At 38.7% G+C, this 72,089-nt stretch overlaps 2 protein-coding genes across 4 annotated transcripts; one reads left to right on the plus strand and one right to left on the minus strand.

The window, feature by feature from the left end:
* Positions 1-678: 678 nt before the first annotated feature.
* myl13 (myosin, light chain 13) lies at positions 679-4,717 on the plus strand. 2 transcript variants are annotated; one of them, XM_041055091.1, is made up of 6 exons: positions 679-875; positions 2,354-2,381; positions 2,788-2,937; positions 4,012-4,185; positions 4,288-4,405; positions 4,493-4,717. In XM_041055091.1, the coding sequence occupies exons 1-5, from the start codon at positions 768-770 to the stop codon at positions 4,392-4,394; spliced, it is 567 nt and encodes a 188-aa protein (XP_040911025.1). In that variant the 5' UTR covers positions 679-767; the 3' UTR covers positions 4,395-4,405; positions 4,493-4,717. The 2 variants fall into 2 exon arrangements, with proteins under 2 accessions (XP_040911025.1, XP_040911024.1); XM_041055090.1 differs by having other exon boundaries at positions 4,288-4,399.
* A 4,124-nt stretch (positions 4,718-8,841) lies between these two features.
* On the minus strand, positions 8,842-42,938 carry LOC121192989 (corticotropin-releasing factor receptor 2). 2 transcript variants are annotated; one of them, XM_041055073.1, is made up of 12 exons: positions 42,875-42,938; positions 40,278-40,397; positions 22,707-22,792; positions 22,030-22,136; positions 20,813-20,930; positions 20,493-20,646; positions 16,339-16,399; positions 16,175-16,247; positions 15,556-15,641; positions 13,572-13,707; positions 12,986-13,027; positions 8,842-11,823 (listed from the first exon to the last, which is right to left on the minus strand). In XM_041055073.1, exons 3-12 carry the CDS (start codon positions 22,770-22,772, stop codon positions 11,683-11,685), a joined length of 984 nt encoding a protein of 327 aa, XP_040911007.1. In that variant the 5' UTR covers positions 22,773-22,792; positions 40,278-40,397; positions 42,875-42,938; the 3' UTR covers positions 8,842-11,682. The 2 variants fall into 2 exon arrangements, with proteins under 2 accessions (XP_040911007.1, XP_040911006.1); XM_041055072.1 differs by lacking the exon at positions 42,875-42,938 and adding an exon at positions 40,498-40,908.
* Positions 42,939-72,089: the final 29,151 nt, after the last annotated feature.

The following is a 72,089-nucleotide window of genomic DNA, read 5'->3' on the forward strand; positions in this document are numbered from 1 at the left end:
TAGTGTCATCCCAGATTACTTTCTTGACTTCTGTGTTCTCGACACTGAGCTTTAAAAGAGCGTTGTTCACATATAACTACACTCAAAAGTCAGAGATCAGACAGAAACAACACTCTCTGAATTCTATTTTTAGGGCAGATTTAAGTTTAGTGCTCTGCAAATCCCTCCGATCAGACCAGATAAAGATGGTCATCATAAGGATTTGTCTGGGCACATCATGCGCACAGTGAATAATGCTGCCTCATTGGTTGCAGTTTGAAATAATAATCAAGGATAATTGCTGGGAACTGCAGTTCATCATACAGCATTGTCACATTGTGATTTAAACAACTTGACCTACTTCTTGTCCAGCAATCATCATTTTCTTCATCCCCTCCCCACTAATAACCACACTTCACTGAACAAGGTCAACAGTGTAAGATAAGGGAGGTTAAACAGGGTCTCCTTTGTGCTGATGAAAATAGCCCAATTAACAGAAGGCTCTAGGCCCAGGATTTCAGCTAATATAGTTTTCCATCATCCATATCTTGATGATGTACACACACACAACAACCTTTGTCTTAAATAGAAGCACAAAGGCATATCCTTTTATAGTCTTCCCACTATTGTTGGCAGTGTGGTTAGGCATGAAAGGGAGGGGTGTGAAGATGAGACCTGTGGACAGTGGATAAAGGGACCCAGCCTCTAATGGGCCACCTCTAGCCGCAGTGTGCTGGATCCCTCTGCTTTGTCAGTCCTCCCCATTTGTCTCCTCAGAGCATCTTGCAATGGCCCCTAAGAAGAAGGAAGAGCCTAAACCTGCAGCACCAGCAGCTCCAAAGCCCCCAGAGCCTGAGCGCCCCAAGACCCCGGAGTTTGACCCCACAACAGTGACGGTAAATCGATATAAAGTGCAATATTATGCAAAGCTGGGAAACTGTAAATTGACCTTTGATGAAGATTGATTAGAATGTTTTAATCTTTTAAATGACTCTTACCCACACTGAAAGCTGAACTTTAAATCTATAGATTTGTTCATTAAAATGGGTCAAACAGTTTTTCTATTTATTTCCATTTATTCTACAGTTAGATTATTGCAAATAAAGATGATTTCACACAAACTGTTCAATGGTTATTTGCCAAGCCAGTGTTTCAAGACCATCAGAGACCCCATGTGACCTAAACTTGCCAGTGCAAGCTAGACAGGATTGTACATCCTTTTGAGTGGATTATGGTTATCCTGGCAACATGTAATGCATAGCTATTTTACAGCTTCACAGAATATCTGTGAAAGTTCAAACATGCATAACAAATTGCATTATGCAGTAAAGAAGCTGTGACTTCTTGGTGAAGTTCAGAAGCAAACTAGCTGATACCACACGTTGTGGAAAGATCTTCTGCTGACTTGGCCCCTTCTCAATGGATAAATGTTTTCCTGGTTGAACGAGCCGCCATGTTACAATGGAGCGTGGTTAAAGCCGCAAAATATGATTTTCATTATGTCTGTGAATAGCAGACCACCCACACCATTCCTCTGAGGGCAAAAAGTTTGGAAAAACTGAGAGGAAGAAAAATACAGATAATTAGATCCATCACCATCCATCTTTAAGCATGCTTAGATAAGTGTTTAGATAATATTTTTACAAAGCTCCATGGAGAGGATGGGGTTTTGTAGAAATCCAGACATCAGAGAAAAAGTGAGAGGACTGTCTGATGGGAGTCCAAAGTATACATGGAGTACAAATAGTCGATATTTATCATGGATATTTATTTTTAGACTTAAAATAACACATTAAACAGGAGTCTAGTGTAGACTCTAACACTAAACTGTCACACAAATACAATAGCTAGTTAAACATTTATGTCTTTGTCTGCTAAACAATGCTAACAAACTACGGATTGACCCTAAATTAAAAGAGGAAATACTAAAGAAATAACAGCACGTTTTCACTCACTATATTTTAGTAATTCTAAATTTAAATTGTGTGATTTTGTCATATTTACATGCAAATATCAAACATAATCATTAGGCTGTGAATTACCGATCTCATTGGTGTTTATCTTACCCCGGATTCTTTGCCACATATTACATCCAAAAATAAACTCAAATGAATCTGACAGTAGCTGGACAGTATACATATTGTAAGAAGGGGGTGTTAGACCCAAGGTCACAGATAAACAATGTTCTATGATCAGAACAGATGCAGACTGTAACTTGATCTGCTGGAATGGCATAATGAAGGTGGAGGCAAGCTCAGGGGTCATGATTAACAACTTGTTATATAGTTTTTTTGTTTGTTTTTTTATTCATTTCCACCTCTTTTCAATTTCAGCTTTCAAATCTAACCTTCCTGTTTACTTTGTCTCTTTTCAGCTGGAATTCACCCCTGAGCAAATTGAGGGTAAGGTTGAGGTTGTTGTTATACAGTTGTCATTTGTGTTGCATGGACTGTCTGCTATTTATAGAGGGAATGACTGCTTTGTGTGATCACGCTCTCCAGTAGTGTGTGAAAAATGTTCAACAGCAGCTGATGATACAGTGGTTCAGGGATGTGCTATTATTTTAAACACATCCATCCAAGTCAGTCCCTTTGAAAAGAAGTGCATGTCAATCAAGGCAGAATCAAACGCCTCAGGGTTTGACTCTCTCTGGCTTTGTCTTTAGCAAAGGCATGCCATTATACATCATCACTTTGCTAGACAGGCAACAGCTTCAAGACCTCTCCTCAAAGATATTGCATGCACTCTCGGATCGAAATGAAGTGAGTAGAATTCAAAAGGAATAACCAGTTTTTATTTTGCTCACAGATTTCAAAGATGCTTTCCAGCTGTTTGACAGGACTCCAACCAATGAGATGAAAATCACTTACGCTCAGTGTGGTGACCTGATTAGGGCTTTGGGCCAAAATCCTACCAATGCAGAGATCATGTATGTCCTAGGAAAGCCCAAGGCTGAAGGTTTGTCTGTCTTCTGAGTGTTTCCTGTGTATGTGAAATCCGGTCTCATATCACAATGTGAAATAGCTACGTTTGTCCACAGTACAAAACGAATGAACCAAAGATAATTTACAAGAACTGAACGGATGTTGTGAAATTTCAATGTAAAGTTCTCGCTGGAACCATCATCAAAATGCTTTTTTTAATGTCCAAACTATCTTGAAATAATGCACTTTCCACTGAGAATGAAAGGAATGGCCGCCATGTTTTTATTTTGAGAAGACCGCTGCAATCAGTCACATGACCCGTCGGCAGGCCAATAGAAAAGAATGGGACAAAAAAAACGTGACCATTTCACAATTTTCAAGCCCTAATTGTGAGACTGATACGTTTTGTACTGTGGACAAACGTAGCTATTTCACATTTTGATGGCCTGTCTAACAGGCAGGCCGATGGGCGTGATCGAGCCCCTGTCTAACTGTAGAAATTGAAACTGCCGGGCAAAGAGCCTGGCCGGCTCGCTCCCTTGGCACATGACGTCAGCTACGTCAACCTGGAAAGGATTATCTTTTATTCCAATAAAAATAAAACTATTTTAAAAAACTATACATATACATATACATATTTTATATGTATATGTATATGTATATGTATATATACATATTATATATATTTCAACGGCTCACAACGTAACAAATATATACAATCACAAACACACCACTTGGTTTCGTCTGTGACAGCGTCCATAGCAACCACATAACAACGGTTTGGTTTATAGAAAAGAATAGAAATAGAATGGGCCAAAAAAAAAAAAAAACCTGAACATTTCACAATTTTCAGGCCCTAATTGTCAGACTGATACGTTTTGTACTGTGGACAAACGTAGCTATTTCACATTTAGATATGAGACCGGGTTGGTATGTGCGTGGTCAAATGGGTGTTAATGCTTTTTGTTGAATCTGGTTCAAAAGCAGCATCTGTTGAATACAGAAAAAGGTTTAAATAAAGTTCAGCACTGGTCCATGGGCAAAGCCTGTTTAGCTTTTTTTTTTTTTTTTTTTTTGGTAAAATCAGCACTTTCATGCTTTTTCACAGACATGCAGACCAAGATGCTTGACTTTGACCAGTTTCTTCCCATGCACCAACACATTTGCAAAGCCAAGGACCGTGGAACATTTGAGGACTTTGTGGAGGGTCTGAGGGTGTTTGACAAGGAGGGGAATGGCACAGTAATGGGAGCTGAGCTCAGGCACGTTCTGGCAACGCTGGGTGAGTCGAGCAGTCTTACTGCCAATAGATTTTATAAAGCTGCTATTTGCAGAATACATACCTAGCTCAGCGTTCTCCTGGTTTCTTCCTTACGGACAACAGGTGAGAAGATGAGGGAGGATGAGGTGGAGCAGCTAATGCAAAACCAAGAGGATGCTAATGGATGCATAAATTATGAAGCTTTTGTAAAGCACATCATGGCATCTTAAAAAGGGTACATGTGTGTTTCAGTTTTATTGTCATTCTGGTGCTACATCACTCTGCATAATGAAATCATTATCAGTAATGAGTTTGTGTCTCCTTGTAGAAAACCAAGACCCTGAATTCTTGACCACAGAAGATCTTCATGTTTCTGTAAAGCCCGTCTTGTATATTTCTCATTTCCATGCTTACCGAATGGATCTATGACACATCAGTATTTCACCTTGTTTTTCTAAGACCACATGTGTTGATGCTGTGCACACATTGCACATTGCCCCATTCATATTGTAAATCATAGTGAATTAAAAAAAAAAATTCAAAACAATGCTCATTAGCTGTGGTTTATTGTCTTTATGCTCCACAGGAAACAGTTTGAAGTGTTTGGAAAAGGTTTTGCTTCAGAGAGAGTTCTATACACTATACACTATACACTTATACAAGTCATTACATCAGATAAAACTGAAAATTAAGTAAAATATAATAAACAAATGAAAAGGGGTAACAAGGAAAGAAAAAGGGAATGATTTTCTCTGTCTTTTTTTCCTTGCTTTGATTCCTGCTTTCATCAGAACAGAAGGGAATCACAGGTTGAAAATGTTGTCCCACTGGAGACAAGATGTGTTTCAAACCAGCACTGACACACTGTACATTACTTCAGTGAAGTAAACATAAAGCCTATTTCTGGGTCTATACACATGATGGATGACAGTTCATTACAGTTAATTACCCCTGATTAAAAACACATTACCTAGAGTATTTATTTATTTTGTCAGTTATTTACTGGCTTAAAAATAAATAAATCATCATCTGCAGGAAATCTGTAGAATAGTAGTATTTCCTGTCTTTGGCCAGCAGAGGACACTGTTGCTCAAGTAATTTAGGGACTCAGTAAAAACTGTGGGAGCAAAAAATAAATAATATTTTAAAAAAAACCATCTCCTTGCTGAATAAATGACCAATCTTGAAAGCTGGATTTTTGACTCATTCAGTACAGATTCAAAACAGCAAAGTGCTGTTTTCAATATATTAATGAGAAAATAATAACCCCCCTAAAATTCACTTGTCATTGTACATCCATCACGCAGAATTCAGTCACTCAAACTGATTGATAGATAGACTGTAGGCACATAAAATAAGAGTGAAATATTAAAACTCGTCTTTTTTATGGTTGTCAAATGAAAACATTTTAGATGTCATCGGCATCATTTTGTGCACACATCCCAAAACAAATCCACATTTTGCATTTTACTTTGAAAATGGGTTAGAACAAGTGCTGTAACTGCACGGCATGAGTTTGTGATGGCTGACCCACAAACTTGGTAGGGGATGAACTAGTTTGGAAATAAATCTATCCATACTATTTTAATTTCTATATTAATATGACCATCATCTTCACCACAACTCCTCGCTTTCACTGGTCCACTGCCCGTCACCACACCACATAATCTTTGTCAGTCAGCTCTCCACTTCCAGCCTGAGCGTCAGGCTATATATTTAGCCACTATTTGTGCACAGCCAATTTTCCACTAGACCATCAGGATGGCACCAGTTTATGGTTGCTGGGATATTTTGACTCAGCTGTAGAGCTTCAGTAATTCAGTAAACCAGCTGTATCGTAATGAAATCATTTCCTTAATGTGATTCCAGGTAAAGAGCAATGCTGTTCTTGCTAAAGTGCACTTAAATCTTGCTCAACCCCAGCTCCGGAGGGCTCGTCCTTAGGGGAATTATAACGCTGAAATAAAATGTTCTCATTTTACAGTCTTTGCTTTGGCTTCATTGATTTGATTAATTAGACAGATACTGCATTCAGGTCTCTCTTTGCGTATGTATTGGTAGAAGGATTACACTAAAGTAAGTAATTCTATGGGCTTCCCTGAGATTCAGCTTCAGTGTGACAAACATAAAATGAGCCCTAATGCAGTTCACCATATTTCCATTGAGAGCATCAGTTTAATAATGTTGCCCATTAGGGAATGATTTGTTGGCAACAGGTGCCTCATGTAAATTGCTTTGATATTACCAATGGAAAAATGTTTCTTAGTCTCTGCCCAATACTTTTAAGAAGAAAAACAAGAAAATTAACCAGGATATTATAACACTTAATGCTGTTGTAAACATAAAGGCTGTGGTGCTGCCAAGTTGGAGGAAGTGACTAGAGACACCTTATAAAAAGACGAGGCATCCTGATTGACTTTGTAACACATGTCAGGGTCACGTCCTCAGTATTTTTCTGGGAGTTTTGGAGGGACATTACATTACATTCTAAACAATGATTTTTACTGCTTTTAGTCTCTCAACAAACTAAACAAATCAATGCTAAACTGTAAACTGTTTAGAGTTCAATGTTGGGAAATAAATCTAATTTTAAAACACAAATAATTAAAACAGATTCTAGACTTTCCTTTTGGTGTCTGGCCACAATTTTGTGGGGAGGGGATGGAAGTAATTGCAGGGACTTGGACCGAAGATCTCAGTATTTCCAACATCCTGGCTAAGGCCTGAATAGAGGCTGTTTTAAATTAGTTTACAAGACTTGACTTGTCAGACTTCACAAACCTCCTCAGGAGCCACAGAAAACATTGTACAGCTATTTTCACAGGGTGCGAAGTAATCCCATTGACAAATAAACTGACCTTATGTGTATGCCAGGATCTTTATTCTGGACGAAATCAATCAGCTTTAACATTTTAGTTTTATTTGTTTATTTTTTCCACGCTGATACATAGTGTAATGGGAAACACCTCATCATAGCATTATAAATGACAAAGCATTTATAACGTGGTAGCCTCATGCTGTCATTGCCAGTGGTTTATTTTTAGCTGACGTAATGACTGGTGAAATGTAGTTTAATATAGACACAAGGGAGCTCGAGGCAACCAATCCACAATTAAGTGCAGATTTGCTGCTCGCCTCTGGCATCGGTACACTGCAGAATATCTAATCTAGCGTCTGCCTTTCATACTGCTGTCAACCATCAAAAGCATTAATTGTCAAAACAAGCCTTTACTAGGCTGCATGAGAGTCTTGTCTAATTGTTTGGGGATGTATAACTCATCGAGTCCTAAGGGCTCTGGGCACAGACAGTAGTTTCTGCTCCACTTCACTCCAGCCCAGCCTCAAATGTATGAAACTGCATCTACATCCACATTACATAACCTAGCAGGCGCTCTCTCAGGGCATCTTCCCTCCCATCACTAAAAACTATATTTACAAGTAAGACAAACTGCCAGTGAAGCTGCAGTAGTCTACTTCATCAGAAGAATAATTACTTGATTACAGGGGCGGTTTTTGGCATGGGCGAAACGGGCAGCCTCCTGGGGCGGCATCTCCCAGCATGCACCACAAGCATGCATGTATAAAAATGGCACCCTGACTCAGGGTGGTGGCTGGCTTGGCAGAGTGTGGACAGCTGGCCCATCTCCCAGCATGCACCACAAGCATGCATGTATAAAAGTGGCACCCTGACCCAGGGTGCACTGTCTTTTCAAAGTGGTGGGAATTCCAACTTCCACATTTTATGGCAACAAGAGAGATAAGTCATTGATTTTTTGCATATATCATGTTTCTGTTGCTAAAAAAACAAGTGTTTTCTTTAATATCAAAGTCTTGCCTTCAATTTATTAAGATTTTTTTAAAGGCGCAATAATTTTAACCCGTTCAAAACACATTTTTGATTCAGTGTCCTTTGTAGTGGATCAGGACTTGCTAAGCCCATTTTTTAATACATTAGGGCTAAGTGAGGCAGAGAGGTTTTTGCTAAGAATTGTGGAAGGAGATTGTGTAGAAAGGGAAATGAAAGCAGTTTTAGTTCACTGTTCACACTGTTGATCAAAAACACACACACACACACAGAGGCACAATACACAATCATTTAAAAGCTTGATTTGGCAAACTACTTACCCTGTTGATTCACATAGGGTTGTTTCAGGCTTCTCGGGCCTGCGCACCCGTGAGTGAGGAGCATGTTGCCTGTGAATGCTACAGATGAGGGCTGTACAATGTTTTTGAGTTTTGCGATGTTCCTCAAATGAAAGAAGCAACTTCAGTACTTCAATGTAGATCCGCTACTGCTTCATTGAGTCATTACAGGAGTGCTGCATTTATTTCATACAGTGCTTGGAGATATGAGGGACAAATAGCAAGTGAATCAACTAAGTCCTATTAGTGCAAATCTGTGGCTAATGTCAAATTACCAAGTGTAACTGAATAGACGTAACGCATCATATACTCAACCCTGTCAACACTGATCACTGTTGTTTACAAGCTCCCTTGAAAATATGAGACCTTTAACATGAAAAGCCAAAGACCAGAAATAAGAGTATAATTTTAATTTAAATCAATATTTTTCCTTTCACAAGTGCATGTACAAATGTATATCTGTAACACAATAATACATCATTTACAGAGACACTAGCTTCCTTTTCACACTCACAAAAAAGCATTTCCATCTGTTTGTAAGGCATCATGGGTGGTTCAACAAAGAGTCTTCCATAAAATCAGTAGGCCAAACGTAGAGTTAGAAGTTACCAAATCTGACATCACACTACACAGAATACACTTACTCATGTACAATAAATGGTGTATGAAATAACATCAACAAGTTGGTCTACAAAGTGCAGTGGGACCAATAGAAATCTGTAGATAATAAAAAATTCTGTATGTTGGTAAACGTGGTTGTCTCTTTGGTGAGTTAATAAATGATTTGTTTACTTATTTATATATGAAAATATTTCACAACTATTCCATAATGTACTTCTTGTGTTTAGGATGAGGTCATGGAAGGGCGTGTGGTGTTACAGCTGCACGAGTTTTGACGCTGGAAACAGAAATGAAAATATTTACATCAAAATCAGTTTGGGTGATCAACATTTGATATAACACATAACACCAGTCCACTTGAGCAGCACATCAACAACAAAAAAGGTCTGCAGTAATGTAACAAAGTTTTAAAAAATACTAATCTGAAATGTATATTTTAAAACAGAGTGATGAAATATGTTCTGTACAACACCCTCAAATACATTTGATCACAGATCTCACAGAAATGTTGTATATTTTAATCCTTTTTAAATCCAAACTCTACAGAACTGCACGTCCAGTGGATTTTAATACTCAGTATCAAATCATTTAAAAATATAAACAGATAAATAACCAACAAATAAATACAAACTAAGCTAAAATAAGACAAGATTATTTCCTTGGAAAAAAAAAGATATTTTGAGAAATATGCTTATTTACTTTCTTGCCAAGGTTTAGATTAGAAGATCAGTACCACTCTCAATGCTAACCATCAATCTACAACTAGGAGCCAGTTAGCTTAGCTTAGCTTAAAAACTGTAAAAAGGGGGAAACAGCCAGCCTGGTTCTGTCCTCAGATTACAAAATCTCTCAAAAGTTCACCTATGAACCTGCTACATCTTGTTTGTTTAATCCATACAAAATACCAAGGTGTAAAAACAACATTCATAATTAACAAACAGACGTGAAATTGGTATTGATCATGTCATGTAATTCTTAGATAGAAAGTCAACAAGCATCTTTTCCAAACTCTTCCTTTAAACATTCTTAATTGTACCATTTGATAGACCAAAACAGTCTTTCTGACACGGACAGGGACACACAAAGGAACGTCTGCAACAAAGATTAAGCTTGCACATAATTCAGACTTTGTTTGTAATCCTATTCAAAACTAATATATCCTCTTCCCTCTTTATCCTTTGTAGAAAACAAAGGTATTTTTTGTTTGTCATTGCACAGAGATAGCTGTTCCTGGTATTACTGTTTGAGAAGCCTGAGCAGATGTAAGAGTTGATATAGCAGCTCGGCAGTATGTTGATCTGACCAGGGCCAAGTGTTTAGGGAAGCGAATGGCGCTCACTTCGTCAAGCTTCTCTTCTCTTGAACCAGCAGCTTAGTCGTGACCACATGGATTTTATAAGGCAAAAAGAATTTAATCTGCTTGCACTGTGCCTGCATGATAAATCCATGCATGGCACTTAACTCACATATACATTACGTAAATGACTTCAAATTGTTCTCCCAGCTCCATAAAATAACAAATACACACACATATATATGTTATTTTATGGTGCTGGGAGTGTCTCATCTTTACTCCTTTCGAAGAGAGCTTTAATTTTGTCCTCATGCGTCAGCCTCAGGGAATTCACACATTAAACTGCTTTTTTTGTTGACACCAAAAGCAAAATCCAGGGGGAAGTGAAACCCAGTGGTGGAAACAAATACCTGGACCACAGCATTAGAAATGAAGCCTAGCTTGTGAAGAAGCATTTTAACAATTTTTTAAACAGTACACTGCGAGACTAAAAAAAAAAAAAAATCAACATTGTATAAAAGAACACAGATTTTAAGGAGAGGACTCCTCTGAGGAAACATTATAAAAGCTCCATTAGAATGGCTTGTTTGTATAAAATAATCAGCTAATGCTAACCAAACCGCACGCTTGTTCACATTGCGTTTTGGTGAAAACCAATTATTCTTCTCACTAAGTTATTCTGAATCCCTTTTCCCTTCAGCAAGCAGTGACTCTTTTAAATCTTATGCCTTTTATTCTGTACAGTTTTTTTTTTATATTTAATTCAGGTGAACCATCTTCTTCCCCAAAGCTTCTTTCCGGGCTGTCAAAAGTAGCTTTTGATGCCATGGAGCAGTAAACTCAAAGAGCATTTCTGCATTTTGATGTTCATCAGACTAAATACAAATGGCTGTTTTGGCAACATTATGAATACATCTTAGTCAGTTAAACTGCAAGTATTCCTCGATGCATTCCCTCATAGTAACAATGGAGCCACGTTGCCTACGAGTGTATGATGTATCCTGCTGCAAATCCTGTGGGATTATCTTGCTCCACTGATAACCTCTAAGCAGTAAGATGACAACAATAACAACACTGTAAGATCAGACAATAAGACTTGATATGATGTGACAGTTTGATGTTGATGTCATTTTTATGTCTTTTAAATGTGCCTCTTTTCATCTCTAGAAAATGTCAAACCCTCATCCCTCTTGTACAGTATGTAAAGGGACATAAATCCTCCAAGAATCTTATGTGTCCATTTTACTTCATGTGCAGTTAAAGTGTAATTTTGGGTGTTTATTTTTCTCACCAGACAGAACAGAAACTGTCTGAATCTTGTCACACTGGATACACTGTGGCCTTGTCAGAGGTATCAGTCTGTTCTGTAATTTGCTTCATTACTTGTAGTGGGGAAAAAACAGTAAGTCTGTTCCGTCAGACGCTGTAGTGGAGATTACTACATGTCCTTGTTCCCCTGGTCACACAGCTGTGGTCTGTTTGATGCTGTGGAAGCTGATCCTGGTTGGAGATGTGGGGATGGACATGGCACGTGCCACTCTTACTCGAAGGGCGTGGTTGTCCTGCCAGCGATGCCACCGTTTCCTTACGGCAGAACGTACCTTAAAATGCATGGAGAAGAGGAAATATTACAGCTTCAAACCTTGATGTTGACTTTTTTGTTGTTGAAGGAATAGTTTGACATTTTGGGAAACTTTCTTTCTTTCTCTCTGAGAGTTTGAAGATTGGGACCACATCGAGTCTGTCCATTGAAAATACAGCCAGGATACAGTTAGCATTTTTAAAGCTCACTGACATGTTACTAATATGTTTTTGTTTGTGGTTTTTGCTTTTACCTGTTGTCTTAATCCTCTTGTCTAAGAAAATAAAAAGATCCTCTATTCTAATTTTTGGCAAGGAAGTGAACAAGCTCCTGTCAAACCTTTCCCTTAATGATGAATCCTACACACAATCCAGAAAAACCTGAAGAGAAATGTGCACTGAATTTCTTACTGAATTTACATTTTAAGGTTTATGGAAATAACAATGTGAAAGAAAAGTTCTCACTGTGCCTTCACTGTAAATGTTTTACTAGCCATATGTGGAGAAACCACAGGCATTTGGAGAATGCCCAACAAAGCATTTCCCTGCCTTGCAAGCCAGGGCCGGGCCAAAAAAAAAACAAACCCAAAGAAAACAAAAATGAACACCCACACAATCACTTTTGCCAATGGCAATCTTGAACTTGCATTAAATAATTTTACGAGAGGGGTGACTCAAATTCTTCACAATTCCTCATCAAATTAACCGCCTCTCCACCCCCGACTTTCAATTATTCGAGTGCTGGGAGAGAGCTGCAAGAGGGTTCTTCATTTTCCACAATTACTGACAAATGTGTTATCCTTATAATAGCATTAATGACTTTACAACAGTTGGATATCCAGCAATCTGCTTTTGTTTCAATTAAATGAAAATTACAGCACTAAATTAAGGTTATTTATCATATTTTAGGACCAAATTGTTATCGGTATCAAATTGCTACAGTTTCACTGATGGAACAGAAACTCTTTAAGGATTTTTTGCCCTCTTTTGAGAGCTACCTGATCCTACACCTGTTTGAACTTTAAAAATTCTAATGAGGAGGTAAGTTAGAAAGAAACATCACTAAACTAATCAGGGAAAGACGTTTGAGATTTTATTAAGATCATATATCAAAAAACACATTTCACAACTGAATGAAATTAATAAAAACTGACAGTCTTTTTCAAAACTCCAGTGACTCACCTCTCCATTTAGAAAGCAGTAAAACACTGACACAAAGAACCCCTGCAGAATAAGACACATTACAGTTAGAAATAGTAAACGCAGCAATATTGTGTAATGGCACCTTTCATTAGACAAAAGAGAATTCACATGCTGCAGTTATAAAATAAAAAAGAAAGAGAAATTATGTGTTCAATTTTGGGAGCAAATCTTCTCATGCCAAATTTAATTCTTGATTATAAAGACACTCTGTTTGAAAATCCATTCTTTTCTTTTCTCCCACTCAGCCTTACATTTAAGCACAGAAGATAGAAAGATAAGGGGGAAAAAAAAAAAAAGGCCACAGAGCAGAAATCATGCCCATGTGGCCCTGTTAATCCTGACAGATGAGAGCACTGAACATGAAGCAGGAGGGCCATATTGTGTGTAAGCACAGCCAGGATGCTACTTCAAATCATTTTCCCACAAGTAGGATGAAAACTCATCCTGAAAGAAGCGATACAACTCTGCGATAAAACGCATTATTAAATCAGCACAATTCACACTGTTCGCCTTATAGACAGTTTTCTAGGCCAGTGTCACATTGTATCATTATCCTTACTCTCACCTGAAAAGACTGTAGAAAGGAGTTGAAATAGATGAAAACGATTTGTGAGATGTCGTCCTCCCCCGGATTCACAAAGAAGAGCATGTAGGTGATGCCCAGCAGAGGTAGCAAGACCAGTGTTGCTTTCACAGCTTTTCTGTGAAGACGAGGATGGAACATTGTTTATGAAATGACTAAATAAGAACTTGGATTTCATCTGAGTTTATTTTAGAAAATGAGTGATCCTGCGTCAGAGTGGGAAAAACACACCCACCAACACTTTGATTCTCACAATATTAACACATTATTATGAGGTGTAATTTGCAGGATGGGGACCATTTATGTCAAGGCACTCTTTATGAAGAGTTTATAAGCTGTACTGTAACTGATGGCTTTATAAATTGGTAATAAGTCATTTACTAATGCTATGAAGACAAGGTGTAAGCAATTATTAGGAACATTCTGTGTGTTATCCTTTTTACTTGGCAATTATTAGTTATTAGTCATACATTTTCATAGTGCATTAATAGACTGTTTTATTCCTAATAAGCAATTATACAGCAGTTATAAATGTTAATGAGATGTAATAATTGGATTTTGGCTTGAAGGTTCTGCAGTTTGAAGTGAGGAGGGTTTTCCTGATGGAGTAAAGACCTAACTAAGAAGACAAAGCAAGTGTAATGTTGGAGGATGATCAAAACCTCCCGAAGGGATTTAGGTGAAAATGTATTCTTAAAAAATACTGTATGTTTTCTGCCAGTGGTCATGACATGCTGAGACAGGTCAGAAAGTTTTAGATGGCAGGAAATCCCATCTTTTCTTGTTAAATGCACACCCTTGCTTGTTCTGTTCATATAATTCTGGTAAAATCAGCAGCATTTTGAAGGAATCATTATGTTACATTTTGAGGTCAACAATTTATGCCAGACGCTCGTATCCTCTGCTTACTTAAATCTCCGTAGCTCACTTCAGCATATCTTTCACCCAACAACCACAAATCCAACCAGAAAATCCTGAATTGAAGTTGTCTGAGCTGTGACACTGTAAACACCCCATAAACTTGAAATAATCCCCGAAGGAGAGAAATGCACTTGACAGAGTCATAAAAGGCAAGAAAACAAACTCACAGTTTTAGCTGTCAGATGCACAACATAACAACATAAAGCAGGATTGCACACGGCAATCTCTCACGCACTCACCAAATCTCTGCCATTTCTTACTCATCAAGTCCTGTCAAACACTTGAGAGCTTTTCCACCTCTGACGACTGCTGGTGGGACTAAGTGAAATGGCCTCTTGCATACAAGTACTGTACAACCTTGTGTTCACTCATGTCAATTTGTTTGTCTAGACTTCCTAGACAGGCACATCTACAGTAGCATTTTCTTAACATAGTCTAAAATCCTTTCTACTTGTTGCCATAGGCTTTTTGGGAGATTACTGAAACATAAAAACATTAAAAAAAAATTGTGTCTGCCTTGCAACTTTGACCATCTGTCCTATTGTGGGAAGCATACTGAAAGTACAATTGAAAAAACAAACATGTAAAGGATTAGAAATTTGACTTTTTGATCACTTTGTGTCAAAAAAAGAGAAAAAGATGTCCTACTTGCTTGAAGTATCAGTGTGAAACACATCAAATAAATAGGTTCTAGGATGTTATTCTGATTTATTATTTTTAATTTACCAGCAATAATAACTGCAATTACAGATACATAGCCTGAAAGAGGCACAGTAAAAAGCCACACAAATGATAATAGATCTATTGCAGCACTTGGCAGTGATTAGATTTTAATGTCATTAACATCAGGAAATTTAGTCAGAATTTAAACAGTGACATTAATTACGTTTCAAATTAGTCTGCTTTCTAAATTGGCTACTTGGATGCAAGAAATGGATTTTCTTCACAGCCTCAGATAACTGCATGTTGTCCTTGGAAGCAACAAATAGAAGGAGAAAGAGTTTCATTTCTGTTTAATGTACAATCTTGCACAGAATCAACTCACCTGTATTGTATTGTTTCAGATGTAGTTGAAGCTCTTAGTTTGGTCATAAGAATTCTTACAATGTTGAAGAGGAAAACAAAGTTTATCTAGAAAAACAGACAAAAGAAAATTTGTTTTGAACCCTGTTCTAATGGCTTTCACTGAAATGCACAGAACAAATTTCTGCTGCAAACAGACTGCTCATTAAATGTTGAGTGGTGGAGGGCGACACAAGGCAAAGCCACTGCCTTTCTCAACAAGACGGTGTCAGAGGAGCACACAAATCAGAACTGGTCACCGCGCTACCACATGCTGGTAACAGCTTGTACATAACCATTAGTGGATCCATTTCTATGAATACAGTTTCTAGTTTTCGGGATTCTTATGTGCGAAAATGCCTTAACCCATCACCAAGATTAATTCTACCTTTTGACGAGCTAGATGTAGGATGGAAATAGCTTTCATTATAAAACCATTTTCATTTTGGGGTCAGATTTTTTTCCTCGGTTTACACCTACAAGCGGACATTAAGTGATAAATCTTTTGTTAGTGTAGTTATATGAATAAATGGTTCTCACAAATAATGTGAAAATAATGGCCATGGGTGCACACTGCAATGGCTTTCTGCGCTGTCGCTTACCAGGAGTACAAGAATAACTGGTCCCTGGTAAATGTAATCCATATATTTTCCGGGTTCTTTACCAAACCAACATCTGTTGACAAAGGAAAAGAAAGAACCATAGCATCTGAGTAAGGAAAGTAAGGAAAATATCAGAGGAACTGGCCATAGATTTGAATACTTACTGTTCATTTTCATAATACAACTTTCCGATGGCCCAGGCAACTATTATAGGGAATGGAATACCTGTAAAAAGAATAAATAAATAAATAAGAAGATTCAGGTAAGCCAGGGACAACATAGAGCATTTTATGAGTGTCACAGTTGATTCATGTATTCATTAATTCTTTGCCTGCCTTTTCCATAGTACAGGGGTCAGCAACCTTAAATACTCAAAGAGCCATTTGGACCGTCTCCCACAGAAAACAAAACACTCGGAGCCACAAAACCCTTTTGACATCTAAAATGGGGATAACACTGCATATATGTTGTTTTTTTTTAACCTGTATTTTATGTATAAAAAAACGATAGTGTGTTGCAGTTATCAAATCAGTGAACTGCTACAGAGAGCACGAAATTTTATTTCTGAATGTAACAAAAACATTTTGAACTCCGAAAAAAGACGCTTGATTGATGCTTACTTTCAAATTAAATATTTATATGAAATAAAAATCCAAACTATCCACATGCCGTCTGCTTCTGTGTTCCGCCATCACTTTATCGCGTGTACTGGAGCGTGCATTCAGCTGTCAACCTGAAAATGTTGCCGCCGGGTGTCGCACATCGGTGGTTGTGACGCATATTTTGAGCGACAAAAAATTTAAAACGTTTTATTTTAATGTTACAAGATCGCCATAATCTTCATATTTGGGATTACATTTAAAAAACGAACGAGCTAAAATAAAAATACATTTAAATGAAATTATTTATTTTCCAAAGTCACAGGGAGCCACAGCAGAGGGATGAAAGAGCCACATGCGGCTCTGGAGTCGCGGGTTGCCGACTCCTGCCATAGTAACTCTCCTGTGATTTCAGACCCTGCCATGGCCTCCTGCCCTGCAGTAACCCCAGCTTTTTGCCTTTCAGCCACCTGACTTTTCCCCATTTTCAATTCCCTAATCAGGTCGTAGTTCTTATACAGGCCCAGTTCCACTCGTTCCTCTCCAGTTTTTTTGTGCTTTCCTTGCTAGCTTACAGTCTTTCTTGCCTGTTTTTGGATTTTACTTTTTGCCTTCTCCTTTTGCCTGGTTAATCTGCCTGCGTGTTACCAACCACTGCCCACGCCCTGACTTCGTCTTCGATTTGCCCATGGCTGCTTCTGCCTGCTGAGCCTTAGTGAAGGTGAGCTGTTTTGAACTTTTACTGGTGTCTCTGAGTAGTGCTATGAAGTCTTCCTAAACCCGAGAGGTGACAATAAGGGGCATAGAATATTAGGAAAAGGCTGCTAATGAATTCAGTGTGTTAAATAATACAGTAACCCTCAGTTAAATCTATCTGGTAACAAACACCCAGTTTTTGGATGGCACTGGAAACAGTAAGGCTGAATGCTGAAAGGTGAAAACCACACAACATATTTGTGCAGCTTGATCAAACATAACAAGACTCTAGACTCTACAAAGTACAAACTTCAGAATAAAAAGAACATGTTCTCTTTTTTTTCTTCTTCTTCTTCTGAAAGGGCTACAGTGTCAGCTACAGTAACAACATTTAAGCCAGGGGTGTCCAAACTGTTCCACAAAGAGCCGGTGTGGCTGCAGGTTTTTGTTCCAACCAAGGAGCAGCACACCAGACTTGACTCATTTAATCAACTGATCTCAGTCTTCAGACAGTTGATTGGTCACACTGTGTGCTCTTCATTGGTTAGAATAAAAACCTGCAGCCACACCGGCCCTTTGTGGAACAGTTTGGACACCCCTGATTTAAGCCTACAGAGGCTTCACAGTCATATAACAAATCTCTCTGGAACCACAGCTGCAGCCCTCATAAAGGTGCAGTAGAGAAATAAAAGATATATGTGCATGTATCTGGAAAAACAAATGTTGAGTTAATGCTTGTCTTCTCTAGTGAGAAAGTATTTGCTTATTAAGCTAACTGATGACTTGCCATTCTGTATGAAAATAACTGTTAAGGTTAGTTTAAAGTAGCCTAGAAAAAGACCAACTTATATTAAATTCTACCACTTCCTAAAAAGGCACAAGCACCATTCTCCTCTTTGGCCTATTTGCAGCTTTCTTCTGTTGAACCCAGACGGCATTTCACCAGTAATCTGTAATCAGCGTGAGTTGTTTACTAAAAGCACACCAAAAATTAGGTGCTGGTCATGAAGGTGACATGTTTTGAGAGGATGGCTGCTGACTTGGCCTTAGGGAACTTTATTTTATCAAGTCTGATTTAAAAAAAAAAAAAAAAATCAAGTGTGGTTGAATCTTCAGTGATAAAATATGGATTACTGCAGTATTGTTTTTTTTCTTTCACTTTTCGTTTCTTTTCATTTTTATTTATTTATTTAACCTTTTCACACTAGAGCATTTGCATCTGTTGTATTTAATCTCCAGTCCTTTGTTTCCATGTCAATGTGACTTGTGTTTCAGAGCCTACACTTATTTTACAAACTGAAACTGTGCTGCAACCTTTTTGCTCCATGTTCAGATGGAAGTCAAACAGTAAAGACCTTTGGAATATCTCACTGGAATAGAAAGTCTTCTCCTCAGGCTACAAACAAGCAGCTGATTCTTGACATTTTCACCTTGCCAGAGAGCCGGCAAGCTAACTGGGCAAAATATCTTCTAGCTAAATATCATTAGCTCAAGCACAAATCAGATGTGTTAAAAAACAAAACAAGGAGGCAGACATGGTCAAGTTTTGTAAGAGTGGACAGGACGGTCAAAAAGGTGAAACGATCAGTGAAATGACCTTTAATGGAGCCGAAATAATACAAGTCTAATCCTATTTTGATTTCAGACATCAGGCCTCTTGTGGAAAACAGATTTAATCTGCCCTACTTTCATCATTTTCTAATGAATTCTAATTAACAATCTCTCAAGACTAATATCAGTGGCATAGTGAGAAATCTGACCTCTTTACTGACTCTTGGTTTCCTGAATCCAGCAGTAGTAAAAATGGATTAAGATTAAAAAAAAATAATTATTCTTACATATTTTCTTGTAATTATATTCCTGAAAATGTAATCCTTACCCTGTAGCTACGGTACCTGTTTCTCTTCACAAGTCATTTTAATTTCTTATTCTATTTGTATTTTAAATAACTGATTCCTGTGTCTTTTGCAGCAACAACATATGGTGCAGCAAAAGACACAGACACACACACATATATGTGTGTGTGTGTATATATTTTTAATATATTTTAATCTTAAAGCTAGATTGAGATGTGCAATATATATGTCCCTTTGGTTATTTCTATTTTAAGGCCAATATGAGTTTCCTAATCATGTCATCCGACTGTCATTGCCAATAATATTATTGGCTAGTTATCTATTTATATTTCATTCTTGTGTTCGTAAAGCTCTGTTGAGTCACTTTAGACTGACCTATATGCAGTATCTGTTTTTCATTCTACAAGAACACACAATGTCCATTACATAAAAAGAAAGGAAGGAAATGTCAGACAGTCACAGGGAAGCAATGAAGCATGTTTCCATGAGCATTTTTCTGCCTCAAGATGAAATTTTCTGACACTGGTTTTGGCTCTGTTCAACTGCTTCCTCTAATAATTTAAGTGAAGGTGAGCATAGATAATTTATGTGGTCATGACGGGGCATCTGCTACATGTTCAAATCCTATTCTATCGCTGGAAGTCATGCACAAAAAATGACATTTTCCACACTCCACTGCTGCTCTGTTCTCTTATGAAATCAGAGTCTTATCTTGAGTCTGAAGCACTAAAGGGTCTTCTTCCACTTCACTCGCTGACCGGCGATCATTTAAGTGCTTTCAGTCAAGCGCATGTTCACTTGAAATTGGTGAGAAATGTCATATAAAACTGTGCTCCAGCTGTAAAATAAATAATTTTAAAAATTGTAAATGTGAATAATTTAACCAATTCTCAAACTAATAATTTCTTTCTAGATATTTGACTTGTGTATTTTCAGTGTATGTTAGCATCAGTAATGCTTGTGATCAAATGATCAAAGGGTTCAACCTGAAAACCTTGCTTTAATACATTTTCAAGCATAAGAAGGAGCAAGCACATCTACTGCCACTTTGTATTTTCAGTCACAATTAAAAATATAAGTGTAGCACACCAGTGGTCCCTGTGTATTGTGCAGAACCAAAAGCTGAGTGTAGCGTTACTAATTCACTGTCAGCATGAACATACTCACACCACCCGATGAAAAGGAAGACCCACTTTCTGAGCTTATCGGTTGAATAAGTCATTACAATGGCTGTGTGAAGGTAGCATCCTTCAACAAACATCCAAAAAAAGTTTGTCACCACAAAGTAATTGTATATTGTTGTAATTAGTCGACACCAGGGCTGAAAAAGAGAAAGAAAAGACAAGAAGCAAAGTCATTAAACAGAAACACAAATACTTGCCTTGGTAGGAAGTAGTTCATATCTTCTTAAGACTATCTTACTTATTAAGACTTTTTAATTGCTTTCCACTCTCTCACTTTCAGTAATAATACATCAGTGCTGTTACCTCGTTGCTCTCATGAATATTGTGGTCAATCAGCTGAAGCAAAAACCACATAACATTCCTCAGTATGAAGGTGGTGATCAAATTCCAGTGGATGATGTTTCGAAGACATCGTATGCTCCTAAACCACAAGTTGAACGGAAGAGATGTTTGATTATCAAGCTTTCATAGAGACAGTATTCATAGTAAAGTGAGATTCTTGGTGTGACTAAGGCCAGACCTGTGTTGTATGTAGCAGGGTTAGATTGAAATATGTTTCTTATAGTGTTCATCAATTTTTGGGCGGTCATGTTACTGCAGACAGAGGCTCCAGTAGTTCATGCAAACAGACTGTAAAACCTGACACGAAATCTTTCCAGTCCTATCTTTTTTCTTTTTTTTCTGCGTTTTATCCATGGATATACAGACAACTATCATGGGGTTTGTCTGATACTAAAGAAAACCTAAAAACAGGACAATTCTCCAGCAAGCTAGGGAGTTTCTTTTATATTTGAGAGGATTCACATCCCAAGAAACAGTAAGTCACACTGAATCTGTGATCATGTCGATCGTTTATCTGGGTCCAGGTTTGACTTAGTTGTGACTAAGAGAAAGAGGAGGGTGGTTTTGATGTAAATTGGAGTTTACAGACTCCCACTACTTAATATTGTAGATATGCTGGGCCATCATGCTTTAAAGAGCTATTTAAAGCTGAATAATTTAATTTGTCAGGGTTTTTAACAGAGAGTTTTAGGTTCAGATCTTGGTCAAAAGCCTTTTCACAGACATTTTTCTATCTTGCAGAGAATAAATATCCAAGATTGTCCCATAAAATCCAAAGAGATTTAATCCTGGAACAAAATATTGATTATTTTGGTCTTTAATCTAAAGAAATCAATATTCGCTTTCAGGAGCCCACACTGACCAAACCCTATTGCACATCACAGCTGAGGCTGTTTGGTGTTTGCCCTGTTCTGCCATAGCAGATGTAGGTGTATGTGTATTTAAAACAGCACATAAGAAGAGGTACGACTCCCCAGATAAAGAAGTGTTATGAAATGCACATTATGCCTTTCTTAGCTTGAGTGCTTCAGCTGAGCCGAGCTGCAGACGTCTATTCATTTGACATAAGCGAATTAATGATAAGCAGTCCGTGGCTATTAAATGAATTTCCGTGATTGTCTTCTATGAGGTCTCAGGCATACAGGACACATTTAGATAGTCACTATTTCTGTACTTGCCTTAAGCACAAGAAGAGAATGAAAGCCACGACTAGAGCTCCCACAGAGATACAGTGGCCTAGGTAGTTGATGATCAGCGCTATTTTATAATGCATTGGATATTTTCTCTGGAAAAAGACAACACGTGAATTAATTATTTTAAAAACTTTAACACAGACATGGATAATAGAACAAAGAACAAGGGTTAGGAATACATGAATACATTCACACATGAAAAGAACCAGAGTGTATCTGTCTAGACTGCATTGTGTTGGGAGAAAGCAAATGTCATTGACACACTTGATGTCTTGGCTTAAAACGATCTGAGAAAATAGAGCAAGACCCAGAAATATACATTATCAGGAGACACGATGTGAGGTAATCAGGCCAAAACTCGTTACATACATCAGTCTTACAGTGTGGCCTCAGGCTTTGCTTATAGGGACACAGACAAGACTGTAGCTGTGCATTTGTAAAGTCATCTGGAAACAAATGTTTAAAGCGTTTAAAACCAAATGCAGTAAATAAGCTTCAAGCAATCAAAACACCGCAGTTATTTTTCCTATATCTGAGTGGTTTTCCCTGTGTGCCATTAGTGTAATGATGAGAGACTGTGATGAGCATTTGTCTGAGACGATTAGCAGATTCTGCACAGAGTGAAGGACATAGCAGGATTGCTCCTGTGTCGCCACACTAACCTTCTCCTCCAAAATGGGCTCACAATTGGAGTAATTGCTTTTCAACGCCCACGTCCCGTTTTCCATGCACTCCCTGTAAGCACTCCCTGCAAGAAAAGAGTTAGGAGCACGGCTGAGAAAACTGTAATTGTAGCATTGTTGCAAATATTGTTAGTGTTTAAAAAACACTAACAAAATACCTGTTGAAATGTATTAAGAGAGAGTTTCAAAGATTTGTTTGTGCCTTCAGATCTCCCATCCGCTTCAGCATCAGACACTACATTCAGCTGAGTCAGTGCTGACGTAAGCCTTCTAATTGTTGTGGCAAGGTTAGAGAAGTGTTTGCCCAGTAGGCAAGCTAAAAAATCCTCGTAATTTTCTTAGAGCTCAGTTCAAAGTTGGGCACTGCTATCTGTCTGAGACGTTAGCAGAATGCCAATTTAGCTGCACAAAATTGTATTCATGGTGGAGACGTGCAAAGCCTCTTACTCTGTCAGTTTATTTGCATATCTTTTTAAACCCGCTTCCCATAATCAACTTTTAACTGAATATTTCATTTTGCAGTTGCTCATCATGCATTCAGTGGGCTCTTTATCTCTTCTACACTGAAAAAAGTAAAAAGAGTTGGACGGAAAAAGAGCAGCAATAAGTCTGTAAAGGTTATTTTCTCCTACTATTATGTCCGGCCACTTGAAGTGATCATTTTAACCATTTTGCTGTCAAGATACACATCATGTATTTAGGTTGCATGAAAACTCTCATCAATTATGCTGCTATCAGAAGTCACTTCTGTTGGATTTATACTGTTTTCAAAATAAGCAATAAAAATAGTAGATTCAGATCACTTTTTTTCTATTTATATTTTTATTTTACCAAACAACATTTTCCAGTGTGTATTATTCAACTCCAAAGCTCAGATTACTGTGTCCTGAATTCACCCTATGATCAGTTTAGCTCAGCATTATTTGATAAATATGCTCTTACGTTTCATCAAATGATCCAACTTCTTGTGAGTAAATGAGCCCAGGAGCCTCTATTATTCTTCCCAAAATACATGAATGGATAAATGAATAAATATGTCTATCTCAGTGTTCAGAAAGTTGCATAATACTGATGTTTTCCCATTGGGGATTAGCAGTTTAGACAAATCTCACACAAGTGTGGATTGCAATGTTCATAATGTTCATAACCATCCACCTCAGAAATTCCTACAGCGACTCTTGAGGCATTGGCAGCAGCAGCAGCAGAATAAGATCCTTTGCATTTGAATTATTGTTACATAATATGACATTTGTGTTTAGAGAGCAGAAATCTGCTTGTGGCAGTTAGAAACAGAAAGCAGAAAAAAGCTCCATTAAAGTAAGCTCACATTATGCTTTTGGTTTGACTTATGGCAGTAAGTACTGTATTGTGACTTGACAATGCTTTGTGTTGTGTTTCAGAGGGAAAATCCCAATCCTCAGTCATTTGAGTCAGAGCGGTTTAGCACAGAACCGAGTGGTAAATCAGAGTCAGTTAAACCGCTAAAGCTCCTGAATGAGTGGAGCGTGTCTCCCCTGAGATGCAGTAAAACAGTCAATTGCAATTCATTCTAAAACACACTGTGCTTGTTTGTTTAACTTTGCGAAAGAAAAAACTACCTCAGCATTTTCATTGATCACTGGCCATGTGGTATTTACTGAGTTCATGTGCACTCTAGGCAACCGTGACAGGACAGCGAATGTCTCACACATGGGTTGAACATGAACTATGGCAAATAAACTGGAGACTTGGAGCGGCAGATTGTGTTTGCGCCATCAGTGAGGACACAAAGTAATGAAGGTGTTGATTCAGTTCTAAGATCTGTTCCTGTTGTTGTATTGGGCTCCTCACACAATCTTGGATACATCCTTGAAAATAATGCAGTTTAATACAACAACAACACAAACTAAGCCTTTGTTAAGCCTTTGCCTTTGGTAAAGGGATTCACATTTTCTTCTTTGTATTAACTCTAACATCTAAATGTAGTTTCCACTTAGAATTCACAAAAGAGTTCATCTGTAATTAATGGTTTTATTAATAGTTAAAAATAAATTCTTAATGATTTATTAACATTTACATCTGCTGGCTTGGTGGTTTATAGAAAGAGACTCACGAGTCTTTACTGATCAGCAACATTTCTACCTGTCTTGTTACAGAATACAGTGGATGACAAAGCAGGTATTCACACATCTGCCCTTTATGTCATTCAAACAGCTTTGGGGAATCAAGCTGAAAGTGAGCAGCGTGACAGCATCTACAGGATACTGACCTCACTTCAACTCAGCAGCAGCTAAAATTTCGACCCAGAAAGTGACAGAGCCAGTGTTTTCTGCCAAGTCTAAGGTTTTCGTGTTTTCAAAATAGTTTTCAAACCACACATTCGTTAGGAAAACACTGGTCTTATCCTGAACCATGTCATATCTAAAAACAAAATCATGAAAAACTGCATACAAAACTGCACCTTTGTTGTAGGTTGTCTGAGCTAACGTTACAGCAGCATCACAAGGTGCTTTCCGGATAAAGTTCTCAGTCTCTCCAGGCAAATATCACACTGTGTTTGTGAAACAAGCAGGGATGGTGCAGAAATAGAGGAAGGGAAGCAGGTCATAAGGTTTGTCCCTGTGAGCTATTCCACTGAGGCAGGACTAATTCAAGGCACTGGTGAAGGGAGAGCATATTTCTGTCTAACCATCTGCGCATTACGCATGATAAAACTATTCTCTTCCCATTTTTTCCCCCTAACGGTGCATTATATTCACACACTCAAAATAAAAATCCTTTAATGACTCAAGCTGTGTCAAGTTTAGGAACAATATGAGGTGTTAACAATGCTGTAAGCAACTTAACACTGACCACACTCCACTGGTGTGGAGATGCATACGGGAATGAAAAGAGAAATGTCCAATTCCCAGCTGGCATACTCTGGGCTAATGTTGCCCACCTCCTCCACCAGCCACCCCCGCCAGCTTTCTTGCTTTTCTTGGATGCATGAATGTGTACATGCAAACAAACACCAAATGTTTGCATTGTACTGTATTGTTCAAGGATTAGAAGACTGGAAGCTTGATTGTTGAGATAAATAAGGCAAGGAGCTTTGAATTATTTTAATTTTTAGCATGGATTGGTTGTTCATGCATAAGCGGTGCCTCAGTTAGGGATGGATAAACATAATCATTTCAGTTAGTAATTGTGAAATAAATAAGTAATAAATTCTTTTAACTAATCTGGAAGACAAACCAAACAGTCTGTGTCTTCACTGCTGCTGAGCTTGGCTTGTTTCTTTTAGTTGATTGTTGCTGTGCTACGAGCCGTGGGATCTGCAGCAATGCCACAGGAATATTACAGTACAACGTTTTTCCCTTAAAGGTTGTGTAAGTCTGCTTTTCTTTCTCGGGTGTTTGATTGCTCTGAGCTTTAGCTTGTCATCTCTCCATTTAGTTCGGTGTTTAGTTTTGTGCTGGGAGGTCAGTTTTCTGATGGATGGACTCAAACAAAACAAACAAAAAAGAAAAATGAGACATGACTACTACGCCCCCTCAAAGCACCAAGCTGCTGCTCACAGCCTATCACAAATTACTCAGTTGTTTCAGCTATTTTGTGAAACAGTCAATAAAATTGGAGCCTTCTAATTATTTAAAATTGTTATAAAGATGAAAGGCTATAATATCTCAGAGTTGAGTGATCAAAACAGCTCATGCGAGGTGTACACCTGAGCCACTTACGGCAGCATTTCCTTCAAGCCATTTGAAATTTAATTTCATGAGCAGGGTACAGAGTAACTGTAGGACATATATAACAGTATGGGAATCTCACAGCTCATTGCAGTCTGATATTTCATTTAGGCAACAGGAACTGGAGGGAGCAAAGCTGGGTTATATACACAGACGTCAGAGGTCGAGTGAGGACATGAAGGCAGGACTCAAGGGCACAAAAATAAAACACGATGATAAAGAGAGCCTGATGAGAACATAATGACAAAGAGTACCAATTCAATCAGTCAGTCAGATTGACTTTAACATCACGTACAACCTGCAGTGATTTAAGTGAGATAAAAATCAAATCACAAAAGATGGAAAAGTATCTTCAGCATTTGTTTAATATTAAATAGATATTTAACAGTTATTGTATTAACATACTAAATGATGTAGGTATCACAAATATTTTTTTTTCATTTTATTAAACTCAGCTCTAATTCCCATAAGAGTCAACCTCTCAATCCACTTCCCAAAGCACGCCCCAGGATTCTAGTCGGCATGCCCGCGTCCTTACCGAAGAGGTTATCCACAACCAGCTGACTCTCCTAGATGCCACAAAGGACACAACCCAATGTGAGACCTCGTGGGAGGTCCCATATTTGCTTGTGCATCACATGGCCTACAATCTAGCTGTGGCTCTTTTCCAGGTGGAACAGGAATGCCATGAGCCTTTGCCATGTTGTGAAGGATACAGCATGCCAGATTGATCCTGCACACTTTCTCAGGGGTATAAAGTAGCTTGCTCCCAACTGTGCTGAAACACATCTAACAGCCCTTGAATAGGAGCACTCTATTGTGCCGTGAATATGGGCATGCATGTGGTTGTAGTGCACTTGAGGGATTGCAGGATTGGCAAATGGGGTCATCAGCCATGTTTTTTATGTATACTCCTCCATCGTCAAAAACAATATTCTAGCGTAAACAGAATAGAGTGTTTAAGGAGTCGTGGGTACCTCCCAGCCAAAAGGCCACAGCGTTGAGTATGTGGCAGTCAGCATCACAGATTACCTGCACGTTGATGGAATGGTAATTTTTCTGATTCATAAACTGGATGGAGTCCGTAGATGGAGCTTTGATGCGTATGTGGGAATTGCACTGCTGTAGAAAAACTTGTCTTGGTAGTGAGAAACGGCTGATAAGCCAATTCGTCACTCTGTTTAAACATGCTGTGTTGGTCTCTGAAGATGTGCTCTCTCCTGGTATGGGCTGCAGTATCTTCCAGAAAGGCTAGATATGCCATCTTAACACTTGCTTGGATGTAACTCAGAATCGGTGTTTAAATTTTCTAAGATAGCCAGTCATCATGTGTTTGTATACGTAATCTGAGGCAGTTCTAAATTCGTTCGCAGACTATGAACAAATTCTGATGAGAAAATATTGATGAATCCGGGGTTTGTGCATAAAATGTGTGTACGCTCTGTTTGTGAATGACACTCAGTATCTCTGGTCCTGCTGAATCTTTTTTTGATGCAGTCAATCCTGAGGCCGACAAGGATTTAGCAGTGAATAGCCAAATCTGTGCAGTATTCTTTTAAGTTTTATTTTCATGCTGAAAATTACAAGTATAAACTGTTTTTTTTCTTTCTATCATTTACGCTTTGTCATTTATGTATTGATTTAAAATGCTTATATGCCATGCTACTTGTGTGTGTCATCCTCTGTGCCTCAGAAAGCCAGTCTTAGCTCAGTCATTATTGGTCATTATTTTGTCTCATGTTCTTCCATTAGATTTTTATTAAGTCTTGCCTTCATTATTTTTACAGTGAAAGACAATAAGGGAAAGTATTTCTCCCAGATAAGTGATAACTATTTAACTACACTCTTCTCTACCACTGTGCAAACTGGGGTTTGGAGCCACTGAAGCATTGAATGATATTTGTCACAAATGGTTTTATAATAATTTAAGTTTTTGCATTATGTTTGCCTTGACTTGTTGTTTTTTTCATGTGCCTTGTTGTTTTCATGTGTGTGTGTGTGTGTCAGTGACCACTCCTGCCCTTTTTGTCTTAGATGCAGAAGTGTCCTTTTCAAAGGGCAAATATAAACATTTTTTTTCCCTTTTCCTCTATTTATCATCTAGCTGGAAAACGAATGCCCTAAATGACATGTTTGCCCAAAAGACATACCAGAAGACAGATTTATGCAGAATTAAATTCGATATGAAAGCAGGAGGCAGGCGCTCCCTCTGTGCAATATAATGGAAAACTCAAACTGTTCTCTGTCTGAAGAGAAATGATAGGACTGCCTCCAGTTTCCAAAAATCATATATTTATGACCCAGATGACCCGTGGTTCAGATCATAAAGCGTCACTCTCCAGTGAGTCTAACCTGTCAACACTAACTTGCCAACATCACCACATTAAAAATGCAACTATCCCAAGCCCTTGAATGACCCAACTTTGATCAGACACAGCATGGCAGCTAAACCACTTTATAAAAAAAAAAAAAATACTGTCCTGTCCTTGTCACTTTCACTCTTATACATTTTGTCAGAGGTTCTGATCCTTTTCGAAGCAAAACAAAGTCCCTGGCTCTTTGGCATTATCAGCACACACTCTGAAAATGACTGGATTACCTCAAATGAGTCTCTGAGAGGTTTATTCTGAAGAGGCCCTGAAAGGCCAGACCATGTTACATCACAAGTCACACATAAATCACAAAGCATTTGAACTCATCCCAGCAGGTGAGAGCTTTCCATCACCGCTGCTGCAAAATTACTCTGGGGCTCAGAGCTCTTATATGTTCAGATGTACATTATGCATTTGACTGCTGATTTCCATCAGTAATTAGCACTTCATCGCTTAAATATTCTAACAGGAAAAAAGTTCATTTAGAACTCAAAACATCTCATTTAAAAAATCTGTCTTAAGGGATTATTTATGCACCTAATTATGTCTTTTAAATTGCTCCCTGAAAAATGTACTTGTTGTGTTAAACAGCTGGAGATGGAGTAAATGTTAGACAGTTTATACAAAGTTTATAAGTTTAGAAATCAAATACACATTCGACAAACTGTGCTGAAAATCTTTGTTGTGTCATCTGTTCCCTCTGTGAAATCTTGACACACTCATGGCTTCTAAAAAGAGAACAGCCCAAGGGGAGGAATAACTCCACAGAAAGACGTTCAAGCTTTTTCTGTGTCATGCACATTTGTAGCTAGTGCAGAAATGTTACTGACATATTTTTGGTGACAAAATTAGACACCCACCTCTACTGTAGCTGTGTCTTGTATTTAAATATATATCTTGGAAACATAACTAACGTTGGTGCTGACTTGGATAATAAAAAGGCTATAATTTGTACTAAAACCATTAAGACGTTAACATTTAGTGCAGAGAACCTGCCAGAAAAAAAATATCCCACTGTTTCTTTACTGTTTTCTCAGAATGACTGTAAGCCTCTGTGTCATGCTCTTCCTCCTACAGCTGACAACTGAGATGGCAGTTGGAGATGTGGCTGAAGAAATGCTGCACCAGGTTTAAAGAGAGAAATTTCTGAGTCTCAGAGCGCCTTCATGGATCAACTAACCACACAAGCTCAGGTCCCAGGCACTGAGCCAATCAACAAAAGACATATGAGGTTAGTCCAAAAGTTTTGGCTGCTTGCCTGACCAACCTGCAGTACAAACACAGCACTGTACAAGGGCTAACTTTGATGTCTTTATCCTACATCCATCCATGCTGCATGAAGAGTGCAGGAATATCTTTCCTCGCAAATTAACATAAAAAAAAAAAAATAATAATAATAATTCTTAGTCCTTTAAAATAGACCAGAGGTTTATGAGACGTGCACATTTCGCAAGTAGATTTTGCATTGTATTAAAGATCACAAGCAAGAAAGTCCTGGGAATCACTGCACTAGACCACATTGTGTGATTTTCAATAACTAGAAAAATAAACAAACACACAATAAATAAACAAAAAAAATACATGTTTTTTTTCATGCATTTCCTCCTGAGGAAGAGCAATTGTGCAGCTGAATCAGAGAGAAGGTTGAAAAGAGCTTTGCTGCTTTTGGAAGTTTTATTATACATTTTAAAGATGAATAGATGTTTAACCTTCATATTAAATAGCAGACTCTGTCTGGAATGCTTAGTAAGTCATGAACAAACTGACCAAGCAGAACAAGAAAGGAGGGGCTGGCTGAAAAGATGTTGAAACAGCTCAATCACACACATTTTTATCATGCAGCTATCGCCCTTATAACCCTTGAGTGGTATACTCTTATGACAGTAAGACATCTGCAAAGTCATGGTGTCATGTTGTTAATCTCAGCATTTCAAAATGAAAACAGCTTTGAGACAAATCCAAATAACTCAAATTATGTAAATTATTATGTAGTGTAACCCAAGGGAAATTTTCACTCCTCTGAAACTGGATTATTAGGTCGGCCCACAGTCTTTGCAAATCGAGCCAAAAATATAAAGAAACCAAAATCAACCAAGCACAGAATATGATAACAGCTGATGGCTTCATTACAGGCCAGGGATTACATGCATCGGTGGTAAAGTACAAGCTTGGTCTCCGATGCACTCTGCCTGCCAGTGCCTCTCAGTTGTTGTGCTGATGCAATTTTTTCATGAGCTTAGTGTAATTAGTTGTGATGATCTATTAGGGCATTGAATATACATGAGATTTCAAATTGATATGCATGTACATGTCCTCTCTTTTTTCCACTTTGACGGGTTAAACACACCACTGTGATTGAGTGAAGCCTCACACAGCCACTCCTGTGGCTGTAGGCTCTTGTCTTGTTAGTAGAAGACCAGTCTTTTCTCACTTGATTCGTCCCTAAGAGTAATTTTGTCAGAATTCACTGAATGTCTCACCAAACTCAAGACTCTCAGACAAACTTTCCTCTAGGAAGATGGAACCTATAATCAGACATTACTGACATTTTTACTTCTTGTCAGTGGGTTAAAATGTATTCTACAAATTTACCTTCATTATTATTATTAAAATCAGCACCATAATCAATCACCATAATCATAATGTAGGGAGTGATGTTTTATATTTTATGAACTGCTCAGAACAATCCACCTGTCTGTGTGACCTGGTGACCTGATCGGGGAGCACTGCTGCTCCGCTGGGTTGCAGAAGCTATTTCCAGAGGCAAAACAGAGGCTGAGCAACCTTGTGGAAATTATGCCACTTTACAAAGAATGGCTTGTTCAGTTTTGGGGCAAATTTGAAGACACCTTGGACTAAGGTGGCAGAAGACAATTGGAGGTCACTGAACACCTTTGTGAGATTTGTGTGTCACCTCTGCTGGGAGTTTGAGGATATTTTATGTCTCTTAACATGTCAGTTGTATATATGTGGCTGACGAATTACATATTTCCCCTGAGAAGAGAGGGAGGGCAGAACTATGATTGGCGTTCTCATTTCACTTGAGATGGTTCATTGAATTTCATAAATGAACTAATGAGAAGGAGCAGGATGAACGTACGTGACATACGTTTTAATGTGTTACTTGCTTATTGCCCTAGTGTGAGGTTGTGTAGGCATTAGACATATTCATGAATCTAAATATCCACTTTGGTAAAACATTAACAAAGCTTAAATGAATGTGTTCTTTTTCATTTTGCTCGGTATTACTTCGATATCTAATTGGGTGGTTGTTTTCAATAAGAAGAGAATTTATGGAGAAAAGAGAGCAGCTTGTCTCAGCTGAACCCAAAGGCGCAGGTTTTGTTTGGGTTTCAGAGTCAGTCAGCTGGAACTTCTGGATGCACGCAAGGAGAGAGAGAGAGTGTGCAACTGTTATTATTCATCTAAGGAAAGGTTTTGTTTGTTTTTCTTTATAACTGAATATGCAGATTTGGAGGGTGATGTAGATCATTGCATAAAATTAAGTTTATGACCCCTGGTGGAGAACATGTGAGAGGCATGAGAGGCATGCTTTTACATTATTACACTATATTATTAGTTCTCACAAACTGTTTTACATGAATTTTTTTGTTTTTTGATATGGCTGATAAAGCACTGTAATACCTTTCTGTGCAAGACTTTAATGCTCAACAGGAGCCAAGCTAATTTTATAAAATGGGTTTCGATTATTGTCTGCTGATTATGTTCTTTATCAATAAGTCCAATAGTGAAAAATGTTGAGTTTTATTGTCAATTGACTGATTGGTTTAGGCTCACATATAAATACTCAGCTTCATTGCACATGTCTTGTAAGTTTCACACCATGGACTGCAATAAGAGAGAGTCTGGGAAACTTTCAGTCTTTCTCCTCGTTTGGCAAGGAACACAGAATCTCTTAAAAAAACATTGTGCCTTAAGCGATGACCGCTGATGCACACAGGCCAACAGAGCCTGAGGGGAAGATTTGCTGGGTAATCTTTCTCACAGCTGTGTCTCTTAGGCTTTCCTGTTTGTCTTCATGCCCTCATGACACATTAGAAATAACTACAATTGTAGGTCATAGATTCAAACGTTTGCCAGCGTGTTTGCAGTCACACTCTCAAACCTCACATCTGTACTGGAGTCAGTTGTTGGTGAGAGAAAATGAGCAAAAGGCAGTGCGCTACAAGTCTGTGGTCCTCAGGGAAGCCAACAAGCCAAACATGGTGCATGGCGTGTGTGGATAATGAGAACATATTATACCACATTAGACAAGTAAGAAGCATGCATATGCTGTCACAACTGATAAACACTTTATCCGAGTAAGTTGAAACATTGAAATAAAAAAAAGCTTTTCAGTCTGACCATTTTCATTAAAATCAAACAATTCAGTTGTATTGGTCCTGTGGCCTTTGACTTTTACATAATAGCACAACACAGAGAGTTCCCTCTCCCTCTCATTTTTCACTGTCAAAAATGTGTTATTCCATTTGTTTTGGAGGAAACATCGTTATACCTGCCTCCAGGCTAGGGATATCCTTTTCTTGAAACTATACTACATAACTTGGCCTTACCTCTTGGTACAGGCCATGGCTATCTCTCGCCTCGACTACTGCAATTGCCTTCTACCTGAATTCCCAGCATGCATGCAAAACCTTTACAGATGGTCCAGAATGCAGAGGCACATGTGGTTTTGTGATGAGCTTAAAAGGGCACATGTCACTCTGCCACTCACTGTCCACCACTGGCTACCCATAGGTGGCCAAATCAAATTCAAGTCACTCGTGCTTGTCTGCAGATTGACTTCTGGGTCTACACCCACCCACTTGAACTAAATCACACAGGCTTATACTCCTTCTTGGCTGCTGCGACACCTGCAGAAAAGTCACCTGTTATTGCTATCCCTTACGCACAAGGCAATCTCAGTCCAGACTGTTCTTGCCTGTGGTTCCCCAATTGTGGAACGAGCTGCCAGATGTTACCAGAGCAGGGTCATCCCTGTCTATCTTCAAGAATCTCTCTACGGCTCATTGCTTCCAAGAGCTCTCCGATCCAAACAACTCTAACACCCTAAGATGCCTAACTCATACTCACTGTGGAATTATTTACCTGATCTCTTTGCACTTGTTGAACTGATTTAGTACCGAGGGTTTACTTGAAGGTCTCCTGCTGCACTTAACTTTGAGTGTTGTTCTTCATTTGTTAGTTACTTTGGAAAAAAGTGTCTGCAAAAAGGCTGAAATAATCATCAACCTTCAAGTAATATCAAGCTTAGAGGAGGGGTATTAAATAGATGAGTATAGCTGAAACAGTAGCTGGCTAATCGTACACACAATATATGCACAACTACGAATATGAAGTAAACACATTTTTAAATTTTGTCAAAAAGAAAAAATGTCCGACAATAAAAAAAAAACAAAAACATTATCAACAGAGAAAGATATAACGTTAGTTGACACATTCCTGGAGGGGGGGCTGCAGTGCAGGGATACTCAGGTGTTGCTGATCAATACCACTGAAACCACTGTTACCTCTGTGAACAGGTGCTGAGATTCTACCTTTTTTTTTTTAGGAGACAGGTTGGGTAATTCACTGTTGGGCAAATGCTGAAAATAAAATGAGTGAAACCATCAAAGCTTCGTGTTTGAGGCCAGAGGAGCTCCTATCTGAACGACTGTAAGCACATGGATGTGTGTTTTATATAGTGGCGTAAAGAGTCTGTGCAGCTCTTCTGCTGTAGTGTGGTATGTGTGGATGCTGAGCCAGTGGTGAGTGTAGCCAGGGGAGGCTGGTGCTGACTGGACCCCCTGGGGGACTTGGTGTGCAATGGCTGGTGAAATGTTTGCTACACATGCTGACCTGAATTAGTTGACTGACTAACCTCTTACCCAGTCTCACCATGGAGAAGTGGATCAAAGGCTTCAAGGTGGTGTTGTGGCAGCAAGAAGTGCGTGATTCTTGCTGTGGGAGAAACTGCACATGGGAAGTCAATTGCATAAAGTAGGATGACTAACAGGAGACATACTGTGGTTTGTAAGTGTCCAAACCAATAAATATAATTCTAACAGTTCACTGTCTGCATGCGAGCATTAACACGCCCTTTTCACAGCCTTTTAAGATAGAAATATGAGTTTCTTCACAAGAGAACTCGGTGAGGACATGACAGCTCACTGACAAGACGACACAAAGCAGTCTTACACTTCATTAAACTTTAGTGGTAAAGACTGGTGAGTCATTAGGTTATGCTTATGGTACACTGAGTGTACTTGTGACAAGCGGAAGAATTTCTCTTACACTGCATGGCTAATATCCTTAGCCCAACCATCCCCCCCCCCCCGATGATCTACATTATATCGGTCACTTTTGACAGATTTACACCCACAAGTTTGTCCTCCAATGTCGCTAGTGGCCTTTGAACAGTTTTAATAAGAGATTCAGCCCTGGAAACATAATGCATCTAAATGATTGTTGATGAATGTATGTTTCTTAGGGAAAAGATCTTTTATGCGGGTGTTTGGTGCTTTCTCACACATGATGAAAACTACAACAAAAAGCCAGATAGCATCTTAAAAATCAGCGAGAACTTCCTCTGTTTATTCACCGCTGTATTTCAGTTTCATATTTGAATTTAAAAGATGAGGTACTGTTGCACAGACTCATCTCTGATTTGAAATAAAGCATCAAGCTGTTTCCCCAACATGTAACACTGCAGCAGCTCCACTCTCTTCTCTGTGCCTGATACACGTTGTAGTGCTGATATGTCTCAGACTTTATTAATCCTGATAAGAGATTCAATAAAGTTCTATTGTGGAAGCAGCCATCCTGACTTTGAGATGTGTAGGCCAGACAGGCACATCATGTACTGATAGGATGTGTCCTCTGTGACAATGAACGGGGGACGCACAGGGATGAGGGGAGTTTACCGAAGGAAGAGGCACGATTCGCTGAATAATTACAGTTGCAATCTTGGTGTCTGAACAGAAAGAAGAAAGCACAAGGGTCACCAAGACACAGCTTGGATTTGCAAAAGTGACACTTTTTTGTCAGTTTCATTCATCTGTACTTCTGTGAACATCTTGTCTTGCCTGAGGCTTGACAGGCAGCACGTCACGTGATCGTGACAAAGCAGAGACAATGAATGACTTCAAACCACTGCCTCAACTGTGGTGATGCGCGTTTCGTGTAAACTACAGAACTGAATAAATGCACGATAAAAAAAAAGGGGGAACACAGGAAGGTTTAAAAATGCATAAACCTTTTAAGCCACTCTGCACACACATTAATATTTATATATGCTTGAAGAAATGGAAAGGAATTTAAAGCCCCTTACCTGAGCGAGCCTGTTAAGTCTGTCAAACCTCTGATTTTTCTACAGGAATTTTGCTGACATTTAACTTCAGCTGTTTTTTTTACTAGTACTACAGAAAACCTATGAGGTTACACAAGATTCCGCATCAACAGCTCAGAGTACAAAGCACAGGCACGTGTCCTTAAAATATAACAGTGGCCCATCCTGGGTCACTCCTTTCTAATATGCAGGCCTGTGCATTAAATGTGTAGCTCTGAGATGTACCAAGGAGGCAAATGGAGGAGAATCTATTGTTAGTCCCTTAGGTCAGACACTACATGTGGCCAGGGCGAAAGACACATGTCCCGTTAGGCTTTAGCTTGCAGAACAGTGTGCTGTAGCTTCACATCAACTAATTTTCTAAGTCTGCTTTATCTCAGACTCTCTGTGTGACTGCACTGTGTTAATTAACACCTGCTCATGTGATGTTAGTGCCTACTTCTATTCTTAGTCTGACCTATTTTTTGATTTTAAAGTTTTATTTATCTGTGGTTGCAGATGGGTGCTGTTAATGTGACCCAGCAGGATCAAGATAATCACCTCCATTGTCTCAGGACCCATGTCGCTTTGTTGTAAAAACATGCAGCACCCTGTGATTTAAGTAGCAGTTTTGCAATTAAGAGTTTTATCAAGGCTTCCCTGCTGTGTTTAACCAGAAAATAATAGACATAGACAGTTTGTCTTTGGAGAAATTAATCAAATCTACTTCATTTTTTGACATGATTTGTCCATAACTTGTCAAAATAATTCAATTTTCTTGTCATTTTTTTTAACTGAAATTTGCAGAAATTACTACATGAATGGGGAATCACATCTGCACCAGTGAATAGTTTGCTTCTGTAATATGGAGATCTACTGGCAGCCTACAGAGTTGTGCAAAAGTGAAATGAAACACTGAAGGATATAGTATGAATGAAAACTACATATGCAGTTCAACACACATACTGTAACCATCATTAAATATTAGGTTAATTCACCATAGCTGCCAGGTTTAAAACAGCCACAAAGGGACAGATGCTGGGAAAAACAATAGTTTCTCAGTCCATAGGGGATAGTTAGAGATGGAGGGCTACTGCATAAAATGACAAAGCCTGAAACTTTTAGAAGAAAGATGAAAAGAATAGTTATGCTTATTCACATTCTTGCTGAGAGTTAGATGAGGAAATTAATACCACTCTCATGTCTGCCCCTTAAATATAAAGCTACAGACAGGAGACAGTTTTCACGGCAGTCTGGAAATAGACTGAAACAGCTAACCAGGCGACAGACATTGAGGAGCATTGTCACAATGCAGGGCGGTGGTGGCCTAAAGGTTAGAGAAGCGAGCTTGCGACCTGAAAAAGTGATCTTTTCAGTGGTTCCCTTTTGCAAGGCCCTTAACTCCAACTACTTCAGTGGAGCTGAAGGCCACACTGTGGTTATACTGGGCAGCTTCCAGGTGTGACCGTGTTAATGGCACTATTAGTAGCTGGCTATAACATATGTCTTGGGTGATCGGGACGTGCAATCTGATCCCAAGTGGTCACTCAAGACTCCACATGCATCTCAATTTTAACTCTGCAGTTTTTGTCTAGATGTGAACGTGAATGAGCAATGTTTAAATACGTCATGCAACAGTGCCATCGACCTCCCCCAGAGATTCATATGCATCGCTGCCATAATCTACATAGACTCTAATGCTCACATGATGAAAATTGCATTTAAGTGCTCCGTTCAGTGAATTCTCACCAGCTTATTAAAATTCCTGTCTGATTTCTAGATTTTTTAAGATGTGACAATTGATCAGAGACGGCTAAACCAATCCAGTCTGCCACAGTGGCTGTGACACAAAAATCCATGATCCACAAGTCTGTTATCTTTCGCTGAAGTGGGACTTGTGGAGAAAAACAGCTTAAAGTCCCAAGACATTGCAGTCAGCATGTGAAACAAGCTGTTACATGACTGAATAGTGGACAATCTGTAAAATTGTCTCATATTCTCTACTTCTCTACTTTGTTCTAACCATTTTTGTGATGTGATAATATTATAGAAAAAGTTTTTTTTTGGGGGGGGGGGGGCATCATAACTTCCTTCTTAGCTGCAATCATAATTACTAAAGCCAATAGAGGGCTTTGCCACTTGAACACTGTTTTGAGGCTTTTGCTGAAAGGACTGATGCCGTCTCACATGACAACTAGATTTCGCTTACAAATAAAACGTAATTATGGATCAGAATAAGCTGCATGCACTTTTAATAATGTTGTTTACAGTGAAAGAATGAAATCTGTACAGTCTGCTGCTGGAAAGACTGATTCCTGTAATTACCTTACTCAGGGCCTCTATACAAGGGTGCAAAAAAAATCTGTCACCTGTTTCATTCCACTTCACAATTCCAATCTGTTTAATAGTGTGACTTAATTTTAGTAAAGGATTTTTTTTTTCTTTCATTCCTGTGCCCATTCTTTCTTTTTTATATGTCAAGCAGAGTAAAACAGTAAGAAGACAAAAGGAGAAGAACAGTTCTATGCGCATTTATATTATACCCTCCTGCAACTACAATATGCCATGATACTCCAGTGAATGTGACAGGCCTATTACTTGACTGAAAGATCAATGTTACAGAATTGTTCAATCACGGCAATCCCAACGCAATGTCTAATCCCCGGGCCTGTCAAAAATATATCGATCCACAAGGGTGTCAACAAATGAAGGTACACGTCAGGGAAGGTTGTTATTATGGCAAATGACTGCGCTTTTCACACCAAGTGGATCAAACCACCAGGCAAGCCCAACTAATACTGAGCACCAGCAAGGGTGAATCAATGAAGTAAGAGGTGACTAGGCAGACAACAGGGTGTGTGTGTGTGTGGTGGGGGGTTAGTGGGTAATGACACTGCACCTGAGCCTATTACACAGATAACAGCCTCGGGCACTCTTACACTGTCATACTGGACCCTGACACTCAATGCATTACAGAAGTTATTTTGCGGTGTTGTTTTGTGAAATTAATGCTGTAATTTACTTTTCTGAGAGTGTCAACAACTTCATCAGTCTCATGATTAATGCTGGAGTTACATAACGTGACAGTGTTGGTGTGGTATGCTTTTCTCAGTTTTTCTGCTGGCTGATACAGCCTGCTGGAACCATCCTTTTAGCTTACTGCTGAAATCAAGTGCAAGTAAAAAAAAAAGTGTTATTGTTGGGAGTTACAGATATCGCCAGTGACTTTTGGCTGCTGCTTTATATCAGTGGGCTGATGGGCTCTATGATGATAGGTGTGGTCAAGGTGAAGCTGGATTCAGCAAACCAGCAGTGATGGAAGGAGACCTTATGAACTCAACTCTGTGCCAGATTGTGTGGGCAGAAATTGCTGCCACCGTTGCTGATAGTCCTGTATGTCACAGCGTAAAATGAAGGCTGCAGTGCATTCTAGTTTTTTGAGGCTGTTGTCCATGAAGAAATCAGCATTTCTGAGTTTTTTATTATGTGTTGAGCATCTCTACAAAACTAAAGAAATGGGGAATTTTCCTGCTGACGATTGTCTTTCTCTTCATTGTTGCTGCGCTGCAAATATTGCACTGTGATGTCACCTTGTCCAAGCTTGGCCAGTAATCTGTGGGAACCATCATAATTCACTACCAAGCAACAAATCAAACCAAGAACCGCCATCACATCATAAGCAGCTGAGGTTTCTGTGATTTTACATGGATGTGCCTTTTAGTGTGGCTCATTCTGATGCAGCTGTTCTAGTGACAAGAGGTGTAATGATCATTGAGATTCACTGTCATCACTGCTTTACATACAGAAGGGAGATCAACAGACCAAGAATGGGTCTTTAAAAAAATCATCCAGTCAACCAGTTAGAAATGAAAATGAATGAGATGGTAAATAGGAGGTCATTAAGTTAGTGTACCTGTTTAATGGATGTGCTGAAACAGCCTGTATTCAAGGAGCAGTCCTTAATTTACACAAAAAATAACATATTTTACCTTTACCCGAAATCATCACGTTTCTGCATAGTGCGCATAGAGGTATCTCTACTCTCTCAGAACAGACACAAATAAATTTGTGATAGATCATCATTGGTTTTCCAGACAAATGCATGATAAGGAACTTTTGCCATAACAGCCAGATATCTTACTGGTTGTGTTGTACTTCACTCCGTTAATGTACTCCGGGCAGGGTCTCTCTACAATCCTCCCGGTGCTGCTCCGCGGCCAGCAGGTTCCAATCTCATCGGTTGTGGCATTACAATATAAACCTTGGAAATAAATAAAGTCAAATTAAAAAAAAAAAGCAGACGCTTCCCTCATCCCTCAATACTGAACAAGAAAAAAAAAGAAGAAACAATTCCATCTTACCATCAGTGCTCAGCAATGACAATGAAGCGTTTTCCAAAAAAGTGTCTTGGAAAGCATCTATCAAACTACAGTTTAGGTCCCCGAGCTCTCCGAGTATGATCTGGTAAATGGTAGCATCCATGGTGCCAGATTTAACTAATGTGAGTTTAATTCCAAGTTCGAGCGCAGATGGACACACCGAGCCCAGCGGTGTTCATGGGCTTGTGAATCAGAGCAACAGTGATGACAAGCGAGCCCCGGCGCTCCTGCTGGGTGCGCGCGCGCGCCCGCCCGCCCGCGTATCCGCTCAAGCATCCACGTGCTGCAGCAACCTGTGAAAGACAGCCGACACGCCGAACTGACCAGATCATGGTCTTTGTCACTCTGACGTTTCACACCTGCCACGCACCTGTCGACTTTATTTATGGCGGAAAGTCCGCTGCGCTGACATGGAAAAATAAGTGAGGGACAGATATTTTTAACGTACATAGCACAACTATGTAGCCTGAATGTAAACTGGACATATATTTAAAAAAAAAAAAAATCATGTGCAAAGTGCTACAAAAAGGGGGTGATGATGTGGACTACTGTATTTAAGAAATTAAACTAATGTGACTGTCAGTTTTAGTTATCACCAAACTAAAAGACTATACAGAAATTGGTTAATCATTTCCAGCACAAGGGTAATTCTAAAAATGTGTTTGGAAGAAAGTTAAATGATTAAAAGATGCTCAGTCATCCAGGTCATGGAAGTGTGAAATTATTCGCAACTGTATTTTTATTTATTTATTTATTTTTGTAGTTTTATAGATTACGGGTAATGCCCTGGTCAGTCAAGTATCCACAGTAATTATGCTCATATTGGACAAAGCTACACCTAAAGTTGGTGGTCAGGGTGGTGGATGGAGGTGCAGCATATCTGATTTTCATGCAGGCGACTGGTATTTCTGGCATGAAACCCCCAACCCTAACCACAGTGTAGCTGCCACGCACATGTTGCAGAAAGCATTAATTTTTTAACCACTGGGACTGGGCAATAATCTTGAGTTTTGCAGAATTTTCCCGCCATAACATTCTTGTTTTGCAACGGGGTTGGAAAATGCACAGCTGTTTTCCAAAGCCAAGAGGTGAAGAGCTGACTGTTGAATATGACATGACACTGTCATGACCCCACTCATCATCTGAGTTTGCACCACAGATGATGAGTTGGACTATGGCCCATACAGTAGTTTAGTGACAAAATATTTTTTTTTGTTTTTGCCACTGCAGTCTAAAGCAACCAACCTCAAACTCTGTAATTAAGGTATGGTTATGTTGAGCCAACTAAAACTACCTGGCGAAGGTTATAGAGAGATGGTGGCTGTGGTTGAAACACACTGTACACACAACCATCCATCCCAAACTTTTCTCTAAGTAGCTTTGTGACGTCGGAACAACATCCTGCCATTTCCACCTTTTCTTCTGAGTCAGGACATTCCTCTCACAACTCCCAAAGCTCGGTTGTCCCAAAACCTCAAATAAAAACAATGCTGTCATTTTTGAACACGTTTTGGCTCATACCTGTCAGAAATACTGGAATACAAACAAAATAATTTAGTGTGACTGCCCTGTCCTAGTATGACGCCAGTGCACCATTCTTTTGCTGTAGAGCAAAGCCGGATTTTACACTCCATTGAATACAGCTTTAAAAAGAATGAGAGTTCTTAAAATTAATTGCTGTCACCTTTAATATAATAGGCCCATTTGTGATTTTGAAATGTGAAAATAATTATGACCACAATGAAAATTGGCATGTAATCCAGTACTCCCAACATTTTCCAAAAAAAACCCTACAAATTACAGTAAGGTTGAGTGACTCTCCTCAATCAACTGCTGTGTTCACTTGAGCGCAGATTTAGTTTGGCATACACTTTGGTTTAAGAGTTTCAGTATGTGTCACATGAAAACATGAAAGACTCCTCATAAAACCATAGAATGCAACAACTTAGTCAGTGGATTAAATATAGCCAGACATTTGCTGTCTGAACTCCAACTTAAGTTCAGTCAGTGAATTTTGTGACATTAACAAAGTGACCTTTACTTAGTTCCTCTGAACTGGCAATGTCTGGCAAAAAAGCCCCCTGGCCCCGAAGCAAAACAAAAAGATACATCAAAACAGAAATGGTCAGTTGGACAATGGACAGTTTTTTTCATTGTGGACTGGGAAAAATAGTATTCCTTCTTACCAGTTTGCTTAGTTTTTTTTTGTTTGTTTTAATGTTATAATTCCAGATAAATATACATTCTAAATATAACAATAGACAAAATATTAAAAATTATGGCTCCAAAACTTCAAGCCTAAAAAGTGTCAAGACTAGACATGTGCCTCATAACTGAGTCTAATATCTTGGCTGTTTACCTGTTAAATCTGAGCTTTTCACCAGCCCTCCCTCTAAGCATCAGCGGTGAAATGAGCACTCTATCTCATTTCACCACCCTGTGCTTTCGTGTCATGTACACACAGATCTGTAACACACAGTACTAAGTCCAATCTGAATGTTGACTTGTCTGTGTAATGAACAATGTTTTAATTGGCCCCCACTATTAATAGTACACCAAAAAGTTAATGAATTCTCCCACAGCACCCACTCTGTACTGCACTGCTCTCAGTGATGGGAAGAGAAAGGCGTGTTATCATCATTAATTCAGTTTTAATTTAGATTTTTGGTGATGGAAAAAGCATATTCCAATGTAAAAAGAATATTTCTGTGTTTTCTTGTTTTATTGGATGTTGCATCACAGTGCATCTGAGATTATGACTCATGCATGCAAAGAGTGTGCTTTATGTTTTATCATGTGTCAAAGAAGAAGTAACAGTATAACATGTTGCTGTAAAATCCTTGTCATTTTGTTGATGTGACTGGCTTTTTTTTTATACAGTAAATCTCACAAGAGAAGGCTAAAATAAAATACAAAAACAAGATATGAAAAGGCAAAAGAAAATATATAAAACCCACCCTCCTCACCAATAATTTGCATATTGTCCAAAAAATAGGAATTATTTTAAGTTGAAGCCAGACAGAAAGCAAAATGCAAATCAAAATATACGTTGTGTAAATTGTCATTATTTTCAACCACCAACACAACAAGTTTAAATTTCACCTAGATTTTGAATACTTTGCTTCTTACTTAAATTGGGTGTGAACTGAATTTTGTAGTATTTAATCCATACTTGTTGCAAAATTATCATATAAACTTGTTTTGAGCTTAAAATTGCACTCCTCTGGGCTTATCATTGCCAGAGGTAAAGGAATTGTAAATCACAATAATGAGGATCAGCTTGAAGAGTGCATTTTTTTTAAATAATGTGTTATTTATCACCTTGCCTAGGATTCCAGCTCAGTAAAGGTTTGTCTCTTGAGGAGAAAGGAAATAATATCATTCTCTTCCGCCTACATGACATTACATGATACATGTACAGTATATTTTCAAGCTTTCAGAAACCTGCACTGTTTGTTTGAACAACAGTGCTTAGATTCTCTATGAGCTTTGATAAGTGACATTTCATCAGGGTTGCATGGACCTTGCATCTATGAGCCTCAGATCTGGGAGTATTTTGAGACCCAAAGGCATTTAAGCCAAATCCCACATAACACAACTCAACCATGGATTGTGTGTTGATTTATAAAAGGGTGTTGATTTTACGTGGGATTTCTCTGGCGATTCTGAGCTGCTGGGTACATAATGACTCAGGGTTTTTTTTAGTAATGTAAGTATGGGTTTTCGATAAGAGCCCAGTCTCATCTAGCTGGGGATGCACAGTAGCTCATAGTGCAGAAATGTAACTTGTGATTATTAGTGGTTTTTACTTGCGCCTTTTGAGGCTTTTAATATGGTTACGAACCAAACAACCAAACAAATTCTTGTCGGTCTCTGTCAATTTTGTTGCCACTGGCATGATGAAAGCACTTTGAAGGAAATCCTTTATCCTTTGAGCCTAGTTGACCTAATTCTAAAGAATATAATTTCTGCAAGTGAGCTGTTTTGCTAAATCAAAAAAGGTACTTTTTTCTCCTTTGCCTGACAAATGCATAACTATTCCAAAGGATGAGAGAAGTCGCAGGCTGACTATATGTCCAAGGATCACGGGGGTATGGTTTACAGCAAAGGTGGTGGGACACAAAGTGGAGCAGCTAAAGTACCTTCTTGGTTCAGAACAATTCACTAAATGAGATACACCAAAACAACACTGTTGGCTAAATACAAGAAAAGGTCACAATGATAACATATTGCGTAAAAAAAATAAAAAGCCAATACTAGCTATACATTATACAGCATACAGGACAGGATTTGATTAAGCTTTAACATGATTCCCTACAGTACAGAAGGGCAAAATCATCTCATGAGTCAGCTGAGAAGCTTTGCATCACTTCGGGGTTTAGTATGAGCTACTTACTACACTCACAGAAATGACAGTCGCTGAATAAATATCCTCATGCACAGTGGTACAGGCCTCAAGGTGACTTAATCAAAGCTTAAAGCAATTTGACAGCATGGCTCAGCAGTCACACACTGAGCCCTGCTCAGGTGGCACAAGTGATAAGCCCTGCTCATTGTAGCCATTTGACTCCCAGTTCATTTGGCTGAGGATGTGAGCAGTTGAGTCCAGTCAGTTTATGTCCTGCTGCTGCCAGCCACGACCTACTCCTCTGACTCATTGCGCTGCAAAACACTAGAACGGCATGTTGAGCACATGCCTCATGGAGGAAAACCTTTGACCACAATGCTCTAACTGAACTAAGTGTCAGTGCCAGCATAAACCCTCCAGTTCATTGAACAGTTTTAAAAAAAGACCGTCATGTTAAAAGATTGTAAATGACCTTGCTGGGGATTGAAGCGGGAAACTGTAATTAACATGCTTAACTAAAAGAGCTGTTGTCAGGGGTATCTTTGTAAATATCTGCCTCCATCGCACTGCTTGCTCTGCTCCCATGCTGAGCCATGACAAATGCGCACAAGTAGGGAGCTGTCCATGCTTTATGAAGGGTAAATGGAAATCCCACATTGTTTGCCAAAGCAGATCATTATAGTGGGCTTAGCTCAAACAGAGATGCTGCATATCCTGCTTTTGCGGTGTAGATAAACATACAGCTTTGTACTATTGATGCTGGCTTTGTGTCTCACATCTTGTGACTTACTTGCTCACTGCATTATGAGTAATGACTCTGAATGCCAATGAAGCATGTGAATGTTAATATTTACATTTATAAAATGTATATGCTACCCACCTGAACCGTATAAGAAAGAATTAGCAGAACTGATTTCTGAAAATGCACCACATGGTTCTGGATAAGTCACAGTGATGAGTATATTAAAAAGCAACAATATGTCATAAAATATACATAATGACATAATAGTGAATGAAGTTGTGTAGTATTTCAAATGAGAATTAAAAAAACTTAAATCTATTTGAAGTTAAAATAGTTAAGATATCTATATACAGTGGGATAATAACTAATAGCTTTACAAATACTTTACTAATTGTATTTATGGGTATATTTAGGCACTCACAGCACAGTTTGTACACCCACCAATTGTGTCCATGTACACAAAATCAAAAGATTGAAATTTGTGATTATTTCACAAATTGGTGGTTGTGCGTGCAGGTGTGAGGGTTTCAGTGTCTAGATAAGGGAGCCTACATTCATGCTGAGGCTGAAACCGTGCCACAGTCCCTAAGAACCCTAAGAAAATTCTGCGAAAGAAAAACAAGCCTGAGATTATCCAGTTTATAAAACGGATGAGAGACATGAAAAAGAAAAGGGAAAGGGATTGAAAACTCTAAATAAGCAACATGTGTCTGTAGGTATACGAAGCAGCTCTGTAATGAGTCCAGTCCAACTCTGTGGGTGGACTATGAACATTCACCAGCTTCTTTCAGCTTTCACCCAAACGCATACACTCCAAGGTCCAGCTCAAGCTTTGACTTGTTATCCCAGTAGATGTGTTTGTGTCTATTTGTGTGCATGCATGTCCTCATGAGTCTGCGTAGGTGTATTTGTATTGGTTTTGTTTCTTTGCCACTGTGAGGATAATCTAGGTGTTGTTTTTGCAATGTGGAGCTCCAGTAGATGATCTGAAATGACTGTTAGTAGCCTGTGTTATTACCGGCACTCTTGGGACTCTGAAGTGTGAGTTATTGGGGTGCAGATAAGAAAAGACTTGTCAACTGCAGTCTTTGTTTTTCTAAAGCCTTTGTCTCAGAGCATGTACTTTTCTCTCTTTGAGTTTCATACAGAGAATATATTGCGAACCTTACAAGAATGGTGCTGCCTGAATTAATCTGTCTTCCACTGATTTGTTCTTTCTGGAATAATTCTTCACACACTACTGCTATCAGGCCTGTTAGTGTTAACAATTTAGATTGCTATTTGCAATCTAAATCCAGAGCCTCTCAGGAAACAGAAGTGGGATGCATGTACATGCTGCGTATACTCACGTCTTCACATCTGTTAAGGTAAATATTTCAAACTGATGTTTCAAGGCTGACTTGCACAGTAAAATTTTTTGAAATATGAGATTAAATCTTATTCCGTGTTCTTTGGTTTATAAGCAATAGTTTTGATATTAGTAGTGATGCAAACTAAGACCAGAGGTAGCTTTCAGCTAATTGTTTTGGTTATCCAGACCAGTCTATCTGGTTCCCCAACGCTCTGACTAAACAGTGCAGGCAGCACAGGAACTCAGACAAGCCAACTATGCACAATCTACTCCGTTAGTAAGTGGTTAGTAAAGAAAATGAAGCATTTAGCAAGCCAAAGCCAAATACATTTCAATTAAAAGAGACGAATGGAAAATGAAATAGTAATTAAATTAATGTATTTGATATAGTGCACACAGTAGGAAAAGAAATATGTAATGAGTCTTTGGCAATTAAACTCCATAGTGATGTTATAATTTTTATGGGGAAAGTTGCACCATAAACCATACAGGAAAATCCCCCTGGGTCTAGACACCAGGAGTGGTGAAAGGGTGAAGGAATAAATTTGCTGAAGATGTGGATAGACGTGATGCGGATTGGGATTCCTGATTTACTCACTGGAAAGAGTTATTAGACAGCTGCTTCCCATGAAAACACAAAGATAGTGTAACTTTAAAAGCTCACTAGAAATCTGTGTTACACCATTGGTTCAGGATTGGATTGAACAGCTCGCACAACCCTTGTGCCTTTCCAAAATTATAGTGTTCTTTTTCAATTCAGCCAAAGGAAGCCAAGACTTTTTTTTTTTTTTTTTCAAAATATCATTGTCATTTAAAAACAAAAAAAAGTGCCTATACGTGTTCTTTAACTAATAAAACAAAGGAAGTTTGTGTAAAGTCATGTATTTTTTGCATGAATAGACACATTTATGTCTAAACACGTTAGGTGGGTATGACATATTTGTTATATTCTGCTATTGATCTGTACTTCCGTCTTCCCAAGTGTCCAAGCTGGCCATAAGATGTTCAATATTGTATAAATGTAATGAACATATATAATTTCTTTAAATGTGGTTTACTGTAATTTTGCTTATTACAAATTCTATGGGTTTTTGTAGTCCTCTAACCATGCAACAACACTTGGAAGGAAGCTACATGTCTTACTCTAATGGACCTATCTAACTTTATTTCCTCTATAATTCTTTCCCGCTGCACCTCAACATTGCTAAAGTCAGCATGTTTAGTTTAGGGTTAATTTAACTGGCCTTTCTAAAAGAGCACTTGGCCTCAGTGTGGCCCTCGTGGTTTGAGTGAACCATGCTCGCCACCGCTTTGTTAATGCTTTCTACAACCTCAAGGAAGCATTCGATATACCAGTACAAAACGCTGAAATAAAAATGTTTCAGAGATAGCTCTTTCCTAAAGGAAAAACAAAGTTAATTTTGTGCATGAAATTATCATTCAAATGCAGTTTAAAAAGCATTGCTGGCAGCACAAATGAAGCTTTGTTTAATTTACAGAGTGCTACTCAAGGCTTTATAATTCCATAGCAGTCTGCAATTTGCTGTTATTTCATAGACTCCTCAATTTGTCCTTGTAAGGTGGAGAGAGGGTACAGTCCACTGGCAGGGAAGGCATGAAAATATATTTCTTCACTTATCTGAAGGTATGTAACTCAATAAACAAAACCTCCCAGGCTGGGGATGATGCTGTAGTGTGGAGAAACACTCATATAGTATAATAAGAAAAGTGACAGTCTGAGCTGCTTGTGTGAGCTGGCATGTCAGACACTACAGCTGCTCACTCCAGGATGAAGAAATATGTTGATGGCAGCCACTTTATTTCCCAGAGGCTGATTCCTTCCACGAGCTTCATCATAACATTGCACGCTAGACCAACACGCCCTCGATGCCTTTGTGAAATCACCTGACAAAGAGCACTGCCTTACGGGATGCCACTCCCACTGCGTTAGATTAACATTGCGTGAAATAGTTTTGATTCTGAGGCCTTTTTTATACGATGGTGTGCACCATACATGTCACAGTTTTGAAAGCTGTTCTGAGGTGTTGCATGAGATGTCTGATTTAGACACTTCTCAGTGCCTCTCAGCGTCAACACAGCGTAACTGCAAAGCCACACATTACCCAAGTTCAAGTTTCAGTTCACCTGTAATGATGGCGTGTTGTGCCTCTTGGCCCATGAAACTAGACTATTAAGCTCCACCGACATGTTGCCAGAGCTCTTGTTCAACCCTTTAGAGACTTGAGTCATCTGCCGCTCCTCACCCTTTAATTTGACGTGAAATTATGTGGTTATGTCAAAGGTAAACATTTTTTTGTTAAAGATCACCTTTGTGTCCAGGAGACTTTAGTCATGTGGCCCTCCCAGGTGTAAGTGAAAGCACTGCAAACATAATCATGGCAATATATCAGTATAATATAATAGCAGAGAAACTCCACAAACAGCACCTTCGGGACACAGGTAACCGAGCTGATCATTTGTAGTGGTTTCACTAGAAACTAAACGCCATAATCTGAGCTGATTTTTCTGGCTTTTCAGAATCATAAGAACAGTATTTGAACGCTGGATGGCTTAGGATCTCCACAATGATGTTTTGTCCTTGTCAGTGGTCTTTGGTAATCTGTTTCTTCATTTTCCTCTAAGGCAGCTTTTTACTCTGGAGAAATATTTGCACAGTTGACTACACATACAGAATCAGTGAAGAGTGAATGACGAACATAAGCCACCAGGAAAGTCAGAACACTCTGTTGGTGTTCGTGCTCTCCCTGATGGGTTTGTAGATTTGCAACTGCAAAAAAGTATAAATTATTTCCTGAAATGCAGCTGCAGATTATATAAGATTAATGAAAAAAAAAAAACTTCTATGTGTTGAAAATAATTTTAAATCTGCATTAATTGTAGTGTTAATAGTGTTTTGGCAACATGGGGCACATTGCAACAAGCTGCAGCAAGTTATGCATTTGGAAAATAGACTGATGAGAGCTGTGTTGATGCATAGCAGATGGATGTGAATATAGAATACCCTTTGACTACTATACCAAGTTGTGGTTCTGACTAGCTGGAGGAGCAATTTTGTAAGGTCACCATCAGGTAAATAAATAGCATAACTACTGAAATCTAATCTCACAGACTGCCACCAGTAGCAATCACATTCTGCATCGTTGCCTGGATATACTGCAGCACTTTAATGAAGGTCTCACTGAATGAAGCTAAGGTCGCCTCACCACCTGAATCATGGATAATAGAGGTAACACTGTCACAAACTGTCATGTGACGGGAAACACAATTCTGTATTCCCTATACCTTTGACCGGACATCATTATTCAAGCGATCTTTCCCTGTACTTTTCTGGAAATTGAAGACATCCAGGCCAGAGAAAGAGGATTTCTAATTGAAGCCCTTTCGGATATTTGAGAGACTGAATAAGTGGAAGAAATGTCAAAAACATAGCAGTATCATCTGATCAGACTTTAAGATGCCACATTTCCTCACTAATCCTTTATCACAACAATGAAATCAGAACTTTCGTGCCCCATTGTGCACAGTAAAAGTCTTCCCTGTTTAGTGCTATTGTTCTTAATTTCTTCATGTTGAGGATGCTAGACTCTTGATTAAACAGGGTTTTTTTCTTGTCAGGTTTAAGTGTTCAATTCACAGAGCATTCTCTAGATAGCTGCACAGTACAATGAGCGAGAAGAAAGAGGCTTTAATCACTTGTTCCTTGTAAAATCCTCAGAGTAAATCGGGCTATACCTTTCAGCTCAATACCCTGTCTCTGTCCAAACACAGTATTCATGGTGAAATTCTTTGATTCCTCCCCATTTTTATTATTTTTAAATTGCATATTTTAGTATACATGATGATTAAACTGGTTTTCATTTGATGACATGACATTACATGACATGAATATCACTTTCAAATGTGAGTGTTAGACACCCCACTCCTCAAAATATGTATAATCCATGACATGTAATCATATTATGTTAATTTTGTGAAATGTATCATTGTGCAATCCTCCAGTTTTCTTCATTATCTAACTACTGTAATTTATAGAAATCTTTGAAATTTGATCATCTGATATATTCAGACTCAAACATCATCTTTAGATTTTTGGTTTTGACAAAACCCTCTGAGAAATTGGGAAAGTTTACAGATTAACAAAGCTGATTTCACCTTTTAGCTGGGATTTAATCTGTGGTGTGGTTGAATGTGAGATCCACATGGCATTTCAGTGAAGCCCCTAATCTCTTAAAGACTTTTAGCTGCAGCTTGTGTTATTTATTTCCACTTTGTATCCAAGGATGCAGATACTGTATTTATGAGCGCATAGTTCAAGCCAAAAAAGAAAAAATCATGAATATGTTTGAGGTCTAAGACGAGAATGAAACAGTCTTACCTGGCTCTATCTTTGGCGGCATAACCATTTAGGACTTATCAGTTTAGTTTTAATGTATCATGAAAGGGAGCCCAAATACCATTTAGACCCTGATATGAAATATTGGATTGTGATCCTTTGAAATCTGCCCTGTGCTATTTTGAATATACTGTAGGTACCACAAGAACAAAAACTATCTGCCTTTAGGCTTCAGCTTCCCCAGAGATGTTAGGCTCTTGTCTGAGAGAGAAGGTATGCGAACAGAATGCAGCAAAGGACATATACTACTCAATTTCCCACTGGATGTGTAACATTTTCAATGTAGACGTTTTCCTCCAGTGATTCATGGGTCTCCAATGTGATTTGCAACTTGTTAACATAAACATATACTACTAATGGGCTTATGGCACAGGAGATGTAGCAAAGGGACTTTCCAGACAACATCCCAATAATTTTCTTACAGTCCCTAAGTAAATTTAGAAAAATTCAGAATCACAGAAAATGTAGTAAATAACAATAATTTGCTAGAGGCTAACAGGCTGTAATTAGTTTCCAGCCAACTGTGTATCTGCATCTGATCACTTACTCATTTACCCTGAATCAGGTGCTACTGTTTGGCACACAACCAATAAGAAACCAGTGAATTTTCCTTATTAGATACATATTAGTTGGTATTTTTAAATATCACATCATAGTGAAATGTGATTATCTTACCATTTTTGAGTCCTCTCAAGTAAAGTCACGTGTCAGCATCCCCATCTGATGAGTAGCTGCGTTTTTACTGGGAATGTATCATAGTTTGTGAATGACACGAGCCAGCATAGCACCATTTACATTCAGTCCCACATCCATATTCACGTCCATATGTCATATTGTGTTAGTGAACTGCACTGCCTTTTGGAATACAAGCTTGTACACCATACCACAACGTGATGTGACATTCGGCAACAAAATGCATCGTCATAGGCTCTACTTGCCCACTCTTAGAGACAGCAGAGCTACTAGAGCAAAGCTACAGGAGACAGTTAGCTTAGCTTAGTGTAAATACTGGAAATGGTTAAACAGTAACACTTCCTTTGTTGTATGGATTTGAAGCTTTTGGTAGGCTTTTTTATATACCTCTGGACTGAGTCAGACAGTTTCCAGTCTATGTTAAGCTTTGCAAAGCCAAGTTCCAATTTCCTATGTCAGTGATGTTATTTCTTAAATGACTCCTAAAGACACACATCAGGAAAGGTGAAAATAGGAACTGAGACCATAATGTGTTTTGCTAAAGCCTTTGACAGGATTTATTTATTTATTTTGAGGCATCATCTGCCATCCTTTGCTGGTACAGAAATCTGAGGCTCCTCTCTGTTGTTTTCGTGGTGTTGTTTTCTACAGTGTTGTTTGTCTTCTTCAACTTGTTCCTTACACAAGGTGTTTTCTGTGTCTAATAAATTCTGCCTCTAATCCAATTTATGGCATTTATTGTTCACAACACCTAATCTGCATCTGAGTCTACTGAGTCTGTATGTACCAAATAACCACTAAACCATCTCTGATCAGTAAAGAAATAACAGATTGTTGTAACAGATGGGTGTTGTGAGGTGTACACAGTGATTGAAAACAAATATTACACGTGTGTCATTTTAAATTTAAATGAGAGCAGACAGGCATTCAGCAGCTTTCTCTGCCTATTAATCTTGAGTTGTTACAGCTTTACGGCGCACGCCCGATATACAGGCAAAGAACAAAACTCCACCAATCTCTTGAAACCTTTTTATGCTGCCTAAGAGCTGAATTTTTGCATTCAAATGGTGACACGTGACATTATGCATAAATATTTATAAGAACCAATTGGGAGGGCTGAACAGCTAAATGAAAAAAAACGATGAGACCCTTAACTTATCAGTAGGCTAACACCTTTTACATTTTGTGCTAAACACCAAGATGATGCTAATTCCAGGATTTTGTTTCTGTCCATCTAATAGGCGGTGGTCTGTCAGGTTTAACAGCAGGGGAAATATTGCTTGGAATGATTGATGTCACCCAGGATGCTCTTTGTCTTCCGTCTATTCATCCTCCCCACTCTCACCTCTCACTGCAATCCTACCATTGATTCATCTCCAAGACAGGAGAGGCACCTTTGGCACTCTGCTCTGATTTGTAATTGAACAATTTAGCAACTAATGTTTGCACCTGTGAGTAGAAGCGCAACCAACTGGTAATTCAAATTTTTGTATTTTGGACAGCAGCACTTTCCAAGTCAACACAGGATTTCAGTAACAAGGGCAGAAAATGTTCATTTGTTTTATTTTTATTTGTGTGTGTGTGTGTGTGTGTGTGACTTTCATTTTCGGTGTAGGTTAGCTTTACACTTTAATTTCCTGTTCTCTCTCTTCTCCAAGATCAAATCACAAAGCAAATCCCTGATGTGTTTTTATACAGTATATAGCCTAATGGAGGAAATGGAGGAGGTCCAACTGGTAATCTATGCAATTCAGTTCAGTGTAATTACAATAGCACTTTGTTAAATAATATGAAAGGAAGCATGTATAGCTCATATCATAATAATTCTCCCTCCTGAGAAAAGTAGGGCCTTCACCTAACCTATGACCTGTCACATTTTAATGGTTATCTGCAATAAATCCCCCATTAACCTGGAGCTGTACACTTCTTTTTCTTCCTGAAGAAAATTTTCCAGACTCTTAATCTGTAATCTGACTCTACAGATATTCAGCAAACAATAAAACTGACAAATCCAAATTTAAAAAGTGTTTGTCTTTTAAGGCAATAAATTAATTCAAAAGCTTGTGTGTGTAAATATAAAGTTATAAGTAAAAGAATTAGAATTGAAATATTTAATTTGTGCAAATGGACTTCAGTACTCTTTTCCATAGAGATTAATCTCCATGATATCATGAGCTCTGTGAATCCGCTATATGTCATACTGAATGTCCCCTTGAAGGTTCATGATCTAGTTGCAACAAGATGAGTGTGAAATGCTTCTCAGACAGAAATTACTTATAAATAGTCTGAAATCTGTTGTAATAGTTTGTACACCATAGTATCTATTATTACAATCCAGAAAAGTGACATAAGATGATAATACATGTGGTACAAGAGGGAAGAGAATTGGTACAGAAGCAAAACTTGTAAAGATGATAAAAGTCAATTATATTATAAACAATCCATCAACCAAGACAACTGCCTCAGAGAAGGATGGATGGCTGCATGACCGGATCAAGAGATGGATGGACAATCTATCAACAGGGACTAAATAGACTAATCCCACCAAAACTCAGTTTATCCATCATTGTATTGCCATTATTTTTTTTTACCTCAGTGGCATCTATAGTAGGAGTGCAAAGTGTTCAGCCAAAGGTCTTAGTGAAAACAATACAACTCCTTGACTGAAGTGACAATTATTTTCATTTTATGTCAAGAAATTCCTCTAGTAATCTGAATCTTGTTGGATCTAAAACAGCATTTCAACACCACAAGACATTAAGGTTGCTCCAATCAATACTTTTATATTAACAATGAATTGAATTACTATGTGTATTGTAAAAGGGGTCACTCAGAATGACAAACACACAGAGAATTTACAACAATCATCTCCTTCACATGGACAATTTCTGGCTCCTAACTAGTATTTATATTACTGAGCATACCATGCATCCTTATGGTAATTGTGCTCACATGTGTTACCTTCTGCAATCTATAATTTAGTACTTTTGTATTCACCTCCACTGTCCTGTCTGCAAGTATTAGATGCTACACTGCTCCTGGCCATAGTTTAAATGAGGACAAGCACTCAGTGTTTCCCATCTCCCCTTGCAGCACCTCCACTTGTCTTTGACATCCATGAAATTCTTCTGATTTCCCAGGACATTAATTGTATGTCACTCTCATACTTAAAACTGTCCATCTTCCTGACTTCTCCCCCTCTCTGGTTGATCTAAGACAGAGCCCTGGTCCATTACCACTCAGCTGTCATCCCTCTAATCTGTCTCAGCACCTGTTTCAGATGTAACTTCTCCTTGGGTGAAGCTCGAAGAAGACATTCAAAAGGGTCTATAACTGAACTGTGACTTTGATAGAATAAGAGTCGAACTGCAGTCTGGTAGCTCACAAATACACTTTGGAAGGATCTGCAGGAGTCTTTTGCATTAGCAGGTGTTTTTGTGTCGTTGCCATAACAATGACTTCCACTGCTCTCCTCTGAGAGACAAGTGAAATCCCCAGTGGGATCTGGAGGAAGCAGCGAAAAGAAAGGTGCTCAATTTACACCCACAGCTTCACTTCAGCCAGTTTAAATTCAGTTAAGATCTTTTTGTGAAGTATACAAGGACCATGCTTAAAAAGGAAGGAAAATGTTTTAATTGGAAATTTATCAAGTAGACACTCTAATTTCTTTTTGTGAGCAGACTTCTGTCCCCTGACAGTGAAATGTTTGTCTTTGAGCTAATCTGCTCTGTACTGAATACCTAATTTATGTTATTCATTACCTTACACTACCACCTTTTCCCATTCGTCAAAGTATCTCTCACCATTACCGTTTTACCAGTCCACTTCCTCTAATATCCAGCGTTAATCCCCAGCTTGTAGCTGTGACAACAGATGCCTCAGAGGTGCTGACATTAATCTGGATATTACTGCATGTCCCACTAAAATCCCTGCCCTTGCAAATCAAAGATGCATGCACATATACAAACACTCACAATAGCATACATATCCATGACAAAGGCAAGTGGGAATTCTAATTTTGTCTTGTCCTTTCTTGTAATTAGTTTCTTGTCTCCCATTGCCTTCATTTTGCAGTTTGTGTCAAATACATTGAAGCTCCACTGTTACTGCAGGCAAAACAATGCAGTTCCAAATAATGGGCAGTATGTACAGTAACTACAGCAACGTGCAGCCGAAAAGTGTACTGATATCAGTGTATGCATGTTCAGAGTCAATGCATTTTTAATGTTCCCTGTGGGCATACTGGATTGATGGAGCTTTAAAGCAGTGGTAGGACATAAAAAATATTGTATATAGAAGAACAGGATAGTGTATTGAACATAATTCAAGTGGGGACGTATTATGTAAATTTATTAATGGAATATGAAGAACAGCAAACATTTTACCAAGTGTCTATAGACTCACTGCAGAACAAATTAACCAAAGAGAAAAATCGTACAAATATGTATGAATTTACTGAAAATAAGTAAAAAGTAAAACATAAAAAATTTTATTATGTATTAAAAATAGAGTTGGTTAATGTAGTGTAGCTGCTGTGGCATGACTGATTCATGGACCCAACCACATGCAAAGTGATGTTCCAACAGGCTACATGGCTTTGTGTGGTGAAAACTGACAGGTCAAAAGGTCCCTGCAGAAAATTGGCTGAAATGGCAGAGTTAACTTTGCAACTCTGAAGTATGGCAAAGGTTAAATGCCTTTTTTGCTGAACGATTATGAGTGTATGCATTTTTGAAAGAGTAATGAGAGGAGAAAAACATTCCTGTCCAGTAATCTTCAGCTTCATCCGAGAACAATGCACAGTTTGAGCTGTACAGTCTCTTGTGTTGTTAATTGGTTTGCAATGTCTCTTATGGGCCTTTACAGGCAAATGTGCCATCTCTTACTCAGAGGATCTGGATCTAGTATCATATTGACCGCGAGTCAGGTTTGGCACAAGTGGCACTAATGCAGCCTCATTCCAAATACCAAATGACACTTCTTGATTCATGGGGTCTGCCACTGCACTCCTCCTCTTAGACATGATTTATTGGTGTGAAACAGGAACACAGAGACAACATTCGCAAACAGTTGCTAACATAGACAACATGCCTTCGATATAAGACTTTGGACTGCCCAGTAGCTCTTTTAATGTATCGGTGCTGTTTCATTTCTAACTAAGAAACTAAAATTTTACTTCTTGTCAGTATTATTTCTCCATGCAGCTCTGCCATTTCAGTGTTGGCTGACAAATATCCACATTTCCCACTTACAGAAACATACTGCTGGAGTTTGTCATCAGTGTCTCTACAGTCTGAATTTGCTAGTTTTTTTGCTGATTAATTTTAATGGTATTTCAACAATGAGCAAATGTGAGTAACTTTTTTTCAATTTGAGTAAAGTTTGTAAAATGGACATTTCGTACTGTAGTGGATTTGGACTTTTATGGAGATTTAAGCAAACAGCTGTCCCAGTTCTGTTCACTTCTGTCTCCTTCACTCATTCACTTTTCCTGGTAGGAGACAAGTGGCAGTAAGAGAGAAGAAACAGACAGACAAATGGATTGCCACATAGGAGTGGTGTAATCATGAAAGAGTCTAGTGATCACAAGGACAATGGTGTCACAGTAACTTCAAACCTACACAAGTGGAATAGAGTCTCTCCTGCTTGCTTAAGACAGTATTAAATCACACTGTTTCCGCTGGCTACTATACATCCTTCTGGAAATAATCCAAACAGATCATGTAAACTTGATTTACTGGGAAAATTGGCTTACTGGAATCCATGTAAAAGCTTTAATCACACCATACCACTAATCTAGTTATTCTCAGTAATCAGGCTTCATTGTGCATATAAAAGAGCTGTGCAATAGCAGGCTTTAAATTGAATGTATTGATTCTCCATGTTTAATTTTGTTTTACCTTCTATGAAAAAAATTTGACAGCCTTCTGTGATGTTGTTGGTGAATGGAAAGTTCTTTGTGTGCCATTTCCCCCTTAACAATAGACATGCTGCTTGATTTGCATAAGCTATTTACACTTATCATTCAGCATGGCAAGCAGCCTTTTTGTTCACGGTACCACTGTAGACATAGCTTAAACACGTACCCTGTTGAGCGGGAGGCAAGTCATTCCCCGCTGCCTTTTCTTGCCAACAAGTCAGTCTGATGTTCTAATGATTTCCTCCATCACCTCCATGAAGGGATGACTGTGCACCCTGACATGTTATCAGTTTAAACGATCTTCCATGCTGAAGTAAACTACAGTGTAGAAATGTTTTTTGTGACATTATGCACAATGCAGAAATCATATCTATCTCATCAGCTGTTTGGTCATCTGCATCAGAATAGTTTGTATTCAGTTGATGCTTTCATGAGCATTGCCCTTCAAATCTCCAGACCACGATTTGTATGCAGAGTTGCACCACACACTAGCAATTCAATTAAGAGCACGTACTTATATAAGCTAAATCTATAATTCTGGCATAAGACAGTCACAAGTGACTTGCTAATCAGCTTTCATGCCTTGAAGAGACAACATGTCAATCAGATTCTTTTTTCTGAATTAAATTAGGCGGAGGTGACTCATGTGGAGTAAACCTGCGGTACGTACAGGAAATGACTCTATCCAACTAATTTTGTGTACTACTTTGAACATTTGCCAAAATGTTATTACACATTTTCTGCACATGATAAACAAACTTGGAACCAAGTTTTTAAAAAAAAAGGGAAAAAAAGGTTCTGACTACTTTTGTAATGTGTTTTGAACATGCATACATTTTCCGAAAATCAGTTCTGTAGTGTTGGGTGGAGGGTGCAGTTACATCCTCCGCTCATTTTCTTTGATTTGAATCACAGAAGTGAAGTATAAATTAAATCTTACTTTATTTTTAGCTCCACAGTTTTGAGCCCTGCAAAACAAAAAAAAAAAGAAACAGAGACTCACAAGTAGCTCTACAGGAGTTTTGTAACCTGTCATTCTGCCGGGTTAGAAATATCAGTGGCAAAATGTTCTCACTTCTAACACACTAGACAACAGTACAGCACTGCACAGCACATTTTCAGACATCTTGATTGAAGTTCTTTGGTCTGCAGTCCACTTTGATTGGCATTGATCTCCTCTGCCACCCAATGGGGGAAAAAAAAAAAACTCAGAAAAGCTGGAGTAAACCTCTCCAAATGGACTTGTTGTAAATGTGCCCTCAGATAAACTTTCCACCACCCCCTCATCAGATGCTAGATGACAGCACAATGCAGTGAGAGAGAGCTACTAATACAGAGGTTAGCACTCTCAACTTTGGTGGAAATGTTCTTTTGTGTTTGAGGTGTTTACAATCCAATTTTCAAGCCTTTGCAGGTGTTAAAGTCACATGGAGGCCAGCATGCCATTCAGCAGTACCTGGCTTTTCAAAAGAAGCAGATTTGACACAAAACAAAGGCCACAGTGTCGCTTGTTAGAATGTGGATGGGGAATAAATAGCAGTAAATGGGATGTTTGGCTGTGGGAAACTGGTGGAACTGTTTCGATCCTGTGTGTTTGTCTATCTGATTTTGTTATGCAGCCGGCTCATTACCACGCTCCATTGTCATAACCAAAGACCAGATGAAGATATGAGGTGATTAGCATAATGAATTCCTCTCTAATAATTGATTCGTTGTGTGTAAACACTGGTCCTATAGGAGCACTACTATGTGAGGAGATTGCATCTGAGGAGATGTTAGAAGAAGATATCCAAAGAGGAAGTGAAAATGGATTCAAACCCCAGAAGCTCAGAAACTGTGCCTTACACTTCTCTATCTGCTCCATCTCTAATTAATATGCTAACAAGCTTTGATAAGACCATCTAATCACATTAGAGGGTTACAGTGATAGTACAAATGATCAGGAAATCAGGAAATTTCATGGCATTTAAGCTCCATCGATAAACTGCACCACAGAGGCAGCGATAGTGCGATGATAAGTAGTCTCCAGTACTCCACTTTGAGGTTACTGTCAATACAAGTAATTGGAAAAAAATCTATATTCTCACCTACATCTATGTGCTGAGGAAGACTGATGCAGCCTATCAACAAAGATGTATTTGCTTTTATTATTAGTATTTTATTTCCCAATATAATATCCTACCCTCAACATATACACATAACAAGAAAACTGCAATGTGCAATTCCAATGATGACCAGCATTACAAAAACACATATTTGTCTGTCTATAGCCTATAGCAATAGCATCTTGAGGTTATATCATGTGTAAGTGTATTTTCCTGTTATCATCATAGACTGTATAAGACATGGACGTTGCACCCGCAACGTCACCCATTGGTTTTGGGGAGTCGGTTTTGTGACCAAACCATGGGCATTTGAGCTGCGCCATCTTGTTTTTAGTGGGAGTGTACTTTCCATATTTGGCAAAGAGGCGGTTACTCTACGGGTCAGCCGGCCGAGAACCCGGCCACTTAGCTCGGAACAACCGAGCTAGCCTAAGGCTAATCAGCTAGGCTAACAAGCTAAGCGGCAGCTACACGCAGCTACATCCACCACACGACAGTCCCCGAGTCCGACCCGACTAGCTCGACCCCGTACGACCGCAACACAGAGCATACAACAGAGATCATAATGTTGCTGCTGTGTTTTAAACATGACTGTTTCAGATAGAGAGGTTTTAGATGGAGCTGCAGGGTTTGGTGGAGTTGTGGGGGGAAATTTATTTCTAGCCTGTTATTTAACTGTGAAACAATCATTATTATTTCATATTGATAAAAAGATAAAAGTTAAAAACATTATTATTGTCATTACTACTATGGAACACACCGCAGCAGCGTTCCTAACATTAGCTGCTCCGGTCCTCTATCTGTATCAGCAGCGACCATAAATCGGCGATTAAGTCATAAGCCAGCAGCAAAATACGCCGGTACATGCTAATTAGTGCAAACATCCAGGTGAAATAGTGAGAAATTTACTTACCAAAAAAACTGCAACACAGACTCCTTAGACGGTCAGTTAGTACAGTCTCCACTACAACAAGCCATACTGTCACAAAAACCTATCCGAACATTGGCAAACAAACACGGACACTGCAGCCCCTGTCAACCGTTGGAGGTAGCCGGAGGCCTCTGGATGTAGCCGCCTAGCCCAGCCGATGCTTTAGCAAAGAGCTAACTGCCTTTGCCTGTCTATGGGGCTGTCACTCAACGTAACCACGTCCTAATTTATTAAGCCTAAATAACACTAAAACGGTTGTGGTACAATGTTTAGTTGAGATTTTATTTGGGGATTAGGGAGGAAAAACACTTCAGAACAATCGCACCTCATCCTTTTACAAATTTGTCATCACGGTTGATGACAAATTAATGAAAGGATTCATGCTAATGCGCCAATCCTCCATTTAATTAGAAGCTGCTCCTCAAAATGTCTGCAGTCAAATGAAGAATGGAGCTGAGTATCCCACTGTGAGAAGGCAGGAGGAAGGGCCACTTGTTGCTGGGCACAGCCTGGATACTGCTTGCTACCAGGGAAAAAAAATCTGCAGTTTTAGTGATATTCTTAACCTCAGGATTTGCTGTTCCTCTGTGGGCTGGGAAATCCACAATTTTTGAAACAACTGATGAATGGAAGGATGCAGGGTGGCTGATGTGAAACAAGGTTGTTTTTCCCAGGGTATAACAAAAAAGACGTGTGTGTTGCCTTAACTGCCTTTGATTTTCACCTTCAGGTGCTTATACTGTGACTCATTAGTCAACAGGTGCATTTATTTTCTAAATCTGTTTTGCACTGTTGTTTCTGATCTATTTCTTGCTGTTTTTCATGCTTGCAATTAATGCATTTATTTTTTTTTACTTATTTTCACTTGAGTCAGGTGTCATACCCACTTCTAATAATACTGTAATGGCTTTGATTCTATTTAAAACTTGTAGCACTTGAAAGGACAGCAGTGGATTTTTGAATGAAAGATTGGCTGGTGTCAAGCAATTACAAATCCATTGTTATCATAATCCCTGGAGAGAATGCATATTTTAATAGATGCTGGTTTACGATCCATTTAATTATCTCCCTTTTCAAATGAGATCACCTAGGGGCAATCACCTCTGACCACATATAATCAGTTTGCATGTTTCCATTCAGTGATAATCAAAACTCATGTTGAGCAATCAACATTTTGACAAATGATCAATCAACAGGAGACTGTATTCTGTCTGCAGAACCCATGAGGGCTAAGGCTCACCAATCTGGCTGAGCCTCTGACTCTGGAACATCAACAATAATTAGCTTTCATCTATCTGGGTAACGCTCCTTTGTTTGCTACAGAGCGATGTTCAGTAGCTAAGGCAGCACCTGCTGTTCACCCACTCCTCTGAAGTTCAGTATCTATAGTCATGTAGAGGTACTCCTGAATGATGTTCACCTCTCTCCAAAGACAGGGCTGTGTTTGGCTGAGGCAGAAATCACTGGTTCAGACAGCGAGATGATAGAGCATCCCGTGAAGCACACTTCAAGAGACAGTAAGCTGATTAGCTCTGCTTTGTGGCAACATGCTTTCCACTTGAGATACAACACATGCACAAAATGTGAGTGATTAACAAGGTTCAATAATTTACCTTCTTACATGTTTTTTCACTCTTTGGAATTATGCAAAAGATTGGTGTTTGGAAAGAAAGTCTCTAAGGCCTGGAATCATAATTCGCGCTGTCACTCATCCTTTTTCATGAGTGCTGAACGTGGTCTCTTTGTTGAAGTTATCTCTTGTTTATCTGGTTAATTAGTTTTATCATTTTCACACCAGATGGCAATGTTGGACAGTCTGTCGGTTGCAATTTTTTTATTTATTATTAATATTTTTTCTTATCTCAACATCTGCTATTTAGATTGGCACAGTATTCTGTACAGACATTTATAGTTTTCAGACAATGTATCCCAAAAACTTTGGCAATGTCCTGAATTTTCCTCTGGCACCACAGCTGTACTTTGTATTTTTGCTAATTAGCAATGCTAGCACGCTAGCATTCTAAACTAACACATTCCACCAGCTCAACGTTAGCATGTTAGCACTGTCCCTGAAACATTAGCATGCTGACGATAGCATTTAGGCTGCAGCACCGCTGTGTACAGCCTCACAGAGCAGCTAGCGTGCCTGTGGAGTCTTAGTACTGTTACACACTCAAGGCAGGTTTTACAACCTGCATCCTGCTACAGTATATCACTGCAGTTTGATGCTTTCACGACCCGGCAGTGCTCCTCTGATCAACCCAAGGAAGATTTGAATACTGTGAAAACACTATATTATATTGATGTCTGTCTATACACTCAGTTGCTAGTTTATTAGTATCACACTGACAAGTGATTTAATTATTTAGTCCACCCTACTTGTATCAATGCAATACAATTCAACAGCACCACAAACTACGTCCTCTAAATTGACCATAACACTGAATCAACACCTCTCCAAAAAAAAAAGTGTCACAAACCTTATAACCTTCATTAAGGGAGGATTTATTACAGAACTTTTTTATTAGACTGCTTTACCTAGGTGTACTTACTAAACTGCCAACTGAGTATAGTTGATGTTGCTGATGGTGTAAAATGAGCCAAATTATCCCCTGCCGCATCACAATGAAACTCCACTGACCCTGACTGTCTGACCATTACAGTAAAGTGAAATTATTTAATAATAAATTGTTCAGATTCCTTCATCTGGCTTTGGAACACCCCGATGAACAGGATCAGACTATTCAATTTAGTATCCGCCTCAAAACTCCTCCTCTCATTTGAATTCTGAATTTTCATTTAATTTGTGTTTTATTAGCTCTCCTGTGTGTTTGCCCAGGGAACTGATAAAAGTGCTTCAGCGGAGCCAGTTCAGATGAAGTTGTAGTTGAGATATGGTTTCCATTACTTTCATAAATGAGGTTACCACCTACTTTTAAATGTACAGACGAGCTGCATAGGTAGTTACAATACAAAACACTCACAAGCAATTTTCAGTTATGGAGCTGCTGAGGAAAAAAAAATCTAATATTCACAGAATTGCTTCATCACCCAGCCTGTGCTGCTGAACTGTGTGAAATGTGTAAATGCTGTATGTATTCTCTTTGGATATGTGATGATTATTGTTTAATGATGAAATATCATCACAGCCCATTTTAATAATTGATATTCTAATTTTCTCACAATAAATGGTGTAGACGGTTAAAAAAAAACTGTTTTAATATGCACCTTAATGTAAACTTAATGAGAGTGACGTGAGGTTTGTGGTTCCATGTGATCGTACATTATGGTGTGTGTGTGTGTGTGTGTGTGTGTGCTTAGTCATGTGAAATGTTGGGTTTGATATAGCTTTAATTTGGACATCATTCAGATCTACAATTTGATCAGAGGAAGGTGGACAGAGCGTGTTGAGTTCTGTTTCAAATAAGATTTACATGAGAGGGGTATAATCAATGTTTTGTTTTTTATTAGTATTATTATTTTTGCGTTCCAGTATAGTCAATCCCAGTCATTTAAGTTAAAATCATTTTTAATATGTTTGATTTTTAAGTCTGGAAGTGGGACCACAAAGATCACATAGTGCAGTTCACAATGAGTGAGATTATTATTCCATAATTCAGTACATCCAGGTTTCAGTTCAAAGCTACAGCTCAGTGGAAGTTTACCCTCACTCACCTCAAACTCTCTCTGTGCCTTTCCCATTTGAAACATCATATAAACAAGGATCATTGGTGGATCATTATTCATGTGTTATTCTACACTCACTTAAGAATTTAATTTTGCAAAATTCGAGGTCGTTCAGTATGCATTGTCCACAGTATTTTCTCATTTGTTTGACTTAATAATCCTTTCTAATTATTAAGTCTTATAGATCTGAGTACTGCATACCGGCGGAAATAGGTATTATTTATGGGTCTTTGTAGGTGTCAATAAGCTTCCGGTCAGATTTTCCATCACCACACTATTTTGCATGTGCATATCAGTGTTTCAATTACTTTACAAGCCCAGTTGCCAAACAGGACCATCATTGAGGACCTGACATGAAATCTCAACAACAGCTGGATTTTTGCATAACAATAACACTATCTTTCCTGCCACATTGTGAACTAACACTGAGTGATTATTATATGTGTGATAATTCCATTAATCATGCCAGCCACTTGAGTTTTCTGACACCATTTCCCCGATGTTGTAAGTGAAGAACCACTCATGCATCTGTTTAGCACCTCTAAATCCATACTCACTGACTGTGAAGTGTTTTTAGAGCTTTTTAATGCATTACAAACAATGGCCAAAGAGAAATGGCAATCATAAAGCCCTGTGGTATGACTTCATATGAAACAAGTGCCACAGTTTTGTTCAGAATTAACAGAAGATCTTTTAGTGTTGCTGACAGGCAGTTATTTGTATACTCGGTAACATCACATTTGAATAGCCCAGTGATTAGCCTTTGGAGAAAAAATCTGGATTTGCTTTCAAACTTAGAATGTTACCTTAACTTTGACCTTGTTCTAACACAAACAGTAACTTTGGCTTTCATTTTAATTTGAATCACAAATCCTAACTGGTTCAACATCAAATTTAACATTAAGATTAACCATCATCAAATGCTGTCTTTTTAGGGATGGCAATCTTCAGACTGAATAATCATCTCTTAGATGAAATGAAATTTTGTGAACACATTCATGGTCCCCAGAGGATGAACTGTACTGGCTTTGGTGATCCCCTGATTTTTCATCTGGTGACATGACTTGATGACATGATCCTTTGTTTTTATTTCTTTGTTTGTTTTGTTGTTTTTTCATTTTTTTTACATGTAACGTACAAACTTCAAGTAGTATGCATCTGCGACAGAAAGACAAAGAGCCCAACAGACTGTGTAGCAGTGGTGTTTGTCTGCTCAGATAGCTGATTTGTCTCTGTTTTGTGATCACGGCAAATGGCTGGTTGGCAAATCAGGGCCCTAGTGAGAGAAGAATTGCAATAAATGTGAATCATCCCCTGCAGTTTCATCAAGAAAATTGCTACTCCTGTATTTCTCCTCAACATCCTCCAGACACTGTGGCGCATTAGAGGAACTGTGACTTTTGTATTTGACTGTGCAAGCATGGTGAATGTGTGTGTGTGTCTAATTACAGCAGTCTGCCAAGTGTGGAAGAAATTCATCTGTTCAGCTGTGTTGTACAATTCTTTAGGTAGGGCAGCAAATTGGATTAGCATATGATGCAGATTACCGAGCCATCATTAAGGCCAATTGATGTGAAAATTGTTGACACACAGACAGATGCCGATTTGGTGGTTTGATGGCGTCAGTCATAAACCAGAGCTAAACTGCAATAAACTACTAGCTCTGTGTTGGATTGAACTTTAAAGCTTAGCTAAGACCTGAGAGTAATAGAGGGAGGATGCTGGATTAACCTGTGCCGCAGATTATCATGTCATTACATCATTAGATTAGAAGTGTTGCATGACGTTTGCCTCTAGCATTAAACGGAGTTAGGGCTCAGATCTCTGATACTGTAATCCAGCCTCTGCATCACATCACACATTCCAAGCATCTAATAATTAACCTGATGCCCATTTGGCATTTTGGAGCATGGAAATGATAAATACTACAACACACACAGTTTAGTCATGATGCAGATGTTTTAACACTTTTTCAGAGTGATTCCTGGGATTTGCTGGAAATCAACAAAAAGTCCAACAGCTGGTTTGTTTTTGATTGGGAACACACTCACAGGCACATGCACAAATATCCAGAAGTGCACACATAGTGATGACAGGTTATAAGTTCCTCATTTTCATAATGTTAATATCATATCCTTTGTAGTTTGCGGCACACATGGAGTTACCCAGCATGCCGCAGTAACACCTCTGCTCTCAGACAGCCTGCTGAATAAACATCATTTTCATTTGAAATATTTCAGACCCATATTAAAAGCTGAAGCATCGCAACATGCGAAATGTTTTGCACCATTTCAATTTTGAAAGTCAGATTGAATAGCAGAAGAGTGAGTGATGCAAGCTGTTCATCTGTTACTTCCTGCCTCCATATACTTTTCACAGATCCTTAGACTGGAATTAAACTCTGCTCCTACTTCTGGAGGGTGAGGTTAATAGTGGGGTTATTATATAGGTGCTGAGGCCTGATGTCAGTGATACAGCTGAATGTACTGTGTGCGCAAAGGCATATTTAATTTGCATGGCGGGTAGGAGTCTGTGCTTTCATTTGATAGGCACAGATAAGCAGACTCCTCGACTTGAGCCTATAAATAAATCCTTCAACTAAAGTTCCAGTGAATTCTTGATGGGATTTGGATTAATAGCTGTATCTTTTATGAAGATCCGTTCTCACACAGGTATTCGTATCATGTTCTTAAAAACCTAATTTCCTGAATTGTAATTCCCCGAGAGGAGGGTAAAATTGTTAATCTAACCTCTATTTCAAACGGGCAAGTCGATTTAAAAACTAAATTTTTGTCATGCTGAAGATCCGGAAAGAGCAAAGATGGGAATTGGGGGGAACTTAGCAAACGCACAGAGGACAAGAGACAGAGACACATAAGCCACATTTTGAATGTTGTGATGAATATTAAAGAGAAAATGTTGATCCATTATTGCCCTCTGCTGGACACTGGTCTCACCCTCAGTGAAAACCAACAGCACAGCCTCTCATGTCGATCATTTCTCTGGTCAAATCTGATCTTGTTTGCAGATTCAAAATCCTCTTTTCCCAGCTGATGGTATTTTTTAAATATACTGTTATACTATATGTAGTGTCTTGTCATTTCTCAGTGGTTTCCTAGATATCTGTGTTTTGACTTCATTTACTTGATATGTTTTGATATGGATATGTGTTGCTTTTGAGATAGATCTTCATAGCTCCCTGTGTACACAATGTCCGTATATAATGTTAACAATGTTTTTAGTCTGGCTTGGAGATGTGTACAGATCCTGTAGTTGTAGCCCCCACCCAAGGATGGAATTGAGACTCTTAATTCAGTGACACACAGTTGTGTCAGTTTGATTCATCTGCACCAGACAAGAAGCCATTTTTTTTCTAATGTAATAAAATGGAAATGTTAAAGGGATTGTTTATACGTAACTGAGAGGCAGAAATCATGGTCAAAACAATGACAGCATCCCTAACTCTGTAGACAGGATCTGGATCAGACCAGGTCATTTTGTGGCTTGTACTGTGTCCTGTGATTTTTTAGTTCACATCTTTTCCCCCGAAAAGTGAACGATTTGCATAGGAAAATGCAAATTTTACCAAAGAATGCAGTGTTGTGAACTCACCAAATGAAGAACATTATGCAAAAAATAAACATATGGGACTTTACTACAGGATGTTTTCAGGGACAAACATGAACATTTAGTGAACCGCTTTACTATGGATCAAAAAAAAAAAACCTCTCCACCTCCATCATTGATCTGGCTTCTGTTGTTTCTTTCATGTTCCTCTGTTATCGGCTTTCAGGCAGATTCTGTCTCATTACAACTCTCAGCAACTTGGAAGCGCAGTCGCTTAGAATCTATGCAGACTGACTGAAGTCAAGTGAAATCAGTTTCACAGTGAGCCTGTACAAAAGGATACTGTTGGAATGATTCAACTCAGCTTGTGGCAGTGAAATAAACTCAAATTGAGAGCCGTGCAGAGATGTGTGATCAGACAATCAATTTTCCACTGTTGCACTGGTTATTTATGGGATTATTCTGCAATTATATTTAAACTGTGCAGGCTTGATGTACCATGGTCTGATGTGATTTAGGGTGAATCAGTCGAAATATGAGGAAAGGGTGAAATAGGGGACATAGACAGGCATTCACATAAAACATACTAGAAACTTTAGGACCTGAGGTGGTGCTGAAACTAGAGCTTCAATTGTTGCATACATTGTCTTGATATCATCAGCTAAGTCATGTTGGCGACATGATTGTTTACAGCAGTCATACACATTTTCTTTGTAATTAAATTATGACTGTGGCTTTTCCTCATAATTCGAGTGACAAAAAATTTCAGAGCAGATGCTGAGTTGGTATTTTATTACAGACATGCTGCCCATGATATCACTAAAAGTTGCCACATAAACGGGATGGGTAATATTTGGGGTTGATATATTGCAACATCAACTCATTGCATAACTGCATTTGTTCACAATTTGTTCACATTCAGCAACAGTGCTCTCAGCGCGCCTTGTCTTACCAGCTGCCGTCAGTTAATAGAGTCCCCCAGGTGTGAGTATTGTCAGAGCTAACAGCTTAAAGAAAGGTGGTTTAACTTTTACTGAACAGTGACTGCTGTGGCTACAAGTGACAATGACAGGATTGTTAAATCCAGGAGCATGTAGAAAAGAGTAATAGAGTGAAGTGAAATGGCTCAGAAATAGTGATGATTGACTAACACTGGTTCACACTAGCTATGCCAGACCAAATGAGGCTGCAGCAACAAAACCCCTGAGTGTACTAAACTGCTAACTACCGCTGGCAGTCAGAAAACAAACCAGGAGCTACAAGGAAACTAGGACCAGCCAGAAACAAACATCTGTGCTTCTTTCTGGTACAAAAGAAGCAACCATCTGGCTTCCAGCATTAGTGTCATGTGTTGTTGGTAGTTGCTAGGCTTCGAGGAAAGCAGAAAGCAATCCAGTCTTTGCGACAGCGACAGCAGCAGTAATATCACTTTGAAACGTTGAGAAAACAAGCCAACGTTGAGGGGGGAGTTAAATAGTCTGTTTCCACTTCTCATTTAGTGTTCACTAGAGGGCGGTGGTGAAGTTAGTAGATGAGATTCAGAGCAGTGACCCAGAAGTTCAGTTTAAGTGCTGATCCTTTATCTCATGTTGCAGGAACACAGTGCATATTTTGTATCTCACAATGCTCCAGCAATGAGTGGAATTCAGATGGAAATCAAGGAGTCTTGTGATTGCTATGTCATCCACATTGAAAAAAATAATAATAAAACGCCTGCTTGGAAATATCCATGGACATGTTTTGAAGTCAGTGCAATCATAAAGTATAATGCAGAGGAAGTTCAAGCACTCTGCTATTTAAAGTTTTTGCACCACAGTAAACAATGAGATCTATTCAGGGGAAACTGTTTGGGGCATTATGTTGATTTCAGTGGTGATGGAAGTCAATCTGACCTGTGTCACGTGGAGAGAGTACTGTATGTGACTTCACTAGTATTGTATCCCAACAGTCTCCCACCTCGGTCGCACGCCAGACCCCACCTTGTTGCTATTATTGCCTCCATGAACTCCAATGGGTACACCATCTGGTGGAGGGGGGGACAAATCCCTCCTGCTTATTCCCCTGTGTGCCATTCCAGAAGGTCAGAGAACTGTACATTCCCCCCAGGCTGCAAGAGAAAAAAAATTATCAAACGAGTTATGTATCATTCCCTAATAATCTGACTAACTTTGCTTTTTTTTTTCTAACCAGTTCAAGGACAGATATGTGGGCAGAGGGAGATGAAAGTCAGTACAGAATACACAGCAACTCCCACTGGATTGCAAACAAGTACGGTGTGAGGCTTCTCCCAACTCTGGCATTAGCAGATGATGATGCCCTCCAGAAGCCTAAGTAATTCATACCGCCAGATATAACTGAAATATTTTGCTGGCTTTATTCAGAAACAGGACAGTTTTGTCAGGTTGCTCTGACCACCCTACAGAGATATTCAGATTTTGGCAAAAGCAAAAGCCCCATGGAGGCATAAATAACCAACACAGACTTGTTTCATTAGAGTGTACTGGACCTATACTCCCACAAGTTCTATCAAGTCGTGTTTGATAGACCATACCCAACAATGTGTGGAATTAAGGAGGTCCACAGTTTTAAAAACACTGTAAATACAGAAAACCTCTGTCATTTGTCACAATGAATCTTATCCAGGACGTTTTCTGCAAGTTTGCAATTTCTGTTTCTCTTGCTGTCTGTGATCTAGTGTGGTCTAATTTTTATCAGCGCTTGGGATGAGGAAATATGTTGGCTGCTTCATTTTTGTCCATTTTCCTTCATCAGCTATCTTTCCCATCACTGCAGACATTTTAACAACTTTGTCATTTAAAAAACAAAAACAAGCTCACCTCAGCAGAGAATCAGAGAACTACCAGAACATTCTCTCTCTCTCTCTTTTTTTTTAAACACTGAACCTGGTCTTTGCTTGACTGAATCATTCAAGCTTATCATAGACAGATAATAACAAGAAGGTGATGACTGAGCTTTTCCATTTCACTTTATACGCTGATAAATCATTGAACATCATTCATGATTCAACGTCTTCACACTGATGAAAAAAAAATTCATTAAAGTGGCCTTAGTGTGTGGCCTGATGGACCTATGGTGAATGCAAGGTATGCTCTGATACCAGCAAAGATAAAGTAGTCTCTATATGGACCTCCTGACCTCTGAGGCAACCTATGAGGGCTCTTCTGAATGCCATACTTATATGCAAAGGTATACACTTACACTTAATGACTCTGGACATCATAAAAACTGATTCTGGGGGGTAAAGCTTGAAGGATCTGCATGAAGCTGTCGGTGATCACAAGAATGAAATTCTCCCCTCAAATGATCACAGGTTTGTCAAGGTTCACAAACCTGTCCCTTATAAATGTGATCAAGAGGAAATCTAGCAATAAACTATTGCTGAGTATTTAAATCATGATTTGTAATTTTAACTGTGCTTTTTTTCCCATCCTACCCCATCCCATCTTACAATGGCAGGATACTGAGTTGAAATAACATGCAGCCCATACCTTCCTTATTTTGAGTTCAGCAGAGTGTTATCCTAATATTTGTACAAGTACTTTGTCAATAGTGATGTTTCCTGTCCTCCCATTTTACTTTCCCCAAATAATCTTTATCATAAGAAATGTGCAGCCAAATCTGAACCACACTGCAATTTCACTCAGAACCACTCTGAGGGACTTATTTCAATTATTATGCACAATAAAGAATAGTCTATATATTTTTTATTTTTTTATTTTTTTATTTTTTTAAAACATGTTTCTTTAGACAGCTGGGGGTGGACAGAGAAGAAGACAGATAGCAAAGGAGACAGGG

Source organism: Toxotes jaculatrix, chromosome 14 (assembly GCF_017976425.1).
Source record: "Toxotes jaculatrix isolate fToxJac2 chromosome 14, fToxJac2.pri, whole genome shotgun sequence".
In the NCBI taxonomy this organism is placed as follows: Eukaryota; Metazoa; Chordata; class Actinopteri; family Toxotidae; genus Toxotes; species Toxotes jaculatrix.

Bases quoted from the DNA above. Each gene is read 5' to 3' on its own strand.
- myl13 (XM_041055091.1), top strand. From the start codon at position 768: ATGGCCCCTAAGAAGAAGGAAGAGCCTAAACCTGCAGCACCAGCAGCT. The intron at 876-2,353 runs GTAAATCGATAT...GTCTCTTTTCAG, and splicing joins TTGACCCCACAACAGTGACG to CTGGAATTCACCCCTGAGCA. The intron at 4,186-4,287 runs GTGAGTCGAGCA...TACGGACAACAG, and splicing joins GCACGTTCTGGCAACGCTGG to GTGAGAAGATGAGGGAGGAT.
- LOC121192989 (XM_041055072.1), bottom strand. From the start codon at position 40,618: ATGGATGCTACCATTTACCAGATCATACTCGGAGAGCTCGGGGACCTA. The intron at 40,398-40,497 runs GTAAGATGGAAT...TTTATTTCCAAG, and splicing joins GTCATTGCTGAGCACTGATG to GTTTATATTGTAATGCCACA. The intron at 11,824-12,985 runs GTGAGTCACTGG...ATGCATTTTAAG, and splicing joins ACTGCTTTCTAAATGGAGAG to GTACGTTCTGCCGTAAGGAA.